The following is a 72,089-nucleotide window of genomic DNA, read 5'->3' as shown; positions in this document are numbered from 1 at the left end:
TTGTTGGGCTTCTTTTTACAGCAAACAAATCAGTTCACCGACAAATGTGCGCCCAACAAATGTGCGCTGACAAAACCACCACGACAAAACGGCAAAATTGAAAGTGCGCCCACTAAAGCGTGTCGACAAATGCACACCGACAAAAGTGTGCCATCGAAAATAACGCAAAAACAACGTTAACAACCCTAACCCTTACCCTAACTCTAAACCTAACCCTAACCCCAACCCTAACCCCAACCCTAACCCTAACCCTAATCCTAACCTAAAAACCCTAATCGCGCTTTTGTGGGCGCGGTTTTGTCGGCGCGCTTTAGTGGGCGTGCTTTTGACTTCGCTGTTTTGTCGCAGAAGTTTTGTCAGCATGCATTTGTTGGGCGCGCATTTGTCGGGTCACGAAGAAATCTCCATTTTTAGATCCAGTTGTCTCTTCCATGGGAATAAATACTGACAAATGTCCAACAGTTAAGTGTAAGGGGAAAATGTAAAAAAAAAAGGGGGGGGATATTTTTACAGTGTGGGATGATTGAACAAGTTTACTCATCCTCAAATTGTTTAGTAGGCAATTGTTAAGAGTAGACATACCAATTGGTTGCAAAACAAATCAAAGCTATCCTGACCTATGAAAGAAAGATAGCTACGGGAAATGTCATTCTAAAGCAGTGGTCCCCAACCTTTTTATCGCCGCGGACCAGTCAGCCTTTGATAATTTTACCGTGGCCCACTGAGCGCGCGCAGGGGTAGGGGGGCGTTGTTCGCGATGACACATTGATTGCGTACCTGCGCGGGGCTCTCTTCCCTGGAGCCTTTGCGCACGGCCCAGGAGCTTTTGCGCACGGCCCAGGAGCCTTTGCGCTGCAGCGATCATGTCCCCCGGCCGCTGCAGCGATCATGGCCCCCGGCCGCTGCAGCGATCATGGCCCCCGGCCGCTGTGCAGCCCGGTGCCAGGTACTCCACGGCCCGGCACCGGTCCGTGGACCGGGGGTTGGGGACCACTGTTCTAAAGGACTGATTTAGGATACCATTCCATGGTTTCTTTTCCCCAAAGTCCTCATTTTCCTTCTGCCAAAGGGGTATCATCCAACCCAGGGATGTCCAACCTTGGCAACTTTAAGACTTATGGACTTCAACTACCATAGCTGGCTGGGGAATTCTGGGAATTGAAATCCACAGGTCTTAAAGCTGCCAAGGTTGGACACCCCTGATCTAACCTTAATAATTGTTGGTTTTTTGAAGGGAAAGCTAAGCAAAATCACTATCCCTGCCCCCATTCCAAACTCCTGCCAACAACAAATAATAATAACAAATCTCTGTGGAAAAGGAAACAGGATTAGAAAACTGGAACCTGAATGGAAGGAGTGACCCTAACGTCCAGATGAATCTGGATTTTGTGAAAAAGACAATCACTTATATGACATTAGACACAATTAACTGAGTATGGAGATTTTTTTATTAATTGTATCCACTTTTGTGATCTCACTTCTTTAGAAGCGAGACAGTTAGAAATAGGTTTGTTCTTAGTCTGTTGTTCATGAACACCTAGTCAAAGTTACATCAACATTCTGTAGAAATCAGAAAATATATTCAACTAATTGAAGCCATGTTCTGTTTATGAGTAAGATTCTCTGAATTGTGTCACATGTGGATACCATTACTCATAAATGTGTTCTTGCAGGTTGCTTCTAAAAGCTATGTCAGATATTAATCTAGAACCGGAGATTTTATTTTTCCAATTGAATCAGAATTCAGTAAATCAATCATCTATCAGAATGTAAGTGCCCTGGTGGCAAAGTGGTTAGAAGGCACTTTTGCGGGCTAACTCTGCCCACAGTCTGAAGTTCAATCCCAATGGGTTCAAGATTGACTCAGCCTTTCATCCCTCTAAGGTCAGTAAAATGAGAACCCAGATTGCTGGGGGCAATGTGCAAATAATGCTGACATTGTAAACCATGAGAATGTTACAACCAGAGAATGTTGTAAAGCATTAAGGAACAGCATATTGGTGTTGTTTATATCGCCACAGTAAGCACTATTGCTAATAGCGTAGTATATTATAAAGATAGTATAATATCTTGTTAAATATTCAATGCAATTTTGGCTATTACAATACAATACAATAGCAGAGTTGGAAGGGACCTTGGAGGTCTTCTAGTCCAATCCCCTGCCTAGGCAGGAAACCCTATACCATTTCAGACAAATGGCTATCTAACATCTTCTTAAAGACTTCCAGTGCTGGGGCATTCACAACTTCTGGAGGCAAACTGTTCCACTGATTAATTGTTCTAACTGTCAGGAAATTTCTCCTCAGTTCTAAGTTGCTTCTCTCCTCGATTAGTTTCTACCCATTGCTTCTTGTTCTGCTCTCAGGTGCTTTGGAGAATAGTTTGACTCCATCTCCCTTTGTGGCAACCCCTGAGATATTGGAACACTACTATCATGTCTCCCCTAGTCCTTCTTTTCATTAAACTAGACATACCCAGTTCCTGCAACCGTTCCTCATATGTTTTAGCCTCCAGTCCCCTAATCATCTTTGTTGCTCTTCTCTGCACTCTTTCTAGAGTCTCCACATCTTTTTTACATTGTGGCGACCAAAACTGAATGCAGTATTCCAAGTGTGGCCTTACCAAGGCATTATAAAGTGGTATTAATACTTCACATGATCTTGATTCTATCCCTCTGTTTATGCAGCCTAAAACTGTGTTGGCTTTTTTGGCAGCTAACTTATTCAAAATCAAATTGCTCTTCCATTATGGCTTAGAAGCTTCTTCTCTCCATACATTTATGAAGCAATTTTAATCAGGTAATTTTACTTGCAGGAATGAGAAATCTCCCCACCTTCCTATGGGCTCTATGTCCGGTTAAAGTTATCTCCAAGCTATTTACACTATAGGAGAAAAGAATTACACATTGACATATACTTAGTTTAGACATCTCTATTCAATTTTCTAATTTGGAAGACAATTTTCATATAAAGGAGAATATTTGTAGCTCAGGTTTGAAATGAAGGGTCCTTGGTGCTCTCAGAGCTTAGTTGTTTTCTTGCAAACATTTCCTTACCCAAACTAGGTAACATCATCAGTGATGGTAAGGAATGGGGTTTACTCTCAATTTATATTCCAACCTCTAGAATATAAATTGAAAACAAACCCCCATTCCTTACCAGTATTGATGATGTTAGCTAGTTTGGGTAATGAAACTTTTGCAAGAAACCAACCAAGCTCAGAGAGCATCAAGGACTCCTCAGAAAATCTTCTTCGGTGCTTGTTTGTTTTAGAAAAGACAATTAAAAGGTTCCTGGCATTCATCCCACAACATTCTATTCTTCTTTTTATAAATAATAATTTAATATTTGCTTGGCTCACCACCATAACATGTGGACATAGTTGTTTTAGGATTTGGTGAGTGCTACTGGTCAGGTGGAAATGCCCTTCTGTTGTTCTGTTCCTCAAACATTTTTATTTTCCTCAGAAACATTTGACCTCCTTATTTGCTTGTGTGTATTGAGTGTTTGGAGCTCACACATGGTATTGGCCATAAAACTCAGCATGCATGCATAATGAAGAGATCATCGCCCATCGCGTGACAAAGATTGTAAGAGCTACTGTTAAGGAAGACTGTTCAACAGATGAATAGATTAAAATCCATCCCAAATGATGTTGCAATCACAAAGGAAAACAAAAATGAGGAAATGTCTTTGGTATATAGTTAATTTTCAATATATATGTTATATTTTACTGCTGCCAATGAGAAGAGGCAGTGATGGGATTATCTGCCTCAGGTTTTATTACAACTACTTTATATCATGACTGGGAAAGAGTGACAGGGTACCCTTGGCTGCCACTGGTTTGAAAACAATATTTCTTGCGTATGCCAAAGCAGAATGATCTGCTATAAATGGACATAACCATGCAAAACTTCAAGTAGTGCTTCATTCTAGTATCTTCTCTCCATCTAGATTTGTGTTCTCTTATACTTTCAGAAGAGTAATACTGAATCTGTGCAGATTACTGCATTTCATGAGTAATTTCACAAGGTTTTCCCATGTAGTCCATCACAACTCTTTAAAGCAGCTATGTCTTTTTTGAGATCATGTATCTCTCAGTACTCTGCTTTAAAGGGATGCTTTTTCCCTCCCCCATAGGCTCAAAAATATGTGAAGCATTGTATCTATCTGATGCACAATATTGTCACAATGCTGTCAACTTTGTCTAATTAATAAAACTGAAAACCCTGGCTGGCTGAGGGGGGAAGGTAGCAGATTCTCCATGAAGTGACAGACTTGTGCAGTGCACACTCACACTTCCAGAGAAGAAACTGTGAACTGAAGATGGCTCTGCTAAAAGTGGAGTTGATGACCATGATGGAATAAAGACTGACAAGTAGATTGTGACTGTGAGATTATCCAGAAGGTTTAGAGCTCTGGGAATAAGCATCTTGCTCAAATCAAAGTTGATATCTTTAAAAAGACACTGGGTTCATACACTTCCTTTTCTAATCACTTTGTTAACTGCTTTTCAGCTATTATGAACCTTTAGATTGACAAGTCTGAAAACATTGGGTGAGTTTCCTTCAATCCTTAGTGAAAAAAAAGCTTCTTATACAAATTGAAAGGCTTAAAACATTTCTTTGAATAAACGGCAAAAGGGTGATTAGAACTTTGATTTTGGAAAGTTACAAATGGACTAAAGGTTCGTATGAATCTGAAATAAGATTTTGGAATCAATTATAAAAATTGTTACTGTGAGCAAATGCTTTTGTTTTGAGTTTGTTAAAAAACATGATAGGATGGGACTATGACGTTTGTACACTAGAGGGAATTAGAAGGAACTAAAGACTACAATGAATCTTAGAGGCGAAAAAGCACTTTGACTTACTAATATAGAACAGATGAAAATATTTTAACATTGGACATATTGAAGAATAGTTTTGAATGATAGACCCAGAAGTTAATTTTAAGAGGGTCTGCCTCTACAGAGAAAATATTCTTAAAAGATGATAAGACTGATGTGAAAGTAGATTTACAAACGACAGCCTACAAGAATGATATGATAAAAAATATACTACACTGTAGTTACAAGAGAAACCATCTGATGTCTTAATAATTAAAAGGAATATATAATTAACAAACCAAGACCTGGATAATCTTCCTATACTGGATTTACAAAAGTTGCTTGTTAAAGCTTTGAAGAATTTTATTAGAAGGGACAAGGAAAAAAATGAAAGGAAATCAATTTTTAAAACAGTATTTGAAGGGACTGACGTTCAAGATTGTTAAAAGAAAAAGGAAAAAATATAAAGTTGGTTTAGTTGATCAACATTAAAATAGATATGTTGTTATCTCTTGTAACCCTAAATGCATTTTTGCTGATCAGCCCTGAAGTGATAAGTTTTTAAGGATTTATTTAGAGATAAGAAAAGGAATATGGGATATTGGAAGAATAAATCTTTTGCATTGTTTTAAGAGAAGGTGATAAGTTACTAAAATTGTTTATACTCATGATGATGAAGGGGCAAGTAATTTTTATATATTTCTTTTCCTTTGTTACATTTTTTTCTGCACCTTATACCAATGATGGCAAACCTTTTCAGCACCAAATGCCAAAAAGGGAGCATGCATGCCCTCGTCTGGGACGCAACCTGGAAGAGGAGCTGCCCAAGGAGCATGCGCGCACCGGGAAATGAATTTCTAATTTTCAGCATGCACACTTTTGGTTTTTAGCGTGCATGCGCACGCGATGATCAACTGGCCGGCGTGCATGCACAAGCCAGAAAATGGAAAACCGGCTCTTCAGTTTCTGGCACTGTTGCAAGCATGAGGCCAGATGATCATCCCACATGCATGAACGCCAGAAACCCAGAAGAGGAATGGATGAAGCCTCATGTGCCAGGCAACATGGCTCTGTGTGCCACTTCAGACACATGTGCCATAGGTTTGCCATCACAGCCTTATACAATATATTTTCTTTTTTCTTTTTTATTAGTTTTTTATCAGTTTTTTTACCAGTTGAAATTTTTAATAATATTCCTATTTTTTTTAAAAAAAAGAACAATGTACTCTCAGATTATACAAATATTAAGCCACTTCAGATATACACCTGTTGTGACTCAGCAGAAGTCTCCTGTGAGTCTTTTCGGGATGCAAGATTAACAATGCAGCTGGGGCTCGTTAGTGGCGTCTTTTGGTGATAAAAGGACGGATGGTGCCACGCCCTGGTTGCAGGAATCAATGTTCATTCAATGTTCATTGATCATCAGTCGTAGTTTATTTGAAAGACACTTGGAGAAGTGATTTGCTTTTTGTAACCCTGATTCAAGGAGACACTTGGAGAAGTGCATTGCTTTGTAAGAGTTTTGTTTGGTATTCTGTTATCTCGTCAGAGACTTTATTTATGTTTATTTTTGGGCTCGCAGCCAGTCTGAGCCGAGAACTGATAAAGTGAGTTCCTTTTACGTTTTTCTGCCTGTCGTCTGTTAACAAGCGGAGAAGGGGGGACAGAACAACACCTTGATTTTATTTTGTTGTACCAACCCAGTGGACAGATTTACTGACATAATGATGGGCACAACAAGCAGCAAAAATAATATATACACCAAGATTTCATGAATTATCATCCTAGTGCTACTATACTACAGCCAGTATGGATTTGCTGTTGTAAATTAGTTAAAGTTGGAGCTTGAAACTCCTACTTTAACGTTAGCAGTAATGTTTAGATGCTGCTATCTTGTGAATGTATGAATGTATATTTGGGATGGAGAGAGTGTATTATTATGTTCTGTGGCTCCAATCTAGCTCTAGTAATACTAGTTCCCCGACAGAAGTAAATCCAAACAGGTGCACTTTCTCCCAGCCATACAACATCATATGTGTTCCTTGGATTCAAGCCATCATCTGCACATGCAGATCCATCATAGGTCTGTGAAAAACATGTGAGATTTAGGTACAAATTGAATTGCACTGTAGAATTAAAAATGGAATGGGAGCAAAATAAAAATGCTGCCAAGAACATATGGAACTCTGTGGCCAGCTTAAAGTGCATACATAATTTTCTTCGCAATAATTAGCTGCTTTGATTTATGCTGGTTGAGCAACAGTACATAGTCATTCAGTGCAACAGAAGAGTTGACATTCAGCGAGCCTGAAATTTCTATTGAAATGGGGCTCAAAAGAAATGCAGCAAATCCAGAAAAGCTTTATTTTTGTCATAATAAAAGTTATCTTAGCTTGAAAACCATGCCTGATTTTTTGAAGCTAAATAATTTAAAACAGCTTAATTTAAGCAATGGATTTCCATAGGAAAAAATTTTCTTTTTTATTATTTCTCTATAACTTTCTGAAACTAAAGACTGTTATACACTACAGGAATCAGAGGAAGTGCTCTTCTTGTACTTTAAGAATGAGCATATGGCTGCTTGCGCCGACATCAAAAATAAAGAGCTTGCACTAATATAATAATCTTGACAAATCTAAATAAGAAGCTGAGCTACCCGTCAGCCTGCCTCCTTTTCTTTGCAATTATCTTTTCTCGCTGTCTACATAACGCCGGTTTGTTTGTTTATAACAATTTGTTGACATTCAACCCTTGCTAAGCTTGTTAATCTTTATTTATTTATTTATTTATTTATTTATTTATTTATTTATTGTCTTTTCATATAAACCTTCAACTTCAGTTTAGTTTAGGATTTGGGGGTGGGGAGGGTATATACTGCTGATTCTGAGCAAATAAATTGATACACATCATATGGTTCACGCTAGGAAATTTTCCTATGGATAGATCAGTTAAAAGTGAGCAAGTGCCTATGAAGAAAAGGGAAGGCTTGTGATTAGGAAGTTCAGATAGTTATATTTCAGACTTAATTAATAAAACTTTGAAAAGCAGGAACCAGTAGATTTGGAGGAAGTTAGCATTAGCATCAATGAGCAAAATAATCCTACAGTTCTCATATTGTGACTGGCTCATAGTGATGTGAGTGATATTGCTCTACTAAAAGTTAAGTATAATTTTGGGCCTATCCCTGGCCATGGAGAAATCTATGAACAAAATGTTGGAAGAGAAAGCAAAGATGTGTGCCTCTTTCATATCTAGGATTCTTTTTTCCTGGACAGGATTAGCATAAATGTAGATCCCTTCTAGATTTGAATAGAATAGAATAGAATAGAATAGAATAGAATAGAATAGAATTGAATTGAATTGAATTGAATTGAATTGAATTGAATTGAATTGAATTGAATTCTTTATTTGCCAATGTGATTGGACACACAAGGAATTTGTCTTTGGTGCATATGCTCTCAGTGTACATAACAAGACAAAATACATTCATCAAGAATCATAAGGTACAACACTTAATGATAGTCATAGGGTACAAGTAGAATAGAATCTGGGTGAAGCAAATAAATAAATAAAAGGAACTGGCAGGAAAGAATTCATGAAATACAAGAGATTTTATCATGAGATCCCACAGAAAAAACATACACTACCTGTTCTTTTCCAAAGGACCAAATAGCATATAATCTAATTAATCTCCTATCTATAGTGGTATCTTTTAACTGTGACATGTCATCCTCAAATAATGAAAAAAATTGTTGCTTAGATGATGGAGCAAAATTTTTATTGGTCTAGGAATCATAACTTAAACCATTCAAATTGTAAAAGTTGATTTAAATTAAATAATGGGGGGGGATCAAATATATGTGAAAGAAAATGCATTGGACATATTAGCTGTGTTTGAACTTTGAATTACATTTAAGTTTCTAGCTATTTTCTAGACAGTTACCTTTCAGGAAGTTAACAGTAGAGGTATTCTGTCATTGGCAGGGAATTGGATTTGAATTTTCCATTTCTACATTCTTTTCAAATCTAATATTTTAGAATTTTACACTGTAGAAGGGTAAAAGGCTTCACTCAAATTATCATGAAATATAGCAACCTTCTGCCACTTTCCAATCTTCCTCAAATATCATTTCCCCACACGACATTGACCTGCTCCTCAGTTGTGTTTTCCTAAAATCAGTCTACCACTTTAACAGTAACTTTCATGATTGAACTTGAACCTCTTTGTTTGTTTGTTGTGACTGTATGTTTGTAGATAATATTGGGCTTGAAAAACATTTCCATCAAGATTTTAACCACTTAATTTTATAAAATTCAGTATTACTGTGAATCAAAATTGCCACTTTTGGTCCAAAGAAGTTCTTGGATTCACAGCCCCTCTGGCTGGCCTTTGTTTACATTACTAAGAACATGTGCATTCTTTGTAGCATCACTTTGTCTGGTAACAGATTTTTAGCTGATGCATCCAATTATGCCTTTTGTGTGGCGGATTAAAGAGACATCTACCCTTGACAGTCTCATCTGAGACATTATTTTATATGGAGTCTGTACTTCTAGCATGCAAATGTAAAATTCTTGATGCAGAGAAGGGTTATGCACAAGCTAGAACAATCTTATAAAATCAAAACAGTAGGATAAATGCAAAAATTATATGCACATGCAGTGACACACAAACAATGTTTTAAACCTGACTTGGATGGCATTTAAGGTCACAAGAGGCAATCTTAGTGATACTGAAATCTTTTAATCTCATTTACAGATTATTTCATCCACAAGTTCCCAAGAGCTAAGAAAGGATTTCATTCCCATATCTTTATTATTTCATTGACTGTTGACAGTATAATGTAATGTACGTTTTATTAACTTTAAATCACTTTTCCCTCACTTGGGTAACTACAAATACAGAGATATGCAAATAAGCTTAATAATCTTCTGAAATATATACCGATCAGATCTACAATCTTTGTTTCACTTCATTTGGACAGTATTAATACCTTTGGGACGGGAAGCAGTTTTAATGTTCCTAGTAACATATACATAAATCATTAACAGCAATGAAGCATTGTTCTTTGTGATACTGTGGGAACATAATTATTAGTGGATTGATATCCAAACAACAATGTATTGAAATAGAAGCATTTAGGATTAAAACGAAAAGTTATGCAACTTCATAATAGGAGAAAGCCGGAATGCTTTCCGATTCGTTAAGACTGCTGCTATTTTGATCTAGTATAGGCTTCATTGGAGTTATTATTAGGGAGAGGAAAGCAGCCATCTTGGCAGACCCTCAGAATAGGGAGAAGTGGTCAGTTGTAGGAATGAGATTTAGGTATGACATGTGACTGATCTGTACTTCCTAAGCTAGGATGCCATTTCATCATCAGTCTCAAAGTAAGATTCAGTTAATAATCTTGTTGACTTTTGTATGACCTTTCCAAAGGGGAAAAAAAACTGGTACTGGTCCAATATTTGCTTTAACACATATCAGGTGCTGAAAAATTATAACCGATAATCTTCAACAAAAGCATACTGAAGGTTATGGAAAGTTGTAATTTCAAGTCAGATCTTGATCAGCCAAATGTTGGAAAACTGCTGGTGCAGTACTCCTACAGAGGTGGGTTCCTACCAGTTCGCACCTATTCGGTAGAACTGGTTCATCAAATCTACCGAACCGGTTAGAGGAGGTTCCACCAGTGGACCCAGAAAGCAGGCCACACCTACAGAAGAGGTTCCAAAAAATTTTGAAACCCACCACTGGTCCTTGGATATGATTATTCTACACTATCATGCTCATACTTATAAAACTCAGTGCCTCTGTGAAAGGTAAGGATGACTACTGCGTTTGTGGTGCAATCAGAACATTGCGTGTGTTGAAGTTGTTTTAACGCAAACCAAAGATGCCTTTTTAAAAACAGGTTTACATCATATTCTTATGCATGCCAGTGCTGTGTTAGGTAATTTAAGGTGGTTCTGACAAGTGTTGTCGGCATCTTCATATCCAGTCACATAGGCAGCAAGCCACTCCCATCCGGTCACATGGGCAGCAAGCCACTCCCACAAAGGAGGCCACACCCACAGAGTATGTTTGAACAATTTTTGAAACCCACCACTGTACTCCTGCTACACCTACTCCTACACCTACAGAGTAGAAACAAATCACTGTATTTCTTCAGCCCTCCTGGATAAACCAGACAGAAAACACCACTAGATAAGTTAATTCTACTTTATTGCAACACTACATTAACAAAGTCTTGCAAATCTGAAGGTAGAAACATCCCACTGCCAATTTTAACTGACTTAAGCTTAGCCACTTCCTAAGTTTTTTCCCCAGATCATTAATCCACTGGGGGCTCCTAGGTCTCTTTTCTGATTCCTGGGCAGCATCCCTTTTCCACATTCCCTCAAAGTTATCCATACATTCCATTATACCTTCTCAGTGCAGGGACTTTAACTTCAAACTCAAATCTAATTCCTCAGGAGAAAGCAGACATGGCTTAAAGAATCAGCATCCTGTTTGGTTAATACACATTTCTATTATACTTTGATAATTTGGTGTAGTAGTTATGATACCAGGTTAGGGTTATCAGGAGACCATAAGTTGTAGTTCTACTTTAAACACAAAACCAACTGGGAATCAGCCACTCTCACTGAGCCCTAGGAAGGAGGCAATGCAAACCCCTTTCAAAAGATCTTGCCAAGAAAACTGCAGGACTATTCCAGACAGTTGCCAAGAGTCAAAAACTCACTCAAAGGCACATCCACACATACACAAAAATGATTACATTTTGTAGCTTACTGGTAGTTCTCTTATACTTTAGGCAAGCACTCATAGAAGGCCATGGCATCCTGACCAATTGGGGAGTTGGATTCCCAGATGTAAAAATCCACTTGCCTAGATGTTCAGCACCAAGGATGGGCAATGAAAGGCCGCTGGATTTCTGGAAGTTCTTGGTCTAATATAGCACTTCATGCCTTTCCTCAAAAATCTCATTTTACCGTAAGCAGGGCTGTTCAACCGAACAGAATCATTTACCTTTATGTAACATTGTCAATATAAACCAACCATGGATTGTTCCTCATAGTACGAGATTGTCATGTATCATTTTATGAGTAGAAAAATACACCAAAGGAGAGCAGATGATATGAATCGTGTCCTAGCACTTTGGAGAAGCCATGCAATGGCTATTTAGACTTCATGTTGTTTTAATTTACCTCCACTGTCATTTGTGCAAGGGAACCATTCATGTCTCACAGTGACATTACGATCTCACAGAAGCGGTTTCATTGCTAAAGAGGCTCAATGTAATTCTGATACTGTTGTAGAGAAAATGGACTTCAGGACATTTTGGAGATCCAGAGACAGCGACACGCCGATAAACTGCAGAATGTTCTGCCATTTCATATTACAGGCGAATAAAAGATTGACAAAAGGGGGCAGGTTTATGAATAACCTTATACTGCTAAAAAAATATTTTCATTGAATTTTATAGTTGTAGCATGAAGAGATGTAACAGCGTTCTGTGCGCCTTTGGCATTTATTAATGCCAGCCACATGACACAGAGATGTCTTCGGATAGCGCTGGCTCTTCGGCTTTAAAATGAAGATGACTACTGCCCCCTAGAGGTGAGAACAACAAGCACATATGTGCGAGGGGAACCTTTACCTTACTGTTACCTTTTAACATGATGTTAAAAGGTATGTTAGATGTTACCTAGTTGGCTAATGAAACATCTGCAAATAACAACCAAGCTCAGGGAGCATCAAGGACTCCACAGTTAGCAATAGCAGTTAGACTTATATACCGCTTCATAGGGCTTTCAGCCCTCTCTAAGCGGTTTACAGAGTCAGCATATTGCCCCCAACAACAATCCGGGTCCTCATTTTACCCACCTCGGAAGGATGGAAGGCTGAGTCAACCTTGAGCCGGTGAGATTTGAACAGCCGAACTGCAGAACTGCAGTCAGCTGAAGTAGCCTGCAGTGCTGCACTCTAACCACTGCGCCACCTCGGCTCTGAGTTCAACCTCAGCTATGTATATTCTCTTCTGTAAGAACAATTAGATACTGTACTATCAGTATATTTCTTAATGTGAATGATCAACACATAGACAAGAACATCGTCTACCGTTCCTCCAATATTATAGATTAATCATATGAACAATGTCCTACGGTAGCTAATAATGACAACTATAAAATGCAACAAAATGTGAACCTAGGATAACAAATATATCTTAATAAAAATTTTGACTAAGTTTTATTCTCAAACACAGTTATATATTTTGTTAAAATGTTTAATGTTGATATGCTATTAAATTTTAACATTCCATTAAAAATAAAGTAATGTATGTCACAGAAAGGAAAAAAATAAGTAGTCAGTTAATCATTGAGTTCAAAGGAAAAGTCCACATATTTTTTAATCCAGGACTGTCAAACTCCCAGCCAACACTGGCCAAGCCCACACCCAGTTTAATGAAGGGGGGGGAGAATCCCAATATATCACGTGATGCCTCCATGACGACATGAATTTGACATCCCTGGTTTAATCTAAATTAAATTAAACAAGATATCATAACTGTTCTTTTTGCTGCTTATAATGTCAAGGCCCTAAGACAGATTTTCTTATTTTAAATGTGTTCAAATAGCTCATTGTATAACAACACATGAATTATTATTTATCCTAGGAATTTTACAACTTTTTTTTTAGCTTTAGAAAATATTTAATGCTTTGCTTAAATAAAGCATTGGTTTCACTGCATTTTCAACAGCATAAATGAAATGAGGCCATTTCTAAAATATCATTTCTTGTTGAAAAAGATGCAATCTAAAATGCTATTGATGTTAGGGTTTTTTAAATATCTCTTTAAGTGGATAAGTAAAACACGCAAAGCAAAAAGCAAAATCAAAGAAAAGGTACATATAACATATGGATACACACAGAGGATTTGGGTAAAATGCCTGAGCTTGCCTTGCTGTGTGATATGTTGTATATGAGGGAACCACTCCTGTTTGAATTTAGACATACCTTTATTGGTAAATATACACAGTTAATTTTCCCACTGACAGTTATTGTTCAATTTTAGTCTCCCGATCAGGCATTGATGGCAAGATTCCATTTTTTTTAATGATGTGTCAGATTGATTCTTCTGACCATCAGTCTATATCTTAGCAAAGATGATGCTTTTTATTTATATTCTCTGGGATCCTATGCAATAAAAATATGTGTGGTTTTAATTCTATTTTCAGATTTTTGAACTTTTTGTTGTTTTTCAATATATTTTAATTGCTTCACAGATACTTCCTATTAATTTAAAATTAGCATAGCATTAAAGTGGAATTGGAGACAGATACTGCACCCTTCAAACTATTCTTGATCTCAGCTCTCATCAACTTTTGTGAAAATTCTGGGTGCACTGAGACAGTTTGATAGCAACATACAATTCATTCAGTCTGGACTACAGGCCACCACTCCTTCTGTAGACAATTCCCCTTGCGGCTGTGACCTCCCACTCTTCCAATTGCTTTCTTTCCTGTTGCCTGATCACATTGGGCACACACACAAACATATATGAGCACAAGGTTGAATTATTATTATTTTTAATTTGTTGAAGTAATATGAAGTAGCCAGTCAAAGTGCAAGGGTTGCCTAGAAGGAAATGAAAGCAGACAGCAGCATTTGAAAGCTAAGCAGGAATGTGTACAGAGTGGTTTCATTTAAAGCAGGTAGGCAGTTTGGTGTAGTGGTTAAGTCACAAGGCTAGAAACCAGGAGACTGTGAGTTCTACTCCTGCCTTAGGCATGAAAAGCAAGCAGTCACTCTCTCTCTCAACCCATCCCACCTCACAGAGTTGTTGGGGAGGTGGGGAGTAGGAAGAGAAAGGAGTATTAGGTATGTTTGCTTACAGGGGTGGGTTCCTGCCAGTTCTAACCTCTTCTATAGAAGAGATTCCACAAATCTACAGTGCCATTTAGAAACGGTTCCAGCTCCCTCCCCCCGCCCATCTGCACATCATCAAGATGAAGAGCAAGAGGAGGAATTCTGGGACTTGAAGCCCACAAGTCTTAAAGCTGTCAAGTTTGAACACCCCTGGGGTTTTTTTTCTAAAGGGTTAGGGCTGCAAAGGTCTTGTAACTTGACAGCTTTAAGACTTGCGTGCTTCAAATGCCAGAGTTTCTGAGCCAACATTTTGGTTGCTAAGCAAGAGCGTTGTTAAATGAGTTTCACCACATTTTGCAAGTTGGCCATGCCCACCCAGTCATATGACTGCCAAGCCACTCCCACTCAATCACACATGGCTGGCAAGCCACTCCCACCCAGTCACATGGCCAGCAAGCCACTCCCACAAAGCAGGCCACACCTACAGGTTCTAAAAAAAAATTGAAACCCACCACTGGTTTGTTACCTTGAGTTATTTATAAAAAAAAATACTAAAGGCGGGATCAAAAAATACCTTGAAAAATAGACAACTGTCAACCATTCCTGCCTCCAAAAAAGGATTGCTGGGCCCTATTTGTAGTGGGGCAACATTGGAATGCAAAGAAACCCAATGTAAAGAGTTGAACATTGCCTCCTGTTTAAGCCTTTAAAATCACAAGGTGTTATGTGTCTCTAGCTATGCCCTACTAATGGCACTAAACTAAAGCTGTAATTCCCAGTCAGTGAGTTCTTCTTTATAACAAACTCCTGTCTCTTTACGCTTCCAAACAGCTCATCTTGAAAATGCCACAATCACTTTATAGAATAGAATTTTTTATTGGCCAAGTGTGATTGGACACACAAGGAATTTGTCTTTGGTGCATATGCTCTCAGTGTTCAATGCAAGCCCAGCCATACAATACCACATGGAAGTCATGAAAAATATTCTTCATTGTAGTTCTGCTGTAAGTATCACTCAGGATATGGCAGGAAAACGCCTAATGTTCCAAAAGTGCAATTTTATGAAAACTAGTGTGTGCACACATGCACGCACACGTACACACATATACACACACAAATGGGCCTGTATAATATGACTATCTTATATCACTTGATATTTTTAACTATCATGGCTTCTCCCAAACAATCACTGCAACTGTAGTTTGGTAAGAGTGCTAAGAATTCTTTATTAGAAAGCTCTCTGTTGTCAAGTTAAATTTACCAGAGTTTCCCTGATGCAGGGGAATGGAGAATTAATTACAAAGGCTGTGCAAACTATGGGTGAGAGATGCATCAGAAAACAAATGAAGTGCTTCTCTGAAGTCAATGCATTGAGTATGGGGGGATGGGGATTGCATCACTTAAAGGTTCAATAGGCTGCTTCAAAGCCCTTTCCCAGTCTTCTGAGCATCCAGCAAAGTGGACCTTGAAAATTCTGGCAGAAAGGAGTTTGATACATGCACACATAGCCAAGGGCCTCAGAGCTATCATGCCCTGTCTCTGAGAATGGTAATCATCTCAATGCTGCCAACTGCTTGCTTCATAAGCTGCATTTGGTCTGCCCAAGCTTTAACTATATCTTGGGGGAAGTCCATTTGAATGTCTTAAATTTGTAAAAGAGACCTATATTAGTCAAGGGAAGGAGAAGGAAAGAGAGAGGGGGGAAGGAGGGAAGGGAGGAAGGGAGGAAGGAAGGAAGGAAGGAAGAGGGAAGGGGGAAGGAGGGAGGCACTTTCTACTTTCCTGGGAGATGGGAGGGGAAACTTATGGTTCTGATTCAAATTGATCATTGGAGAAAGGATTCAGAACCAGATTTTCTTAACACCTTTTGTCTTCGACCACCAGCACACACAGACTTGGCGAATTGCAGCTATCATGTATATTTCATTGTCTGTATTACTGAGAAGTGAACTCAGCAGTTTTGCATTTACTTGTTGATGTATAAACCAATCAAACTTTTAGCAGCATGTTTGAATATACACAATTCACTTCCTATAATTAGAAAGGAACTGAAGTGTTACATCATATCGATCTGACCCACCCAAATGTATCTGCTGGACATGCATTCTGGCCATAAAGTGACCCTTGGCACATAGACATACATGGAGTGTCTTACAGTATATATAGCAATAGCAATAGCAGTTAGACTTATATACCGCTTCATAGGGCTTTCAGCCCTCTCTAAGGGTTTACAGAGTCAGCATATTGCCCCCAACAACAATCCGGGTCCTCATTTTACCCACCTCGGAAGGATGGAAGGCTGAGTCAACCCTGAGCCGGTGAGATTTGAACAGCCGAACAGCCGAACTGCAGAACTGCAGTCAGCTGAAGTAGCCTGCAGTGCTGCATTTAACCACTGCACCACCTCGGCTCTCTGTGCCTCTGTGCAGAATCCCCAAGCTTGGTCAAACACTCTTGTCTTCCCAATCTGGAAGCTAATTCTTGATCTGAACTTGGCCAAGCAAAATAAGTCCAAGACATCTAAATCTATGTATGAAATGTATATCTAAGAGGAGAACTAAATATATTTGTGGAGGCCTGCATATGCTATTTCTGTAATACTTTCATTGAGCTGAAGTTATTTAGCAATTCAACCAACATTCTGCAATGGAGAGCAACTTGTTTAAAAATTAAATAAAGATTAGAAATATATATATAGGTATTACATTATAATCGTTCATTATAAAATATCATTGGGGAAGCAAACAAAAAACAAAAAACAACCCCAATAGAGTCTGATTCCATTGTGCAAAGCTTAGTTTGCTCTACAAATTCATTTTCTGTGCAAGTAGAGAGAAATTGGAGACAATATTTGATTGAATAATTGATTTTCATCTCCATAACAGTGAAGATCTGGCTAATAATGGCCAACCCACACTATCAGAATATTATTGCACAGATTTAAATAAATGCTCACCATCCAAAGGTGACACTTCATAAATTTTGCCTGTGTTTTTTTTAAGCCCATAGCCTTTTATACATTTTGCTGACAGAAAAACAGAAAGTCAATACTTTTGCTGCCATATTGCTTTACCTTGAATGAAAGTGTTGTCAGGTGACATTAGCAAAAGCACAGGATATACATACACTCTGTAATGTGCACAATTGCATGGTGGTATCATGAACAGTTCAAATTTTGTTTAACAAAATACATTTTGACTCTGTCACCTACTGCAAGCTTGAAAAAAAATAGGTAAGTAAATACTCTCCAACTTCAATATTTATTTCAGCAGCATGGACAGGCTAAAGCATTTTCAAATTGTTTACAAAGACCTATATAAAGAAATAAATAAGTAGTTTGGAATAGCTCTCACCAAAATTTGGATTCTTCTAGAGTTTAGTATAAAATGGTGTTCAAAATTAACATTTTCCTGGCAAGATTAGGAGAAGAGCTCTAATCTTTTAAACGGTATCTTTATTATATTCTTTGCAGTGAAAAACCCAACTTCATTGTTATGTTCTAATTGTTCTGTGGGGTTTTTTTTTTCATTTTTTGTTTCTGCCAAGTTAGATTGATCTTTTCTCCTAATCATCTTAATAGTTGAAAAGTTTCAGAGTGCTGGTGTGATGTGGCTGTTATAACTTTGCCATCATAGTTACTTAAAATGGATTTTGATGTTTCAAAATTACCTTGCATTTTGCCCATTAGAACATTGTAAATAATAAATAATAAATCCTTCAGGGCCACAATGACATTAGCCAAATTATAGTCCTGTATCCACAATGACATTAGCCAAATTATAGTCCTTGCATACTTCTTCCTTCTCTACATACAGAACACCTGCAATATAATTTCAGTTTACCATTTTATTTTCTCCCCCTGATTGGGTAAATACATCATGCTAAGTCATAAAGGCTGGATGAAAGAAGCTGTGAAAATTTGTCTATTGTGGTTTTAAATCAAGATTCCATCCTTACATATTGGTGAATTCAGTCAACTGCAGTTAATTCAATAAACTATGGTTAAGCAATTTTTGTTTAGTATCACATATAAATCCATCCTACAACAGTGTGCTTTCAGTCTTGCATTATTTCAGCATCCATATAAGAAACTCTCCTATTTGTTAAAAATATCCCTGAAAAATTAGATATAAGTATAAGTATAATCTTTATTGTCATTGTACTTAAATACAACAAAATTGGTTCACATCATATATCACAAAGATATTTCACATCTTCACATTTTTTTCATTCTTTATACTATTACCATTTTAAACTAGCTTCTTTAGGTTGCTGAAGCCCAGCTGTTCATTTTAACAGGATGAGCATTTCCTGAAAACACAGTGAATATATTCTTCTAAATCCAATCCAAAAAGTTTTACTAACTTTAAAACGTTCACATGAGCACATTCATACAGCTCACTTTAAGTTTTATAAGTATACTTATCTCTGGATCAAACATTTGTGAAAATTTCATTGACTCTGATAAATGCCCAAATACATTAAATATTAGTTATATTTTCCTTATTATACACATTAACATATATAAGCAATGCTTATCCAGATGTTCAGGCTGCCACAAAAAAAGCAGGGAGACCCCCAGGGTATTTATTGCAAAGGTGATGTGGATGACTGTTAGACAAAATAGGATTGTAAATTTCTTCCCTGCAAAATTGTCAAATATATATACATATATATATCCATTTTGTGGGCATAACTCAGAGGTGGTATTCAGTAGGTTCTGATCAGTTCTGGAAAACCAGTAGCAGAAATTTAGAGTAGTTCGGAGAACGGGTAAATATCACCTCTGACTGGCCCCGCCCCCTTCTATTTTCTGCCTCCCGAGTCCCAGCTGATTGGGAGGGAATGGGGATTTTGCAGTAACCGTAAAACTTAAAAAAACTTTAACACATTGTGGCTATTTTCTCATTGGATATTGCTTTATACTTTATATTTTATCTTTGCACCAGGATTCTAATTGTTCTATTGCCCCTTCTCTTTTGGCTACAGAAAGATTGGCCTTTGTTATTAATACATTGAATACAATGGCTTCTATTGTATACATGCTCCAATGTAAAACTTGAAATCAATGTACCATTTTGTTTCCCTTTTAAAATATTTAGTTTTTTATTCAGAACAGCTCCCAATATAGCACAAAAATACCTAGTCACTAAAAGTTGTGCAGAATATATACACACTACTAAATAGCTATGAATCAGAGGTTTGCTCTTAGCATCAATTGGGATGGGAGATAGGATTTTTTTAAAAAATATTTTCATCAAAGTACTGCCAGTAAGTAAACAGAATAATCTAATTTGCAAGCAGGTGACCTGTATGTCTGGACATCACTGATTATTTAACTAATCAAATTATATTGTGTCATTTGATGAGATGATGTTCACACTGCTGTTTTTTCTACCAGATAAAATGAATTGATTCTAACCGGTATTACCTTTGTTAGTCATGAACTGCTACGCTGCACATCTGTCCAAGAGACACATGAAGATGTTTGCAAAATTCAATAGCACCCAGAGTTAGCTAAGAGTCCAGAGATGCACCTTTGAGTAAAAGGAGCTTTTGATTTACAAAGCTTTGTCAGTGTGGTATCAGTTCAAGTGTCAGAAGATTTTCCAGGTCCCAGTCACAAACAAGCCATAGAGACACTTGCAAAATTGTGTTGTGGTACATGTGCACATAGCTGGATGCATGAATCTATGTGCTTTAATTGAGTAACAAAATACGTGACATCCATGTAGACACATTCTGAAAGTTACACGTGTAAAATCCATGTGTACAGAGCTTTACTTAGTAATGCGTAAATTTAGTAATTTCTGTGTACAGCATATCATAAATTTAGATCCCAAGTTCTTATTCACAGAAGATGCAGATGTTTATTTTAAAGAAAAAGGTAAACATGAACAAAGTATTGGCGTGTTTGCTTTCAATAAAATAGGTCCATTTGTATGTGTGAGAGAAAGAGTACAGTGACTGTAAGATTGCAGTCTTGTGTAAAGACAATGGAAGGAGTGTATATCAAAAAGGGAATCTTGACACTATGTGTGATTCTGTAGATGACAGAATGACTAAAAAAAAGAAATTCTGTATGCCTATAAAATCAGATGTGTTGACTATGGAGGATCAAACCCCTAAGAAAATTCCCTGAAAAGTTTGGGGGGGGGGAATTGCCCCAAGTCTGTTAGCTGAAAGTGTTTAAATCAAAGGAGCATTGTAATTTGAAGTCCCTTTTTACTTCTCAGATTGTCTATTCCTCTTGTAGCCTGCCAATCCCTCAACATTTTTCATAATGGGACTGGGTACTTTTCTCAAGTCTCCCTTTTTTTTCCCAAACAAAATGCCTTAAAACTATTTTTTTTATAAAATGTAAATCAGGAGTAAAAAGCCTGAGCTGCTTGAAAAGTTTGGATCCCCCTCCCTCTTCTGATCCTTGTGGTTGCCTTGAAGCTACAAGGCTAATACACGTGTAAGCCCTGGCTGAAGAACCCCAAGGGGCTTTCTTTGGAGAAGATTGACAGCTCTTCCTTTGGCTACCATCTCAGGGAGACGGTTGCTGTCCAAGCTATTGCCACCATGCAAGTTTCCTTCCTGGCTCCCCCAGCCCCAAAGCCTTTAACGCGCTGCCATCTTTTATGACCCAGAATCACGACCAGCGGTCTCGCCAGGACCTCTTGGTATTCCACAGTAAGGACCTCCGGCGTTGGGCCTTCGATCCCGGAACTCGATCCTGCGTGTCTCTCCCGCCCCCCCCCCGCCTTCCCCGCCTGAAAGGAAGTCTTTGCCCCCGCCCCCCCCAGCCAGGCAAAAGGGAGCCTGCAAAAGTTGGCCGGGGCGTCGGTGGCGATCGCGGAGGTGACGGGCGGTGCGCCTCTTCCCCAGGGAGATCCAGGGAGGGGGGTCTCCTGGCGGGGAACCGGGAGGGGGAGCGAGGACAGGCTGGAGAAGGAGGCCGAAGAGGCGGCCGGCCAGCCCGGAGGAGAAGCGCGTCCCTGGGTGAAAACTGGATTCCCTGCAAGGGGCGGGGGGGGGAGGGCGGGAGGAGGGGGCGGAAGGCAGCAGGCAGGCAGAGCCGGCTGCGTTTGGAGGCGCTTCGGAGAACTGCAGGCGCATTCAAATCTCTCCCGCTCTGAACGGGTTTTGGTTCCAGCGATTCCCTAGGATCGCAGGCTCTGCCTCCGTTTTGTAACCCAACACACGGCTTTCCTGGAGAAACCTACGCGCGATCCGACTCGCTAACCTGACGTTATGCGGTTGCTGTTAATAACAATCAGTAATAATAATGCAATAAACGAGCGCCTGGAAGACATCGCTCAGATGGGAAGAGAGCTGGCTGGGGGCTGGAAAGAGAGGGGAGGGGCCGGAGCTGGAGGTGCGCCAATAACTTCTCATACTAAGTGGGAAGAAAATCCTCGGCAGGCGGCTGAGCTTTCGAGGTTTTTTTTTGGGGGGGGGGTTCTTTTTTTTTTTTTTACTAGAATGCAAAAGCTGGCTGCACCTCGGGACAGCTGGCGTGCAGGAACTAAACTTATTGGGTTTGTGTCCGCGATCTTCGCCCCTTTTCCACCGGCTCCCGGGTTCGTCTTCCGCGGCCACCGTCTGGAAACGGCCGTGGAGCGGGGTTAAAGGCAAAAGTAACCATACCCCACCGAATAGGAGCCGCTTACACCGAGCGCGATTTCCCTCCGCTCGCTCCAAGAGTCCACGTGTCTATCTCCACTTTCTGGCACCCGCGCTTATTATGGTTGAGCTAACGTCACGTCTGTCACCTCCGCCTGAGCAAAACAAAAACAACACACAGAGACACACACACACACAGAGACACACAAACACCCGCGGGAAACCCTGAGCGAGAGTTGCGGAGCGTGTGAATGCGCGTGGAGACGAAGGGTGGGGGTTTTGCGAGCCCGCGCTCGTGAAGACGCGCGGTGCGAGGCTGCAAAAGGCACACGCGTGGATTTTGGCTTTCTGTGGCTTTTCTGCGCGGCCGCTCGGCGTCTGTGCTAAGCACCCTGTAAACTAGATTCGCCTTTGACCTCCTCATCGCCTAGGCTTCCGACCTCTCGCATAATTGAGATTATTGATGGATTTATATAAATGGGCCCCGTGTTGAACGCGAATAGAGAATGTTTTGAAACCGTATTTCTTTCTCTCTCTCTCTTTTTCCTTTAAAAAAAACTCTGCTTCTCCGCGGCCCAGGAGGAAATATGCTATTTTATTATAAGGAGTTTCTCAATGTATTTCCCCCTAAAATATATGACGGGGGAGGTAGGGTTGTTCCCCCTCCTCCTATCTTTCTTAGTCGACCCCCCCTTCCCCTCGTGATGTTTTCTTTTTAAAAAAAATTAAAGACCTTCTCGTTTGTCTATCTAATATTTTGGGATTTGGGTCAGACGGCCAGCAGCTTCCTCCTCCTCCTCCTCCTCTTTTGCCCCCATCTACCCGAGTCCCCACCCTTTTCTTTTCATCATCAGCAAATAAAGATTAGGAGAGCAGATTATAGAGAGCATTTTCCGTCCTCGGCTGATCTTTATTCCACAGCTTTTGTGATGATATTGATGATGATGATCATGGCCAAGTGGACAGGTTGATTTTTGTGTTTGGAGCTAGTTATAAAGAATCAATATTATATCAAGGGGCAACTTTCGTGATAAAGGACTTTAACCACTCTGGCTATTCATCATAAGTCTGTAGCAAGCAGATAGGTCAAAAGAAATTATATTGCACTAAAGAGTGTGTCTTCTTATCTCTCCCATACCAGGGGAATAAGGGACAAGCCGATCGATACAGTAGCTGCCGTATACTTCTTGCAATTATCAATAGCTGATTTCGTCTTTTGAGGCCTGTGCATCTATTAATACCAGCTAATAAGAATCTCCTGAAAAACACATTTGCAACAAAATAGAAGCCGAGTTTTCCCACCAAAGGGCACGGGTCATACGGTGACTGAAATATAACTTATAACTTGCAAACAGATGCACATAAAACGTATGGCTTCGGAGGGAGGGGGGAGCGAAGGAAGAAAATCGCATATGTCTGTCTGTGGGGTGGAGGGGGGGGGGCAGAGAGGGAAAGAATATGCTAACATAATAGATTATGCGTGTGTGGAGACACAGAAAAACACTTCTCAGGGACCATTTCGTGTGGTGCACATGGGTATTTGTACGGATTGACACACGACTGCGTAGCATATCCTGAGAGTGGAGGGATAAATCCACACCCCTAGATACACTCACTGGGTGCAATTCTTTTTATTTATTTGCGGCCCGCGAATATGTGCCAAATCATAATGGCTTGGGAAGCGATTCCAGTTGGAAAACCCTTTGCACTGAATTCCAGGTAAGTATGTCTAACGTGGATTCAGTGTGAATCATTATGCCAGAATTAAGAGTCGGGGTCTCCCCATCGCACAAATCCCCCCCCCACACTCCTTACGGCTTAATCTATTTATGATGAAATCTGCAAACGATCAGAGGTTTCTTTTTATATGCGGAAAGGAAACCACAAACGCCCAGAAACGAAACATTTCGGAAGCTACGAGCAAGTAAGTGTACAGTAGCCCTTTCCTTACAGGGGGATTTTGATCGGTTTCCGTAAAGATTCTGTAATGTTATGGAAAGGGAAATTGTCTAGGCCGGCACTGAAGAGGCGAAAGTAAGATTTTGGGAAGTCTGAGTGCCGAAGAGGCTGCATCCATCTAACGGCAGATGTAGCTGCTTTCTGCCTAGGCGATAGGCTACTCTTTTCCCCCTTCTCCAAAAATCGTAACAGAAAGGAAACATCTTTATAATTGACATTTGACATGCCGTTTGGATTAAGCTGCGGTAGACCAAGCAGAGATTCCCCCTTTGATGGAAACATTTATCATCCTGATTGCTCCGGAGTGGAAGGTAGTGTTGTCAATTACCCCCTTCTCCCCCCCCCCCCGCAATATAATAATATTAATCTGCTAATATCTCCCGCTCAAAGGTGGACGGAGTTCCCGCGGGTTTTAAAAACCAGCCCCGCGGAGTTTTGGAAGGTTTAAGCGAGCGCGCACTCCCGAGAAGGAATCTTGACCCGCAAAGTTTTCCCAGGAAAAATAAAGGACGGGGTGTGGGAGGCCTGAGAAAGAGACTGGAGAGATGGAAAGAGAGAGAGACGATCTGGAGGGTGTTTGGAGGAAGACCAAAAAGAAAAAAGCGCCTAAAGCAAATTCTTACAATGGGGAAACTGGCTATCTACCCCACCCCTGTAAAGATCAAACCCGGTATCCCCCCCCCCCGCAAAAAATAGTCCCCGTGTCTGAGGATATCTCCGGGAACTGTCAAACCCACTTTTGGTACACGTGAGTCTCTCTCGGAAGGCGTTGGGGTTTTCCAACCAGAGTCTCGCGTTAGATAGCTAGTTATGCATATACACACGGGAGATTAAACTCTTTAGCCCTTTTCCTCTTGAGAAATCAATCTTGCAGATCGGCTGCCTTCCCCGCCCCCCTCCCTTTCCTGCCGCCGCCGCCGCCCTTCTCCTACCCCGCTTCCCAGTGCCACAAATAAACGGAAGCGGCTTAATTGTGTGCCCCATTAATGTTATAATAAAATACTGCCCTAATTGGAAAAATATTATTATTAAGCAGACAAAATGATTACGCGTCTCCTTTTCAGATGGAAACGCCGTCGCAGAAAGAAGGACAATTAACAGATTAGATTTAATTGCAGGGGGGGAGGGGAAGAAGCAAGTTTGGGTCTGATGAGGATTCCTTCCCCCCCCCATACACACACACCTATTAAGTATTGAGGTATCGCGTTTCCGTAGCGCCCCAGCCCCCCTCGAGGGGGTGAGGAATATGGATGCAAATGATATCCACACGTTCATGCTCCCTAGTTAGGTTTTACAGATTAGTCAGCCTCTTTTTCTGTGTCGAGGCTGGTGCTGTAATCCGCGTGCAGATGTTCAGTTAATCTACCGTCCAAAATAGGTTTGTACTGAGGAACACATTTGGCTTCTTTTATTTCGGCTTAAAGATTAAAAACGAAGGTTGGACAAAAGTTTCTGTATGGAAGAGGAGGGGGGGGGAACCACGCATACGTTTGGGCGTGCTTGCGCGCGCGTTGTACAGGCAGGGAAACCGGCTGAAAGGCTGTTAAGATTATAAAGTTGGAATTCTTGGCAGCCTAAGGTGGGTTTTCTGCTGCAAATACTCTTCCTGCCCACTAGACTAGCCGAATAAGCATCTCCGGATCCATGGATATTTACTCTCGAGTAAACACGCAGAGGATTGAGCTTGTAAATCAGCCTTTCAAAGTTTGAAGCCACCGGATTTGGCACATTTGCTTTCTAGCGAGATCTGAGAAAGTTTCGGGGAGGGGGGCAAGCAGGCAAGCAAGTGTGAGTTACAGAGGATGACTGATCCTGCACATAAAAGACTTTCCTCTGGAGGTGGCCCACCCCACCCCCAAATCCGAGGAAGGGGAAGGGGTGTTGTTTTGTCTTCCCGCCCCCAAGCGATTCAAAACTTCAGAAATCCTTAAACGCAGGGATTGCCCTCGCCCTTCTTCTTCTCTCTAGAAACAAACAAACAAACAGATTTTGTGCGCTTTAAAGCGAACCTCTCCAAATACAGTATGATCAATTCACAATCTGAAACTCTGCAAATGTTGCTCTGGCAAAAAAAAATATCTGCCAAGGATTCCTTTTTAAGTCATTTGTACATTGTGCATTCTGATTTGGACTTCCCCCCCCCCTTCCCCGTTTCCTTTTCTAAGCTTTGTCATTTTTTTAAAAAAAAATTTCCCATTTCTCTCCAAAATCGGGGTAGAATTTGTTTTCAAGGAAACAAAACAAGAGCGCCCGCTCCTTTTAAAATGAGGGGGATTTCCTTAAATCCAAAGAAGACTAGCCTTTGTGACTGGAGAGAAACTCTGGAGACCGTAAGAAACGACCTGGCCGGGTTGAAAATGGGCATCTATTTCCGTTCTAATAGGGCGGCTGGGAACAGCAGGTCTGTTGCCTCTGGAGGCAGAAGGTATCTCGAGGCACGCGCTAAGGCGAGGTTCAGTTCTTTTCTTGCAAATGGATGTCATTGACTCCAAGGGGCCTTCCCTTCCCCGTAAATGGGCTTAAGGTCCTCGCCAAACGAAAGAGCCAGGCCCCCCTTTCCGCCCTCTTCAGGGTGGTCGACAGAAACATCAGCCTGCCTTGAATTCTCCAGTCCCAGCTGAGAGGGCTTTGCAAAGCAGAGCCTGTTGCCCGCCTTCACCTGGACGCCCTTCCTAGCTCCCCCCTCCCCCCATTTTCACATGCCGGGACTGAAAGGGCCTGTTGGTGTGACAACACCCGCTCCAAAACTCTGGCCCTGATTTGTAGACCGCTCTCTCCTCTCCCAGCATCGTGGGAAATCGCCTCTCTTTCTGCCTCCCACCTGAGAAGAAAAGGATGCTAAGGATAACCCAGTCCGGAGGGCTAAATGCTGGATTTCCCTTCACGCTAATCCGCAGAACCATTTTTTTTAAAAAAAAAACGAAAACAAAAAAAAAACTAACGGCAGAATAAGGAACAGTGAAAGAGAAAGTCAAGAGAAGTGGGTTGGGAACCGAACTACACACGCCCCAAATTGCTACGCGGTGTGAAAATCAGAAGAAAGGCTATTTGGGGGAGGGGGTTACTTTCTCGGTATAGAGAGCCAAGAACTGGACCCGAGGGGCGGGAGGGATAAGTGTTAAATGAGCCTTTTTAGATTTGGAGGTCAAATCTAAATATTGACGCGGTCTGAAAACGTGCATGTCTCCTTTTTTTTTAAGGAGGAATGGGGAGAAAAAGCAACGCCATCGCAGAAAGCAGGTCACTCGAATCGAGAAGCGTAAATTTATGTTGTTTTACTACAAAAGGGCAGAGGGCGAGGCAAGAAAAGCCGAATAAGATGAACTCGCTGAATCATACGGTCTATAGGCAAAAAGTTTATCCAATAAAGCCAACGTCCCAGGAAGGGAAGCCAGTTTTGGACACCCTGAAGGGCCAGCGACAGATTGAACGAAAGCTAAAATAAAATAAAGTAAGCGGGGAGGGGTTGAGAGAAACCCCTTTTTACACAAACCCCCCTAAGGCCCCTTTCCCGCGAGGAGGGCGCTTGCTGCCTGACCTCCAGCGGGGCTACCCGGAGGGGAGAGGCTCAGGAAGTCCGCCATCCGCTTCTCGCGGAAAAGGATCCACCGGAGGTGGAGAGATATCAAATAGAAACCAGGGAAATTAAGCACTGATTGCAAAACACTGACACGGGGGTGGCAGGAGGAGTGTCGGTGCACAAGAGGGGAAGAAAGACCCTAAACAGGCCGGGGTGGGGAGAATTGCAGATTTTGTTGGGAGCGCTCGAAGGACCGGGACGCAGGCGAACGGGTCAGTGGATGTAGTAGCGATGCAGCCCGGTACCAGAGAGATGTCTTCAGCGTTACTTTTCCCTAAGAGACGGAAGAAGGGGAGAGGAGGAAAACTTGTGGTTCCAGGTCGCATTTCCCCTTTGGCTACCAGAAGCGATTCTAACTAAGCCAGCTTCCATTCTTTCTTTGCCCCGGCCAGCCACCACAAAACAGAGCGGGGACGGGGGGAGGGAAAGAGATCCAGGCCTGGGAAGGATCGGAAGTTAGGGCAGGGAATCCCTCCCTCTTCAAAGAGAGCGAGCGTAGCGGCTGGCCTCAAAAGCCACGGGTGGGCGAGGGTTTCTGGAGGGGCGCTCTCAGTGGCGGCTGGGCGACAGCGGCACCAGCGAAGGGTGGAGACGGAGGAGGAGGAGCCGCCGCTCCAGCCACGCCGCTCTCAAAACTTGAAAGTTTCTCTTGCCGAAATCAGCGACGCCCCGGCTGTGCGCATTCCTCCTTTCCCAGCGCGCGGGGAGGCATCGATTGGCGAGTGCCCGTGTGCCAAGCCGGCCTCGCACCCAATCCAGGCTGCGGGAGCGGCGAGGAGGAGAAGGAAAGCGGAGGGGGCCAGAGGAGGAAGGCGCGGCGACGGAGGCGAGGGGGATACCCTCCTCCGCCCAGCAGCACAACAATCAACACCTTCGCCCACCAACACACACACCCACTCCTCAAAGGCTCGCTGGGGGTCGCCGTCGGTGCTGGCTTCAGATTTTTTTTGCCGGGGAAAGCGGGATTGTCTCTTTCCAAACAAAAGCGAGATCCTTGGCACGGGAGGCGCAGCAACTCAACACGAGCAGGACAAGAAGAAGCCTGGAGGAGTGGCACCTAAAGGGGAGGGGGGCCGCGGAGAAACCTCGCCACCTGTCTCGGGCCGAGAGAGGCGGACCGGAGGGAGAGAGAAAAAAACTTCCGACCACCGGACAACAGGAAGTGCCCAGCTGCAGCTACAGCGGCGAGAACCAGGCGGCTCTGGACGAGAGAGGCTGCTAAAGCACAAAGAAGGGAGGTCGAACGCAAGAAGCGAAAGGCAGAGAAGTGCTCAAAGTCTCCGAGTTTGGCTGTTTTACTTTTTTCCCCCTCCTCTTCCTCCCCCACAAGAGAAACAGAAGCCGCTTCCGGGCCAGGCTTGAAGGAATAAACTACGGGAGACTAGGACGCGAAGATTTAGGCAGCGAAAGCAAAAGAGAGAAGGAGCGAAAATATATTGCTTGCTTTTCTTTTTTTTTAAAAGTCTCCCATCAAGGACATTTAGAGGCGCCGCAGAGAAACTTAAGCGCGATGAAGAATAACTTCTGGGTAAAAAGGAACCTGGAAAAAAGACAAAGAGTGATGTAATTTCAAAAGAGAGAGAGAGAGAGAGAGAAACAACAGCGAGGAAAACAAGGGGAGCAGAGCTACCCAAAAAAAGCAAACCGCTGAGATCCTGCCCTTCTCCCAGCAGTGAAGCTTGTGCACCTATGTTGTGTAAAGTCAATTGCACCCGCAGAGAGTGGTCCCCCCGGACTGCGTGCGTGTGTTTTGCTGCCGCCTGTGTCCCCTCGGTTACTGTCGCCGTCGCAGTCGGTGCCTCTCGCAGGAGGCGCTGCCGGTGCCGGGCAGACGCAGCATTTGGCCGAGCGAAGCGTCTAATTGCCGAGCGCCCTCCCGCATTTACATATGCAGCCCGAGTCCACTGGAGCCGGGCCAATCCGCGCTTGCCCCCAGCATCATTAATCGCCATGCATTATTCACAATCATAATTACTGAGCCCCATGCGCGAGCCGCGCAGCCGCCCTATCTTTGCAAGCGCGCTCAGCACCACAACCCCGCGCAACACCCCGCCCGGCTGATCCGCCGTCGCCGCTTGGCTCGCCGGCGGATTTCATTTATTCCGCTTTCTCTTTACACGCACCACAAGCCACCCCCCATCCGCCCAACCATCCAACACCCCCCCCCGCCCCGCGCTAATTTGTTGCCGGTGAAATAAGGAGGGGGGTGCGGTGGCGGCGGCGGTCCGACGCCACCAATACACTTTTTTTCCTCGCCACCAAGTCTTTTTTTTTCCTCCCACCCACCTACCTTACCCACCCCACCCACCCCCTCTCCCCGCAGCGCTCCACCTCTCGCCGATGTCTCTGCAAAAAGCAGGCACAAGAAGCCACCCCAGCTAGCAGTTATGTCTCGACGAAAGCAAGCTAAGCCCCAACATCTCAAATCCGACGAGGAGCTACAAGCGGAGGTGCTTCCCGAACAAGGTAAGTCAGGCAGAGCAGGCAAGGCAAGGCAAAGCAAGCGGGATTGGGCGACCGGAGTCGGGTGCCTACGTGCGCCTGTGTGTCTGAGTGAGTGAGCGAGTGTCTTGTTTATGTGCGTGCGCGCGCGGTGGGTGTTTTCTAAGCCCGGGGATCTTTATCTGGTGGATTTTACTCTCTTTGGAGGGGAGCTTGAGCCAGCCCCAGAGAAGGCCACCTCGGGGAAAAAGAGGTAGGAGAAACTCGGGTGGGAGTTTAAAGTTTAAAGCGAGCAGAAGTTTCTCGCCTCCCCCTTCCGGAGCAAGTGTTCTCTTCCACACCGAAGTCCCTGGCTGGCAAACTCGGCGTGCAGCGGAAGGCTTGAATTATGGCTGGACATCTGAAGTGTGTGTGTGCGGGGGGAGAGAAGAGTTAGAGCGTCCCCGCTCTCGGGAGTTGGAGGGTGGGGAGTGAAGGGCGCGCTTACAAATTCGCGCTCTCCCCCCCCCCGCCCCGAACGCACGCGCCGCTGTTTCTCCCCGCCGCTCTTAGCGTGGATTTGCCGCTTTTCCATTTCTTTTTTTTTAATCATCTGCGTTTCTTTCCTAGTGTTTCGACTTTTCGACCGTAACGGCCGTTTTCTTTCTTTTTTTATCCCTCCTCTCAGCCGTTCGTCGTCCCCGTTCCCCGAGCAGCTTGCCTTTTTTTTTTCCCCTCCCCTTCAACGGCAGAAAAGTTGCCAAGAGAGTTGAGGATTGGGGGGGGGGGGTCGGTGAAGGGGAAAGAAACCAAGCGGCGAAAAATCGTTTCTGGGTCTTTACGGGGGGTGGTCCGACCTCCCTTCCTTCCCCCCACCTCAAAAACAACAACCCCAAACCACCCCGGAAGCGGCCCTGCTGGAGGCTGAGGCGGTGGCGGTTTCCCTGGCCCTGGATAAACCCCAGCGAGGCGCTCCCGCCTTCGGCCTCCCGCGCGTCTGAGGGAGAGAGAGAGAGAGAGAGAGAGAAATAAATAAAAAATATCTCTTTCGCGGTTCGCTTCGGCTTTTACTCTGAAGTAAACCGCCGCCGGCGGGTTCGGCTCCTAGGCCGGCTCGATTCCGGATTAGCGTTTTAAGTGTAATTCCTAAAGTAACCGAGGGGGAAGGGCTCTTGGGGGGGGGGGGTTCCTCAGTGCCTCCCCCCCCCCCGTCTCCCACTCACACACACACTCTCAGCAGATTGTTTAGGATTAGTTCTCTGAAGCAAGGTTTCTCTTTGGCCCGCCGAATTTTGGGACGTAGGCCTAGGGTGGGTGGGTGGGTGGGGGGCCTGCTTCCAAAGGCCAGGGAGTGTCCCATAAATAAGTGGAGGTGGGTCAGATGTTCAAAGGCAAAAAAAAAAAGAGGTCTCTTCTAAATGTTAGGGAGGGAATAGGGGGTGACGCCTGGGAATAATTGTCAGGGCCTGGGGTGGATAAATTGTCTGCCCTGGGGCAGAGCTTAACTTGCCTCACGCCTGCTTTCATTTGCCACCACAATTACCATGAAGATGTTCTTAGGTTTTCTTAGGATTTGAGGTGGATTATAAAATGAGAATATTCGTTCCGCGCTTATTGAAAAGATTTTTTTTTTTTAAAAAAAAGAATTTATTTGGGCCCCTTGAGGCCAAGAGAGCCTCCAGGCATGCTCAGGGTGCTTATAAAACAAGTTGTGTCTGGTTTGGAAATGATTTAGCGGGCAGTTGGTTAAAGGGTCTTTGAGCTGTCTTTAGAAGTCAATTTGGAATAATTCTAAACTCCAAAATCTGCATATGATATTGAAGTTTACCATTCCGGGTTGTTGTTTTCCCCTGTACCTCAGATTGCATTTTTTTTTTTCAATTATGAAGGCAGAATGAAGTATTTCATTCTTCCTGTGGTTATCACTTAAAATTTCCATGCTGATCAGGATAGTGATAAAGAGGCAATCATTGGGAGAATGATTCTGTTGCTCCTAAACGGCACATTTTAGCTTGATTGCTTTCATTTTTAAAAAGAATCTCCAAGGAAAATTACACAATTAAATGCTTCAGGAAAAAAAAATACCCACACACTTCATTGGACAAGAGGGGCTTGGGAAGGTCGAGAACTAAGCCACAAAAAGATTTTTGGTTACTTTAAATCGTCACTGCAACCTTGCAGTTTAGTGCAGCATGAACTGACTTCCCAAGGTAAATGCATTTGCTACACTGGCAATTATTCAGAACTTGTAATTTCCTCCATCTTTTTTTTTTTAAAAAAAGAAAGTTCTTGGAAAGAAGGGAAAGTCTGACCACTTCTGATTTGAACAGCTTCTTGGATAAGGGTAATAATAAAAGGAAGTGAAACAAGTCTCTTGAAGGATAGTTGCAATTAAAACAAGATATTCCTTATTTTAAAATGTTTTTTTTTAAGCCTTCCGGATACTTCAGTAAAAACAGGATATTTATCTTTAGTAAAATAAAAATGATAGGAAAAAAAATCTATCAGGGTAGATTGATAGATTACTTGGTTTAAGAATGTAAACAATACTCTGAATACTTTAAAAGTTAAAAAGGAAAAACCTCAGTGCCTCATTATGGCACTTCTGGTGAGTTAATAAATTGAAGAAAATTGTTCAACTAGCAGGGGTTTTTTTGTTTTGCTTAGTGAGTCTTATCTATGTAGCCATGTCACCCAAGATTAGAACAGGAGATATGCTAAAAAGAAACGCTTGCATATGGTGTGTAGATTAAGAACAAAGAATCTTTTTGTCATGGAAATGGATTTTCTCTTTCTTTTCCCCCCTTTTTGGGGGGTTTTGTTTTGTTTACTTCATCACATAGAATTTCTCACACTTGGTTTGTTTTGTATCGCCCTCAATGACTACATGATCAAATGAATGGATTTATTTCTGGCGAATAAGAAAGACAGTCTTCCCATCAAAAGGACTACATTGCATCCCAGTGAGGAATTTTAAAGCGTTATTATTGTGGCCACTGAATAGCTCAAAATCGGCTTTACCAGCAGCCTTAAAAATGCAACAATGTAAATACTTCACTATTTTAGAGAATTGTAATCAAAATGTGTTATTCTCTTGGTTAATAAATGCATGTCAGAATATAGAACATAATATATCTTGATAATTAGTTACGTGCAGAGTTCTGCAATTTCAGAGCTCTGATTTACCAAAATCACATCAGTAGCTAAATTGGTTAAGTGTTCAACATTTTTATCAGTGCAAATATTTTTCCTGCAAAAAAGATTTAACTAGTTGTGTATATTCTAGAATAAGATGATGTTGTAATTCACATACATCAGGCCTTTTAATTTCACTTTACAATTGTAAGCAATGCCACTGTTCCTGATTCTTAGTTCAGCAACAGGCCAAAAACAACACTTTTAAGCACAAAAAACAGACAAAAAAGTGCAGATAATATTTTTCAAAGATACCCACTATACTAACGTTAGTTCTCTTCAGTATTTTAATTCCTGACTCTAAAAGAATTCCTCAAGCTATTGTAATATCTAATAAACTTACACATTTTATTATACATGGGAATACACACAGTGCTGCATTTTAGACATAATTCATTAAGAAAAGCTGTTAAAAGTAGGTATATCTTTTTTCTTTTACACAGTAGCAGAAAGAAACATGACAGTTTGACAGACTGAAAGATAAATATAAGGCTATATCTAAAATTATAGGAAAGCCAGTAAATTTAGGTAGCAGTCTTAAAAATAGATGTTTTAGAAGCACATTAATAATTTGGACCAATAGAGTAATGGGACTTTTTTTTCATAAAGCAGAACATTCCCAGAGATCCCAAAACTAGCCAGAATAACAGCTATTACGTTGAAATGTTTCTTGTTGGAGAGAGAGCTCATGCTTTTGGTAATTTGGAAAATGAATGCTTACATGCGGTGATTAATTAGAATCTGCATAGTAGTTGATGCTGACAAGTCAGGAACAAAAGGTATTTATGCACAAACCATTTAAAAGGATGCCATATTGAAAGAAATGGTCACTATAAAGAGTGGCAAAATATCTGAAGGAATTGTTATAAATCCCAAGATAGTTAATTTGCTATTCTATATGCTAAATGAGTTAATCTCGAGTATCAGAAGAATTAAACATTTTAACATTTCTCTAAATCAACAGATTACTAGTGCTATAGAACAGCCTTGTTTTGTTACAACAATTGGAAACACTGCATTCACTTAGGAACCAGATGCATTCACCAATTTCTGGGGGGAGGGGTACCACATAGCACTTTCAAGTGGATAATAATTGAATAGAAATTAGCTATTAAAATTGCTAAAAGGGATTTCTAGAATGCAATTTGTACAGATTAAAGTAACATGGTTTTTTGTTTGGTTTCAGTTTAAAGTGGGTCAGCTCTTAGAATAATGATAGGTGGTTTTCAAATAATTGTAAAATGCATTTATATTGTATTAAGGATTTTTGTGGCATACTAAATTTATTTTAAAAACCTGTTCATCAAAATTCTTATATTTAAAGTATACATCTTTCCAAAATCCAGTTGCAACATTTTTTTATTCCAGCTCATCATTCATTTATTTTGTTGATTTATTCCTTTGAATGTATTCTTTAAAAAAAAAACGTTCCTGTTTACTTTGAAGTAAGTTCATTTAAATTAGTAGGCTTATTCCAGTAGATACAAGATAGTAGGATTAATGTTCATAAAACTCATAAATAGAATGTGATGCTTTCTATTATACTTAACCTATAATAGCCTTAAAAACATTGGAGATGATATGAAACATTTAATTAAGCATTAATTTTTGTGATTTTTAGCAAATTGCCTTTTAAAATAATAAAAGACCATTGTATTTTCCAATTTTAAAACAGTTCTTTAAGATATTAGATTTATTATTAGTGTGAGGGAGGAAAATTACCCTATATTATTGCTGTATAGTAAATTTTCACATTATATTTTATATACTATTCAAACTAAAGGATAGTTTAATAACATGTTAATTAAAATTTGCTTATTTTAGTATACAAATGCAAACATAAGATGTGTCAGTTCTGCTGGGAGGAGAAGTATATATGTGCTCCTATAAATAAAAACATTCCAAACATTAATTATCTGTATAATGATTAATATGAACATTCATGTTCTTAAACATAAATATTGGTTACTTATTTCTAAAACTATTTTAATACTTTATTGAAATATAACTTTAAAATAAAAGCAATGCAAATAAATTTGTTACTGTGGGTGAAACACTGAGAAAGCAAAAGCTTTCAATTTTTTTGCATGACTTATTGACTGAGTGCCAACCCAACAGAACTATCTAGAGAATATTGAAATAGATTACTGTGAATGATATAAATAAATAGCTTGTTACATAGTTTAAAGAAATCAAAAAATTAAACAAACTGAAATGATACATTTTGCATTCAAAATGGCTTTAAGGTTTAGAAATATAACCAAAATATCTAGGACAAATAAAAAGTAACTTTTTTCACAATAAATAGCATTAGTGTAGATCTAAAGTTATATTCACAATATTGCAATTTATATTATGGGGTTAAGTTTCTCTGCAGATAAAAAGTATTCATTTCATTTTACCACATTATTATAGAAAATGGTTTTAAATGGATGTATTTATACGTGAAAAGTGAAAAAGTAATACATTCTTATAACAATTTGAGAACAATGCCTTTGAAATCTATTGATCTTTATTCAGAGTAAAGTCAGGATTGTTATCAAATTCATGAAAAATCATGCATTATTTAACTTATGAAATGTAAATACTTTTGAGAACATTTCTATTGTTAATTGCATGCAGAAAACAGCAACTACCATGGAGAAGGCAGTCCTGTATAAAGTTTTCATTATTATTCGAGAAAATAAGAACATCAATAGAAGCTTAAAGCCCATTTTTATGACAACAGAATGCCTTTATATTTTAAAAAGTAATATATGCATGTTATTTTTAGTGTTTGAAACCAAATTGTTTCTATTTCCTGTGTCTAAATGTTGAGTGGAGGAGAGAGTTTTTTGTTTGTTTTCAGTGAAAAGGTAGGATTGCTGGAGTGCCAACAAGCTCCCAATGAACTTTCCCTGAGGGTGGATAGTTAGAAGTGCTTTGACAAGGTTTGCTGATTTAACCTTTGCTTGTTTTGCCCTGCCAGGGGTGGCCACTAGTTGTCAAGCTCATAATACAATTAGTACATCTGTGTAGTTGACCTTGGCAGCATGGCTTACCACTTGTTGTCTTAAGTGTTAACATCAAATCTGAGTGTCAACTAGAGATGCTTATGAATTTTTATATATGATTTTGTACAGCTTATCAAATACCTGTGTAGTTCAATTCCCAAGCTGGCAGTACTAAGAAAAGAGTTGTGGTTTCACACAGTATTTCATTGCTTAATTAATCTTCTATAGTGTCATTTACTTTGGTTAGGAAAATAACAGTGATTGGTCTTTCTCTAAAGTTATCTTCATTATTTAGGTGCATCACTATTTCATTACATATGCTTTATTAGTTGTATAAATTTATCTATGTGAATATTATGAGAAATTTTATAATGCTCCTTAGCTAAATTTTCAATCTTGATCATTTAGCACAAAGATGTGCAAACAGCTCTCCTGCTTTCAGTGAATCAGTGCTCTATAGAAAATTTCATAGTATCAAACCTGGATATATCTTCTAGTGTTCCGCCTATTGGTTTATGTCTTTGAAAATAGAAGATTATACAAAAATGAATCAGTCTCTTATATTATTTAGATTCCTGTTAGGCCTGGATTCCTATTTCACCTTAAATTAATGAAATAGTCAACGTTTAATACTGCATTAATTCCCAATAAAATATTATATCACTGTAGTCTAAATATTGAACATCAGCTAGTTTACATGGAACTTTGGGGTACAAACTGAATATTTGAGATTTCAATCAAACAGATACATTAATTACATTTTAATATATTATAAGCTGATAATATTTTATCAGTAGACAAAAATGTAGAGTTCTTGATCTGTTCTTAATCTGAATTCACAAAGCCTTAGCAGTTGGTTAAATATTGCATATGCTTTCTGCAGAAGGCACATGATGACTATGCCACAGGTGGCTGTTAACTTAAATTGTGAAATTTAGGCCACTAAATAGATTGAAAGAAATGTATCAGGGCAATGCAATTTTTGCATAGCAAGAGTGCCCTCCACTGTTCAGATTTATATTGTCAGTTTATGAGGCCTGTAGGAAAAGGATAGAAATTTTGCTATTGCACTTGAAATTTCTTCTACATTGTTAAACACAGTAGGGGTCTCTATTTGTCTCCTCCTGTTTCACAGCTTGGGCTCTGTGTGTGATAATTCATCTTTCTTTATGGGATTCAAAGCTATCATAAAAAAAATTAAAAGAATTAATTGAGAAAAAAGAGGGGGAGAATGAAATCAAAATGTAATGTTTTATATATATACATATATATATGAATTGTTTGATGAAAGAACTGCAACACTAGTTCTTAATGAGGAAAATTGTTTTTGATAACATTAAGGAAACATTATCATTGTACAAACTAAATATGTTAAAATATGTTGAGATTTATTTTAGTTATTACTAAAATCTAATTGAATTATTTGCCAATGCCCATATTAAAAGGGAGTTATCCAAGATCTTTTCACATTGTTTGTATCAGTGTAGAGATAAAGGCATTTACAGTTGCATTTTTTCATTGCACATGTTCCTCAAATTGGCTAATTGGGCCATTAGAGGAAAATGAATATATTTATAGATCAGTGTTGGGATTTTCTGTCCTGACATGCTGAATGAATGTATTTATTCATAGCCATTTACTGTGGAATAAGTGTAAAGTGTAATTTTATAACTGTTATTATTGTTGTGGTTGGTAGCAAAATGAAGCCAACTTACTCTTGCAGGTGAGCAAGACTGCAATCCTAGGCAAGCCTATTTGAAAAGGTCCATTGAATGTATTGTAGCTACATTCTGCATAGATACATCTTATTACTATATCTTATTATTTTGTTAAACTCTGCCTATCTTGCACGTGACTTTTCAATGATGCAATCATTTAAAGGAATGTAAAGAAACAGTTTCCTTGGAGAAAATGTAATGACCTAAGTAATAATTTAAAAGGTTCTCATTTTAAAAAGTAACACTGATACAATGAAATAGAGAAAGTGCTTACTGAAACTAGAATAGTTTTCAATATCCTTTCTGTTTGAAAGCTGTTTTGCACAGTTAAGAGTTGTTTAGGGGAGCACTCATTTAAGATTTTTGTTTTTGTTCATCCATTTATCTTAGAAGATGTTTCAGTAATAGTTAAATGTAATAGAGGTTAGTTACATGACCACTGGGCCTTCTCTCTAATGGATAACCTGTACTACTTACCGTGGAAAGGAATAAATGTCCTAATATTGTTCTCATAAAATAAATATATATTGGGACAGAATGTATTATAATACATTCACTGACACTGTTGCAAACTGAAAATTTTTAATGCTGCTCACCAAAGATATCCCCACTTTTGTTTCTTTCTGCCTTTTTTCTTTTTTGTAGAGAGGGATATGTTTCATGCAGGAATGTAATAAGGATAAACTGTAAAGACAATTCAGTAATTACCCATAACAATATTTTTCCATTAATGCAGTTGGAATTACTGAAGTGTCGGTTTTCACTCTTGTTCTTTACATACAGTAAAATTCACAGTTCAGATGCCCTTAATGATTATTGGCTTCTGCCCAAATATTTTGATTAAATTATTTCAGAACATCAGACTGTATATGACATGAGTAAATATCCAAGTCAAGTTATATCATGAAAAAGTCATGAATAACGTGATGATCTAATGAAGAAAACTTGAGATATTTTATATTGTTATTACCTTATTTTTCCACTTAGATTAAATATTGACTTGGCCTCAAAGCTGAAGCAGATTCCGTAGTTTTGTGGAATATAATTACAATAATTGGTTTATAATTGCAGTAACTTTCTCATAATTTATAATTCATTTCCACATTCAGTGTTGTAACGACCAGTTTTTCAAATATATTTCTTTATAAGTCATGAGTCATTCTTAATACAATCAGACTTTAAAGCCCATTAAAAGATTTTTTTAAAAAAAAATGTTCTATTTCAGTTAAAAGAGGGAACTCTGTATACAATTCCCAATTTGTAGTAATGTTTCTTTAAATAATAATAATAAATCAAATTAACTGAAAAGCTCATTTAATGCATATTTTTTCATTCCTAAATTAATTTATCCTTGTTATACAAAATAACAGCACATGAAGTATTTTTACACACTTCTGAGGATGTGTGCAGGTATGACTACATTTGCATATTAAATCTTGAATAAGGAATTTGTTGTATATGAATCTTGAGGACAACTTCAAGTTTCTGCATTTCAAAAGGATTTAACCATAGTTGTTAATCATGAAACATTAGATGTATTTTCAATATTAAGTTATGCTATTGGTAGATGAATATTTTTTTTTTAAAAAAAAACCCTGTTCCTAGCTAAAATAAGTCTGTTCTTAATAGACTAAAATATGTGTCAGTTTTTAAGAGACAGTTTAATTTTCATGTCAGTGCACTGAAATTTAAAATGCAAGTGCAATTTCAGGAGGGGGGAAATAGTCAATATCATAAAATGTAATTTGATTGTCTCCATTATTTTTATATGCCCATGATAAACTTGAGACCAAACTGTCTGGGAGAAGCAGTTATAAAATTCTATATTTAACATAGGAATTTTAATTCATTTTAAAATAATTCATTTTAAAACTCCAGTACATACTATCTTCTAATAGTGATGCCCTAATATTTCTGTATAAAATGTTGGTAAGTACATACATATATCCTATTTTATCCTTAGAGCATTATTGAAAAAAGTCATTTCCTACCGAATATCATAATTAAATAAGATTTAAACTGAAATTTCTTTTATCACATCTAGTTTTATACATCATTTTGATTCTCCTATATTGTTCTTTGGGACTTAAATATGCTTACTAGTGCTAACATATAGGTTTTAGATTGTGTGGTCAACAAGAACTGAAATGATATTCAATATAAAAACAATGTAAAACTTTTATATACATGAAGATTCTATCCTAACCACCTAATACACCCTTTACTTTTGCATTTAAAATTAGTACAAAACCTCATGCTTCAACTATAATTTGAACTCCCAAACATACCAGCAGACCATGTTTGGACAGCTTGTTTGTTGTAACATTGTCATAGATGCCTAGCACTTAAGTATCCATGCCAGTCTTTCTAAAGATGACTAGTATCTTTACATGTGGAAAAAGTAGGCCATAACTGTGACTTGTCAGTCAGATATTATCATATTAGCAGAAAGAACACATGAAATAATAAATTTCTTATTTTTTCAATATAAAAGATGCCAGGCCAAAACAGCTTTTTAAGAATAAGCTACTTCAAGAACACTGATTTGAATTGTTGCCATAATAACTCTTAAACAGGTAAATTGATTAGGAGGATAGACTGAAATCCACAATAGTTACAGTGATAGTTTTCCTATTTTCTGATTATTGAACATAAAAGGAGACATGTTTGTGAGACAAAGACGCACTCAAATAATTACAAACATTACACCACATAAAATATGTGAGGATGTTTTGAATTGCAAAGTGATACACTCCCGACCAAGTGGATTTGTCTTAAACTTTTGGTTTTTGTTTTCCTTTAAAAAAGCCTTGCTTTTGTAAAGTTTGAATTAAAAACTTGCAGTAGCATGCAATAAAGGGTTTGCAAAAACATTTTGCTCTAAATTCTCATAGGTAGTACTATTTTGATTAACTCTGTGTTAGAATGACTGGAAACTATTTTTTTCATATGTGTTAATTAGATTGCAGCTATGAGCAAGCATCACATTTGTAGATAGAGCTAGTTCTTAAATTTTACGGGATGAATATATAAGAAATATTGTTCATTATTATTTTGTATATTCTATACTTTGATGACACTTAATTTTAATGTGAAGTTCCATTGATGTAGATGAATATTTAAAATAATTTCCTATTCATTTTAGAGACTCATGAATATGAATTAACAAAACAAAAATAAAATCACAAATACAAGCTAAGCTTTTATCTTCTGCTGTTGTGTTTTTAAAGAATGCTGATTCTTCATTTGAAAGCCGGTATGACTAAAACATGTGTAAACACCTGAAATTAAATATTTCAAAAAATATTTCCTAAGGCTGTAAGATTTAATCTTTAGGCGATCTCTTTGGAGCTATGGCTTTTCCCACTAATAAAATGCAGTTTAAGGTTGTACTTTCTATTTTATGAAATTAAGTTACCATGAGTATATTATTACAATAAGAACATATTAAAAATTAAATTTATCTGTAATTGTCAGTACTGAATACTTGGCAATATATAAACAAGATTCATGTAATCAACACAATGATTAACATTAATAGCGAGTTTTCTCTAAACTGCAAAATGTTTTGGAGATGGTCTCAGAGATTATTTTTCATTTGCACAACAGAGAGTTCAAACTCCAGGTACAATAAAATTACAATTAAACCCTTAATTTTCTTCTCTTCCTATATTTTCATGTAAGTTATTTGTAGTTTTACTTCCAGTAAAAACAATCAAATTCCAAATATTTATTAAATTTTTTGCTAAGGTGTAACTTTTAGCTGATCTGAGTTCTAATATCAAAATATAATTCAGATAAAAAACTGAGACACTTGCTGCTTAGAACTCTCTATTTGTTGTTGCTTGGGTTTTCTTAGTGATGTAAAAAAATTAAAATGCAAGAGAGAAAAGAAAACCACTTGAAATACCAAGATTAAAGTGTTTATCTGTCATGCAAATATTTTATATTCTAAGAGGAACATTTAAAATGAGCAGGATTTTTCTTGAATATTCTTTCTAAATGTAAAAATGAAATTAATTAATTGCTCCTTTAATGTGAAAGAAACTGACATTTGCACAAACTGAAGTGGATTTTCTCACACTTCTGTGTGTAAAGTACAAAATGATTTATATCTATCATTTTGCTGTGTGTAACTGATTTGCTCCTGTCATTTTATCTGTAAGCTAACAAAAAACAGTTATGCTTCAGTAATGTCCAGAGCATCAAATTGAATCTGTATAATTATGGTACACTGAAGCTGCACACAGCTTTCAAAGCATACAAGTGCTTTTATATATTACAGTACTCTTAAAGTGAAGCCTTACAGTCACATCAAATGTTGATTTTTAAAGTTTGTCTTCAGCTATTAATATGATCAGGTGTGAATTAGAATTCTGTTCATTAGATATGCTTGTTATTCAGCACAAGAGAGTAATGCGAGTCAGAGGAAGTAGCTGCCTACAACAGTAATTAAACATGTGTAACCAATTAGTGGGTTTTCCACTATGGCACAAGCATATAATTTGCCGAGTCTTTCTATGAGAACAGAAGAAAAAAGGTACTAAAAGTGTGTCTTGACTACAACATTCTCATGTTAAACATGTCAATGTAAATGAACTTTAAATATATAATTTCTAGTTTGTTAACAAACCACTGAACTCTATTGGCTAACAACAGTAACATGTAATTTTAGCACTTCTTGCCAAAAAGAAAAGATATTAATTTGATTTATATAACATTTTACATACTTTTAACAATTATGTAATATTTGCTTTTTGGAATGTATAGGTAAAGTACAAAAACAAGAGAGGTGAAAGTAGTTTAATTTTTTTTAAAAAGGACTTTCTGTATATCGGACATGTACATATACATCTTTTAAAATTAAATAAATTGTTGATTTAACAAGTTATGTGGAGTTATACTGTGCCTATGGTGTCTCTGTGCAGTATAAAGATAATAAATCTAAGTAGCACAAAGACCCCACTTGAGTAACAGAAGCTCAGTTTGTCGTGTCAGGTGCTGATTTGAGTTTGAAAGGTTACAGATTAGTTTAGCAATGTTAAGTGAACTGGCAAAGGTATCTCTAATTTTGCTGGAAATGAGGAAGCGTGGTGGCGAAGGAGAATCCTAATGAGTCCATCGAAAGCTTGCTTTGTACCCAACAGACAAGGTAGCTGTGAATTGTATGAAAATATTGGAAATCAATTGCTTCTATGGAATTTCATTAAGAAGCAGTATCCACAATTGATAGGGCCTCATAATTTGATGGATTGCACTAAGAAAATGATTAGCTAGGTAGAAAGAGTCATAGAACACACACACTGAGGGACCTCAGAAATCTTGAAGTGGTGTAATTTGTACAAAATAAAAAAATATTGATTCTTACTCATGTGCAAAATTCTAAAATGCAGGGAGGGTTCTTTTGCAAGTCATTGGCTGATACAATCTTCTGATTTCCCTCCCCCCCCCACTGCCTCCCCACAGTGCCAGGAGAAGGAGCAGATGATGGTGATAGTGGGAATGAAAGCCGGAGTGGAAGCGAGGAAACAAATGTTTGTGAAAAATGTTGTGCAGAATTCTTTAAGTGGAGTGATTTCCTGGAACACAAGAAGAACTGCACTAAAAATCCACTGGTGCTCATTGTGAATGAAGATGAAGCCACCCCAGCTCCTGAAGAATTTGCAGAGCCTTCTCCTGCAAGCTCACCTAGCGATCAAGCGGACAGCGAGGCTTGTGAAGAAAGCGTTCAAGCTGAGAACAATGAGATCTGTGAGATAAAGAATACAGAAAAGGAAGAAGAACCCATGGAGGTAGAACCTTCTATAGAAAAAAGCTACTCCAATCCAGGCACCTCTAGTACAGCTACGCCACTACCTCAAATTAGCGAGCCACCTTCTTTGACAGGTTATAACATGCCAAACACTAATGTAACCTTAGAGACATTGTTGAGCACTAAAGTGGCAGTTGCACAATTCTCGCAGAGTACAAGATGTGCAGCTAACGCAACCGCAGCGAGTGGGGTTACAGCAATGGCCATCCCAATGATTCTTGAGCAGCTGATGGCGTTGCAACAGCAGCAGATTCACCAGTTGCAGCTGATCGAACAGATCCGGAGTCAGGTGGCCATGATGAACCGACAGCCATTACGTCCTACTTTAAACACGACTCCTTCCCAAAGCACTCCTGTGCAAGCCACTAACCAGCTCCAGGGATTTGCCGCAAACTCTGCTCTTCAGTTAGCAGCAGTTGTTCCTTCTGCCATAGTGGCCCAAGCCACTGGCAATCCACCAACTGCCTTTGAGAGTACTCAGCACATATCAAGGCCCACGTCAGGTGCAAGCACTCCTAACATGTCAAGCAATGGTTCTTCTGTCCCAAATGAAACAAGCACACCATCTTCGTCTAATGCAATTACTTCTTCTTCATTAACACCGGTTTCTGTGTCAAATATTACTAGCAGCTCTTCACAGCCCCCAAACCCTTCAACTCCACCTTCAGTAGGACCTGGAAATCTCCTCGCCTCAACTTCCAGCCTGCCAAACCCACTTCTACCTCAGACTGCATCCAGTAGTGTAATTTTCCCCAACCCGCTGGTTAGCATAGCTGCAACAGCTAATGCATTGGATCCTCTCTCTGCTCTTATGAAGCATCGCAAAGGAAAGCCACCAAATGTATCCGTTTTTGAGCCTAAGACAAGTTCTGAGGACCCTTTTTTTAAACATAAATGTAGATTTTGTGCCAAGGTTTTTGGGAGTGATAGCGCTCTACAGATTCACCTGCGTTCGCACACAGGGGAAAGACCTTTTAAGTGTAACATTTGTGGCAATCGGTTTTCTACTAAAGGCAATCTAAAAGTTCATTTTCAGAGACATAAAGAAAAGTATCCACACATTCAGATGAATCCATATCCGGTTCCAGAATACCTCGACAATGTTCCCACTTGTTCCGGAATTCCATATGGGATGTCATTGCCACCAGAAAAACCAGTTACTACATGGCTGGATAGCAAGCCCGTTTTATCAACTGTCCCAACTTCAATTAGTCTGCAACTTCCCCCTACAATACCAGGCGTAAACAGTTACGGGGATTCCCCAAGTATTACTCCCATGAACAGATCACCCCAGAGAACATCCCCCGTGTCAAGTGAATGCACTTCTTTATCCCCAAGCCTAAACAATTCTGAGTCAGGCATTCCTTTGTCTGCAGAATCCCCACAACCAATTCATGGTAGTTCAACCATGACTAAAACTGAACCTGTTAATATTCCAGTAACAAATGCAAGGCTGGGAGATATTTCTATAAGTGGTCAGGTTTCTGTAGTACCCACCTCTACAGCTTCTAGTGCTGTTACTGAAAGCAGTATTTCTACAAGCCTCCCAAACACTGTGCTTCCAGCATTGTCTGACCAGTTCAAGGCTAAATTTCCATTTGGTGGTCTATTGGACTCTATGCAAACATCAGAAACCTCAAAACTGCAACAGCTAGTAGAAAACATTGATAAGAAGATGACAGATCCAAATCAGTGTGTCATTTGTCACCGTGTGCTCAGTTGTCAGAGTGCTCTCAAGATGCATTATAGAACTCATACAGGAGAAAGACCATTTAAATGCAAAATTTGTGGACGTGCATTTACTACAAAAGGCAATCTAAAAACACATTTTGGAGTTCATCGAGCGAAGCCACCACTTAGAGTACAGCATTCATGTCCCATTTGTCAGAAGAAATTTACAAATGCTGTTGTTCTTCAGCAGCATATTCGTATGCATATGGGTGGGCAAATTCCAAACACACCATTACCAGATGGCTTCCAAGATGCTATGGACTCAGAGCTTTCTTTTGATGAAAAGAATGCAGAGACACTGAGCAACTATGATGATGATATCGATGAAAATTCCATGGAGGAGGACATCGAATTAAAAGATAATATAAGAGACCCCTCCATGCCACTTCTACCTTATTCTGGATCGTGTCCATCTTCTCCCCCATCTGTAATTTCTAGCATTGCTGCTCTTGAGAATCAAATGAAAATGATCGATTCTGTCATGAACTGCCAACAGTTGACCAATTTAAAATCTTTAGAAAATGGGTCAGGGGAAAGTGACCACTTAAGCAATGATTCTTCATCAGCTGTTGGAGATCTGGAAAGTCAGAGTGCAGGGAGTCCTGCCATGTCAGAATCATCTTCATCCATGCAAGCGCTGTCTCCTGAAAATAGCAACTGTGAAAGTTTTAGATCTAAGTCACCAGGTTTCAGTAACCACGAGGAACCACAAGAAATACAATTAAAGAAAGAAAAATCTGACAGTCCCCCACCACCTACTATTGAAAATGGAGGCGCATTGGATCTGACAGCCACCAACCCCGGGAGGCCAGTCATCAAAGAAGAAGGTCCTTTTAGCCTGCTGTTCCTGAACAGAGAACGTGGTAAGTTTAAAAGTACCATTTGTAATATCTGTGGCAAGCCTTTTGCTTGTAAGAGTGCATTGGAAATTCACTACCGCAGCCATACTAAAGAGCGTCCATTTGTATGTACAGTCTGCAATCGTGGGTGTTCCACTATGGGTAATTTAAAACAGCACTTACTGACACACAAATTAAAAGAGCTGCCTTCTCAGTTATTTGAACCCAACTTTACTCTAGGTCCCAGCCAAAGTACTCCTAGCCTGGTCACCAGCACTGCGCCTACTATGATCAAAATGGAAGTGAATGGTCACAGCAAGCCGATCTCATTGGGCGAGGTTCCATCGCTTCCAGCTGGAATCCAGGTTCCTGCTGCACCACAGACAGTGATGAGTCCTAGCATCACCCCTATGCTGGCACCCCCACCACGTCGAACTCCAAAACAACACAACTGTCAGTCATGTGGGAAGACCTTCTCCTCAGCAAGTGCGCTACAGATACATGAACGCACCCATACTGGTGAAAAGCCATTTGGATGCACTATCTGTGGTAGAGCTTTTACCACAAAAGGGAATCTTAAGGTAAGAAGGTAAACTTCATATTAAAATAAATCCTGTAAAAATACATAAAGGGTTCACAGTGAACCTGATTGCTCAGCAGATGCTGGCTCCTCCTCCTCTTCCTCTTCCTTGAGTCCAAATCGGAGCAGGAGAAATGGATTGAATTCGGATGTTAGGCTAAAGTATTGTTTTGAATATGAATGATTTTTTGCAAGGTAGAGTTTCACTTGCTTTTCCTATCTTTCTTGTTAGTAACTGCAGTTTAGTATTTAGATTAATACTAAACTATGGTTTAGTATTAAATAGTATTTAATCTTGTTTGTGAATAATGGGAACAAGCCAATTTCATAAAGTTAATCTGAAGATCAATCCAGTTTGTCAGGTTCAAATGACAATTCAGGTGGAGGCTAATCAACGAGAGATGTGAACTCTTCTAAACCTCTTGAACCCACCTTGGAGGGTGGAGGGAGAGAAGAGATTTGCGAGATTGTGGTTCATTCTCATTCGTCCTCAAGCTAAAGTATGATTTGGCCTCCTATCCAAACCCCACCATTCTAAATCAATGTAAAATCAAATACTCCATATATATCATCACACATCAAAAATAAATTTTTACTTATTCATTTATCATGTTTATATAGCTGCCTATCTCAAAATCAAGTGAAAATTCTGTTTTCGTAGACAAGGTATTCTATGTTTAAAGTGTGTTTCTTCTTCCTTTTTAAAAAAATAATGGTTTTTGAATTATTGGAATTATTGTTTTAATATTCAAAAATGTTTATAATTAAAAGAATCCCAAAAAAGATTCAATTCATGAAATAATTTTATGTCCACATTTATGAACCAATTTTCATTCCATTTTCCTGCAAGTTTCAGATTGCAGCTTCTTTCACCATTGTGTCTTAGAGAAGCAGGGCTTTCAGTAGTATTTTCCAGATACTAAGATTACATAGAGGGATGTAATCCTTCAAAATTGGCAAATGCTCAGTGAGAAGCTTTCTTGATATTTGCAATGGTGTTTTATTTTTCTATTATTTAAGGGTAATACAATTTTTATACTTAAGAAATATGAAAAGTACACCTATAACATTTTATATCTTCACATAATCCAGGTAATTATAAAATTATGGGCAATCAAGGAAGAGCCCTTTAACTCATGTTGGCCCAAATCTAATATATAATTATATAAAACCTATTTATAAGTAGTACAAAATAAATGAGTTGTAACAAATATATTTGAATGTTTTTTAGGATATTTGTTCCTGGGAATTTTAGATGAATCAAACCTAACAGTTTAGGTAGAAAAGGTCTATTAATGTAAATAGAAGATACCGAGAGTTGTTAGAGCAGTCTTCAGTTCCTCTAAAAGATACTCTGAAGGGTTCTTGAACATCTGGAACTATTTTTAGGAGAAAATGAAAACTTGCATGCGAGCTGAATCAGAAAATTCCTTCTGCTTGACTGACAGGAAGTTTGCATTCAGACCATTACTGATAGAGAAAATATTTATTTGGAGAACAAGCAAAAATAGATAATCTTCGCTTAATCCTTTTTATTTTATAACTATTTGCCATGGGTCTTGTGTCATTCGGCAGGGACATCTGTGCGTAGTTGCTTTGCTGGAAACTTCATATAACAGAATTGCTCCCAAGTAAATATGAGTATAATTGAGTTACAAAAATTCACATATTAATTCTTAAAAGTTAATGAGATTTACTGGTGTAGGACGTAAAAAGCTCCTTGAAATACAACGCAAGCCTGATAATCTTGAATAATAATAATCTTGTGCATGAGAGTTAATGTTTAACATTACTTGACATTTTAAATTGTGAAATTAGAATGTCTTCTATTGCCAGTTTAAAAAGTATGCCTTGCATCTTTGTAAATCCTGTAAATCTTCCTGCTCGTTTGCCCATTTTTTTCCCTGTCTGTTCTTCCTCTAAAGGTTCACATGGGAACTCATATGTGGAATAATGCTCCTGCACGGCGTGGGCGTCGACTGTCCGTGGAAAATCCCATGGCTTTGTTAGGTGGGGATGCTTTGAAGTTTTCAGAAATGTTCCAGAAGGATTTAGCAGCTCGGGCAATGAATGTTGACCCAAATTTTTGGAACCAGTATGCTGCAGCTATTACTAATGGACTTGCGATGAAGAACAATGAAATTTCTGTCATACAGAATGGAGGCATACCCCAGCTCCCAGTAAGTTTAGGCGGAAGTGCCATTCCGTCTTTAAGTAACATTTCCAGTGGAATGGACAAAGCTCGTACTGGTAGTAGCCCTCCCATCATTGGTTTGGACAAAGCGAATTCTGAAACGGGAGCCAATCGTCCATTCACAAGGTTTATTGAGGATAATAAAGAGATTGGCATAAATTAAAAGTATTCAGTACAAATAACTGTTGGACCACTGCTCAGATACAACATTTGTTCTTTCATGTACAGTTTGGGAAATTAAACTTTAGTTTTGTGGCCTAATTGCCTAGATAACACTTATGATTTATCAATAGCAGAAATACAATAACTTTGTGTCTGCTGAAAAGTTGTCTCGCAAGATTGCATGGTACTACTTCAAAGGGAGCTGACCATTAGTGAGAACTTATGAACCTTTTTTTTTTAAATTTAAGGAAATGATAAATCATTGGATAATTCCATTAGGGACTGAAGGAGGCCAAATTGTTTCAAATTTTGTTTCAAAAAAAGCAAAGATGCCACCAGTTGAGTAAAAGTGGGGTTTCACAATGGCATTTCAGTCCAGTTCTATCTTTGCTGATTTTCTTCGACTCAACTAGAAACTTGAACTGTTTTTAGAATTCCTCTAACATTCAATAAGTGATTTAGTACCCTAATGCTGTCTAAGATTACAGTATTCTTGTCTGTAGTATTTATAATGTAAAGATAATGCGGGTAACAGACAATATACTAGCCCCATTCTTAAATGAAGCTTTTGTATGGCAAAATACACCTGGCTATGTGACTTTTTTTTAAAGCAAGTTTTGTTTTACTATAAATAAGTGGTTTATTTTGATGCAGGCAAAATTGTGAAGTTTTATTGGGAAAGATAGCATGCTTTCAATGTGCAAGTACCTGTCAGTAACAAACCATTTTAATTTAAATCTTTGTAGCTGCTATGTGGACAGTTGTTCTATTAAATGGAAAAAGTGTAGTGTGAACTTCAGTTCATAGTTGGAAAAACAAGTTACAGACAAACCTTATTACAGTAGATTATTCACAACACTATAAGCAGTTGTGAATAAAACACTTCATGTTATCAAAGGCTGTACAATAAAAGGCAGTGTTTGTATAATGTGGTTGCAAACTCTTAATTTATACTATTGCACTTTTAGTATTTTATATTTAGGGAGGTTTGTCTATAATTTGAATCTGAACAAAGATGTAAACTATTTTATAAATAGTACTTTGGCTTGAGGAAAAATGGGAGAAGGGTTTGTTGTGTTTGTCTTTAAGGTCAAACAGTATGAAAGATCTGTGCTCCTTTTAATAAAAAAAAATCTGCTAAGAACTGTCAGATTCTTGGATATAATGGGCCCTGCCATTTCTTAGACCAAAATGATTCATTTAACTTTTTTGTAAGCCCACCCTCCAACAGACCTTTGATATGTTAATCTTAGGGCTGTGATATCAGTGCAAGTCTAAGAGAGGCTAAAGAAAACATTGTGTAGGCTTAATTTTGCTGTAATCGGTTCTGTCTCTTTCACTCCCACCCACAAACTCGATGCTGACTGCTTAATAGCACTGGTATGTAAAGCAAAACAGAAAACAAAAATTCTAAAAACTTGTACGCAAATTCCCAATCTCTCTGTTTTATTTAATATTCTAAGATTTACTACAAAGCACAATGTACTCTGAATACGCAAATATAATTTTCATGTGTTTAAAGCATTGTTTAAAATTGTGACTAAAGGGAATGTTTCCACTCTGAACTAGAGTGCTGGTGTGGTTGGGGCATAATCAAAACTTGAACAGTAAATGTTTTTGTGTACTACCTCATTTTTGTGCATTACAAGCATGGTGGAATCTGACAGTAGGATCCTCCGTTCAACAAAATTGTTCAAGGGACATTATGGGTAGCTGGGAAACGGCACACAACGTTTATGCCCCTGAAGAAAGAATCAGACAGTGTGGTCTTCTCAGTTGTGACTGGGGAAAAAAAATAGGACAATCTCTTTCTTGTGCAACCACAACAAAACATTACTATAAGAGGATGGACTGTCTCTGCCATCATATCACTGAATGGAAAGTTTAAAAGACTTACTAGTGGTTTGTTACTATTTTGAAATGAACAATGAATTATTACAGCTCTGTTTTCTACAGCAATGATAGATAAAATATAAATATGGACATGTACATATTATTAAATATGTATGTGGGGTGTGTGTGTGAGTGTAGGCAGACATACCACACACCGATACACACACAGACATCTGTATATTAAAACACATTCTATTATCAATGATTGAGTAACATTTGTGTTTGGGGTGTTTCAAAATTGGAAAACAAAGAAAACTGAGGTGGCTTAGTGTTGCTGTTTTTTTCAGCAAATGAATGTTTTTATTTATCTGTGTCCATTTCTGGTGTGCTTTATTTTTTAGTGTTTGGTACCATGTAGTGTTATTTCTTCTCCCTAAAGGATGTGCATATCTTAAAAAGAGATGTAAAGTGTTGTAAATAAGATGGCTGATGAAGATACAGTAAGACTGACCCCACTTTGTATTCAGGGTTAGGTCCTTCCTCTCTGCATGGTGAAGAGAGACACTTATTTTTATACTGTGATACCATGTAGGGCTAGGAGCCTCCCTGAACCAGCTGGGAATTGTTACCTAGATCCAATATTTTTTATTATTAAATCTGTTGGCTCGACACATCTACTGATTGAAATGGATGTCTTAGTCTAGGTTACTATTTTTGTCACATGAAATTGAATAAAATGCAGGATGTAATATTATTTATGAATTGTGTTCCATGCTTATTCACTAATAGGTTGTGGTACAGGAGTGAGGCTGTTCACACAGCTCTGCAGTTAAAAGGCTCAATACCTTGTATTCACCTTCAGCACTTATTTTCACATATGCCTAATATTGAGAAGCTACTTCTTCAGTTTAAAAAAAAAAACTCCTACAAATTTACCATATCAGCAATGGGGGGGGGGGGGGAGAGCTGTATCAAAAATGACAATGTTTGAAAACAGTTACTTTTAGTTGCTTACCTTGGAAGCAATCATTGTATTAAATTCAATTTCTGCAAACTGCAATGCATACTCTGCTCTGAACTAGTAATTTCATGATGCATCATTGAACTATTTTTATGCAGTTTCTATGTCCCTTCAGAGATGCTGAAGGAAAAATGGCAAGAAAACTTGAAGGGTGTTGTGTAGAATCTTGAATATATTCCAGTGGGTAATTGAAACACAGCTTCATTATAAATAGAGATATAGTTTGTAGCAAGTGAATTGGCCATGAATCTGGTTGGATGCAAAGAAGTATTACTAAATAGATTAGTCATAGTAAATTTTCTTCAACTAACAGTAATTAATCAGCTGTAGTTTCATAGGCATCTGTTTGAAGCTATGATGTCAAAATGGCATAAGCAATGGGAAATGACAATATTACTGTACGTAACTGCATTGTGACGTCTGATGCAGGAACAAAAGTTATGTTGCTTACCTGGTAACGTTGGAAACATTTCTTTTTCTCCCACAGAAACCCATGTGTAGCAACTTTTAGAGCGTAGCACATACTCTGACAAAATATATATTTGTATCTAGAAAGCTTACCTTATAAGAAATATATATCTCATATAGAATGCCTGAAATGGCTTTATATTTGACACAAAAGTGTATGATCTGAGTACACTGTTAAATAACACTCTTTAACTTTCAAGATGGAAATGAATCCTTAGTGGGGATGTTATTGGCTAATAAAATTATACTATAACACAGCCTGCAGATGTTAATATTTTTAGACTAAAATGTTTTAAAATATGGGATTTCTCCTGCCTCATATTAGAAGGAATAGTCATTTTGTAGAACATGGAAAAAATAGAAATAACATTGAAAATGAATCTGCTTGTGTGAATGTTCACCACTCATCTCTATTCTACTCTCTTTATAACTCATATAATCTATATTAAATAACATTTTGGAAAAGTCAACATCAACCATATTTAAGGCTTTATTTCCTGCTGTGAAACACTTCAGAATTTCCAGTCACTCTGATATTTGGCTGACCTGGAGAAGCTGAAATGTTCATTGTTGAACATCTTCTGTGAAAATAGTGCTATTGTAACCATCAAATTCCATATTAAGGAATCCATATTAAGTAGAAAAATGATGAATTAATAGATCATTGGGATATTTCATCCTACTTAGTGTACCTGCCAAAGATATGTATAATGTCTGTGGCATACTATCTATAGAAGTAAGGCTTTCCCACTTTTCATACTCTACAAGATATTTAAATAAAATTTCTATTAATATGTGACTCAAAATGAAATAAAGTTGTTTGAAATTAAAAAAAAACATTTTCACATATTCTGTTTTTGTCTTCAAATTATATGGAAAATAAAAGTAAACTTCCTATCCTTGGGATAGGAAGACAATGATTTACCAATGTGGAAAAAAGCAACTGTTGTCACAGAAAATAAGATAATGTTAATGACTGATAGACATGAATTGTCAATTTAGATAAACATAGATAAACATCTATGAAATGATTAAAAGGAAATTACATAAAGCTATCTTACTGGATTTTCTGCAGTAAGGCAAAAGTATAAATTCTCCATAACTTGTCAGGTTAAATCCAGATAGACAAAACTTTTTGAGGTGAAATATTTTTCTTTGTTGGTAAAATAGGTTTATCTCATGAGCTTCATGTCTTCTTCCTACAAATGAATGTGAAGCCAAAGATGCAATCCTAATCCAATTTATGTGGAAATTGCTATGCAATCCTATAACAATTCTCTCAGAAGCAAGTTTCACTGACTTGAGTGGAATTTACATGGTAAGCATGTATAGGACTGAATTACATATCCCATTTGTATTTATGGTAGTGACACATCTTTGTTAGAATTCTTAGCTGTTATTAAGGAAGTGAGCCTTAATTTTACAATGTATTTGTACTTATTTGTCAGGCCATTATTTTTGTGTTCATTTCTCAAACCCACACAAGTTTGAGATCTTTTCAAAAATATAAACAATTTATTAAAAAATATTTAGATGATTGGTTCTTATTACTAATTATAGTTTTATTGTAATCTGAATTTCAATGGTTCATACAAATTCATTTATCATTTCAAGGAATCATGACTCTGCAAAGTGTGAGACACACACACACCCAATTAAGAAATGGCTGATATAACTCTGAGCTCATGTTCTATTTCATATGAGGGAATTTCCAAAATTACTATGATCGAGTATTATTACTGTAATATTCCCAATAACTTAGAGGTGCCATTCATTCCCAAGAACAAGTAAAAAATCATGAAAATGTTCCTGCTCAATGCAGGGAGAAAAACGATGCTGAAAAATTGGTATAAATCAGGTAATTTAAGTAGGAACAAATACATATGGTCCATGCTAATGTACACTAATAATCTAACAGACATATACACCTATGATTTGAAATATCTACTTGCCATGTTCATAGGTGTCTGTTAGAGTTGCTGCTTTTGTCAAAATGCTGAAAGCAATGGCATGCTGTATGCTCTTCTCCTTTGATATAACATGTGTATAAAATAATTATTGCAACAGCCGCCTGTGGATACTATTGAAGTTTACACTGCAAAATGTTATTTTCACATTGAAATTATCTTAAATTAAGCACACAAAATGATCAAAGATGGATGTGTTGTCTAGCTAGGAAAATCATATCGTTGCAGCATTAAAAGCTGTTCTGAACCAGTTGAGAGAAGCAAAGTTCTGGTCTAAATGCCCAGAATTACTTTTCCAGAACTTAACTTACACTGACCATTTCCTGTTTTACTCAATTCTATGCTCTTGTAATCCTAGAAGATGCATTCAGCCAGCAGCCCTTAATAGTAGGAAACTCAAGACAAACAAAAGTGCTTCAGAGATAGAACATAATTCAGCAATACAACTGACTACCACTATCATCCAATAAATTCAAAATGAATTGTGCAATATATTACAGGTAGTTCTTTACTTATGACCACAATGGAGCCCAAACTTTCTGTTGCTAAGTGAGACATTTGTTAAGTGGGGTTTGCCCCATTTTATGATCTTTCTTGCCACAGTTGTTAAATGAATCACTGCAGGTGTTTAGTGAATCTGGATTCCCTATCAACTTTGCTTGTCAGAAGGTCGCAAAAGGGGACCAGATGACCCTGGGACACTGCAACCGTCATAAATATGAGCCAGTTGCCAAGCATCTGAATTGTGATCATGTGACTATGGGGATACTGCAATGGTTGTAAATGTGAAAAATGGTAATAAGTCACTTTTTAAAAGTAATGTAACATTGAACCGTCTCTAAATGAACTGTTGTGAGTCAAAGACTACCTGCACTGCACAAGTGCAAAAATTATGTAATTTATGTCATGGGAAATGTATTTTCATTTGCTCCCCTTCTCCCATATAATTGTTTATGTTCAGTAAATACTAATTGTAATGAGGACTGCCGATGTTATAGAAGATAAGACTGTCACTGGCTATTAGTCATTATTGCCAAACAATACTTATATATGCTATTTAATATTATTAGAGATGGCATGATTCCTGATACCATTTATAACAAGCTTCAAAAAATTAATTGATCCAGAAAGGTACTGTTTTTAAAATGAATTTGAAGGACCTTAAGAGTTTAAGACTGCATAATATAATTTTCAAAATTATTTCGGGTATGTTAAAATAGAAGCCCGTCTTATGTATCATAACCCAACAATTAAGATTTTTCATAAAACTTACCATGTATGAAAAATTAATATGATACATTTACAGTTACTTTCTGAAGTAGATTTGTGAAAGAGGTGCACAATACTGCCTCTCTCCAGAATTTTGGCAATAGTTTTCTATAGTACCTTCAGGATCACTTTTTTAATGTTTAATTTTCAAAATGCTTGCTAATAAGATTAATTGCGTAGCACATAATCTATATGACACATTAAAAAAAAAACTCCACAACTAATATGGCTGTTGTCATTCCAGATACCTTGAGCTACACGAGACTGCCATTACTCTTTCATTTTACTCAGGTGAGTTTCTTCTTTTTGGAGCAAGATGACGATGAAGATTTTTGGGCACCGTAATTTGTTACATAGAGTAACATCTGTAGTAATGTAGAATACTTGAATATTTTAAAATAATGTATTGAAGTATACTAACCCAATAAAATATGACTATTTTCACTTGGTTAAAATTTCAGAGAAATTTCTATAAATACATGTAATTAGTATGTCTTGGAACTTACTGTAATCTCTTGTCTTCATTCAAATACCTTGAACAAGGTATTGTAAAAGGTTGTGGGTATGGCAATTTCAGAAGTACTTCTAAAATGAATAGCAAAAATGGTTTTGAAAAAGAAACTAAAATCAGCAGGTTTCTGAGGTATAGAGTAGCTATTTTGTGGCTTAATTCTTAATATGTAGAGTCAAATAAAAATTCATATTTAGGAAAGTCAAGGAGCTATCAATCGGATTTTCTTGTTTGTCTCATATTTTGCCATACAATTGTATAAGATAGATTCCACATGATTTCAGTCCTTCTTAGGTTTGTGCATATGTGCAGAATAGAAATTAAACCATTGAAAGGTTAACAGAAAATTACATTTCCATTCCATTTTATTACTAATTCAAACAAGATTCTTTCAGATAATGGCTTGGAATACCAATTATAAAATGAGTTTGGGGAACAAATAATATAGGCATTTTCTATTAATGTTTTATTTGGACATCTTTTAAAGAGTGTTAAAATGGTTTTAGAAAGGTTATTTGTAATTTTGTACTAAACATTTGAGATTTACCACTACATGAAAAAATATGGGCTTACGGAGCATCAGGACCAGAGAAGTTCACGGTTCAATGTTGAATTTTGAATGCCAAATTAAAATCTTGGATTTTGTTTTTTTGTCTTAACTGGCCATGATTGAAGTAATGGAAATAAATGAATTATTTAATTATTTTCTCATCAAGATTAATGATTCATTTAAGAATTAGGATGAATTATCATTTCTTTTCCTCATGTTTTTCTTTTTTTTCTTTTTTCCTTATCTTTTTTGTACAGTAAACAATAATTAAACAATAAAAAAATAATAAAGAAATGGAAGTAGAAAATATTTAAAAATAAAATGTAGTTTGGCAATAAACACGCTCATATTCATATGTTTCTAATATGAAGATATGATCATTCTAATTATCTGTTCTTCATTGCTTTGCAATCAATTTGGTAATATCACTTTCACTTAATCCTCTTGACTCCAATATCATTCTTTGATATCACCCACAAGTCCAGCTCCAACTTACATAGAAGCAATAATTATACATTGAAGGCTCTGCAGAAAAGTTTTGCTTTGATTGCCTTCCAGATAGACATAAAATTAATCTACAGAGAAGTTGATCCCTAAAGTGGGACCAACAGATAAAAATATTGTTCTTGAGCTGTTCTCTCTCTAAACTTGCATACATTATTAAAATTTTAATCTAACCATTAAGATTAAATAAACAGCATAAGACAACATTCTGACCTTCAAACATATTAATAGTCTATCTAGAGATGCCAGAGATTGGAGAGACATTTCTTCCCACACCTTCTACCTCTGCGCTTTGGCTTCTTCTGGCACCCTGGAACAAAAGATCATTTGACAGGTTTTGTATTGGAGGGATGAATACATATTTGTGCTATGGTCCCTGATTAGAATTTGGAAACAAAGACACGTAAAAAATAAAGTCTAAAATAAAACAAAATAAAATATAATAGATGGTGGATTCTTTATAGACAATCAGTCTAATGTTATAGCCAGTATAACAAAATTTAGCTATGTCCAAGGAAACTGAATCATGCTGATCTGATAACAGGTAAAAATGATCAGAACTTCCAGGGCTTCTTGCCAGGTAAGACTTAAGTTCTTATAAAGGGTACAGGTCAGGTAGTCCTTGACTTACAACAGTTCATTTAGTGACTGTTTGGTTACAACGGCACTGAAAAAAGCAACTTAAGATCATTTTTTACACTTATGACCATTGCGGCGTCCTCATGGTCACATGATCAAAAAATTCAGACACTTGGCAACTAGCTCATTTTATGACAGTTGCAGTGTCCCAGGGTCATGTCATCACCTTTTGCCACCTTCTGACAAGCAAAGTTAATGGGGAGGCCAAATTAACTTAACAACCATGTTACTAAGAACTGCAGTGATTCACTTAACAACTGGTAGAAAAATGAGGCAAAACTCAAAAATGTCTTATTTAGCAACAGAAATGTTGGGCTCAATTTTTGCCATAAGAGGACTATCTGTATACCAATTGTCTCTTGTCCACACTTCAAAGGGGATTTTTTTGTATTAGCCTGCTAAGTTTGCTGTGGTTTTGGAATTTGGAAGCAGTTATGTAGTGTAAGAATTTGTAAAAAGAGGCTTGACTAATATTTTACTAATATTCAAAGACATTTCAGAGGCTTGGCTATCAGGAGAACATTCTTACATAGAACCAACAGCTTCTGCTGGGCTTCCATATCTTTGATACATTGTTTTAAATGTGCCAAATGCATGCTCATAACCCATAATTAGCAATGCCTCTTGGGAGAAAGCTGAGATGTTGACATTTTTGTGAGATTGTCCTGAATGATGTTGTTCTCAGATAATAAGAAAATAATGATAAAATAATTTCAACCTATGGAAAGAGGAAATATAGTCAACCAATATTTATGAAACAGGTTCATGCAGCGGTTTCAACTGTCCTGCCTCTATCCTTAATACTACATTTGAATGCAAGAACTACCTGGAATACAGCCCTTAGGAATTTAGATTGCATTTTAAAGCAGATTAAAGGAAGTGTAAAATCCTACTAGGCCAGGGGTGCCATGGGCTGGATACATCATGCACAGGCCACGGCCACCTTGGCTCTTCAAAGGCAAAAAAGTTGTGATATATCATGTGACACAATTGAGTTTAACACCTGTGTACTAGACAAATATAAGAATTTTGCCTGAGTTTCACCTGAATATAGCTTCAGTACTAATGAGATATGCTGTACTCCTCTGGTAAAGAGAAAAGATTGAATTGTGGCCACTATTTTTACATAGATATACATACTTTTTTTTGAAGTTTTTAATAGACATGGTAAAAATAAATAGACTAAACTAAAAGATAAAGAAGTTTAAAAAATACAAGAGAAAGGAAAAAACAAAAAAGGGATCAGAAACAAAGAATAACAAAGTAGTTTCCATCTTCATCATTCCTTAGTGTAAGATAACATAACTCTTTACCCTGTTTTAAAATTAAAAATAAATTTATTTATTCTTCCTATATCTAACTTTTATCTACACACAATCCAGGGATCAATATATTTTCAGTTCTGGTTTAGCAAAATGTCCACTAGAAGCTATCAGAAATAAACAATTCATTCCTGAGCAAATGATACAACTTCATACTCCTGCATTTTGCACTTCAAATCTTGACATCTAAGTCATTTCAGTAGTCAGATTTGTCTTTCATCAACCTTTGGCATTTCAAACAATTCTTCAGATTCTATACAGAAGGATTTTGTAAAACCAGTAAAAACGCATCACCTAAGATTTCTTGTCAAAACTGCTCCTTGTCCAAGTGCTCTTCTTAATTTATCTTTTGTATTTCCATTTTAAAAATCTTTTCAATTTTATTATATTCCATACTTTCAAGTTCTGTTATGCCTGTGTTAGCTAAAACTTAATTTTTAAAATCTTCCTTAACATATTCAAAAGTTTTAACTGTTGGAACATGTGTGTTAATATCTGTCCATCTTTAAATTTTTCCTTAACTCAAAATTTATACAGAATTACCCATTTTTAAACAGATACACTTCCCCCCACATTCAAAACTGTAAAACCATTAATTCTCTATTAAAAATTCCCTATATCAAAGAAAGAATATAAACCCAGGTATTAAAGTTGACATTTTGAAGTCTCCAATATCCATGGAATACTTAAATTCTTTTTTTTAAATAAAATTTTTATTTTCAAACATAAACACACAAAACATATACCATAAAAACCTCTTCAATTGCATACAGTGTGTTGATTGGTTATAAGATCTTTCTGCGTCCTTTCTATAGTCATCACTTGTGCTTTATCAAAAATCACATATTGTCAATCAAATATATCCAATAATAAAGAATCTTTGTATCCTATTCATTTCATTTCATTTATTGAATTTATAGGCCGCCCAATCCCGGAGGACTCTGGGCGGCTTACAGAAATGAAAAATGTTAAAAAAAGATTAAAACAATAAGATACAACAAGATTAAGAAGAAAACACAACATGCACCCAATCAAAGGGGGGCTGGACCTCAATCAAGACGTCAACAGCCCCAGGCCTGCAGGAAAATCATTCTATTATTTTAGCATTAATAACATTCTCTAATAATTTTAAATTCCATGTTTTTCCGTTATTAGGATCATCAATCTAAGATACATTTATGCAAATTATTTTAATTATTAAACATCCATTAAGCATAGCCTCATTTTTATATGAGGCATATTAAATTTGAAGTACATTTATATTATGGCATTTCATTACATCATCCTGAAATCATCCAATGATATTACATCTTTATATTCTATTCTATATAGAATTATTTATCTTTTATAAAAAGGCTTTTCAACATCATCTCCATCATCCTCGCTTACAGTTTATATACAATTTCATATTATCAATCTAGTATATATAAATGCTTTATTATCATTATTAACCATTTATCTGACTATAGCTATTATTACTTTATGTTATACATAGTCAATGTTCCCTCTAATTTTTTTTCAGTGTGAGCAGAAAAGTATAGTGTTTGAGTGGTACATTTTCATGCCTGAGCACCTGAATTTTTTTCACAGATGTCACCTAAGACAACAACGAAATCAGTGTTATTTGAAACTCAAAGTTATGTTTATTCAAGGGACCCGCTTAATTAAAAAGTGTTCTATAATATCAGTATGACTTATAATACTGCAAGTCTGCAATATTAAAATACTTGTATAGGGGATCCCCGGGATCCCCCAAAGAGATCAAATCACAACCAGTATACCACCTTCTTGGTATATTGTTTTTATTTTCATTGAGTTTTTAAAAATGAGCATTATTTCATCCTTTTTTTCTTTATTTTTGATTGGTATCTGCAATTTGTGTTAATTCTGTTCATACATATAATATAAATGAAAAACCCAGCTCTCTTAAAAAATCTTTTAAGTTCTTTCTGGTGCTCTCTTTTAGAATTGGCCAACTAATATTTCTGTTCCCCCAACTAATGCCAGGCAGAGTTAACCGAAAAAAGAATTTTTCATGAAGGGACATTTTCCTAGTATTTATGAATAACAGTTCATATTTATATCTGCTAGGTTCAGCAGAGGATGACCAATTATTCTAAAGCTATTATTGTTGCTTGTATCTCCTAATTTCAATATTTTTCTTGACACTCAGTATATCTTGCAACTATTTGCATTTGGCAAATAAATAGGGTAAATGATCATGCTTTTTAAAGTAATTGATAGTAATTAGTATTTTGCATATTGTGCGCAAAAACTGAGTATTCCATACTGGGGGAGACATTCCCCAAAACACAGCAGGAACAAAAAAGATAACATTCCCTCCCCCTCTCCTAAAAATCTTTCAACTGGAAAGTTCACAATAATTACATGCACTAACCTCTTAAAGGAGCTGTTGCAAATACCCATTTTTTTACTGTTTTACTGAAATGTGAAAACTCAAGATAAATGTTTTTAATTCATTGCTAAGGAGGGAGGGGGCAGGGGGTGTTTATTGTTTACTACTTTATTGAGGGCTCCAGACCGTCACCCTCCGTCTTGCAAAAAGCATGATCTCACACCCACTAAAAAACCCCTCCACCTCAGTTCATACCAGCATTATCCCTTTCTGCAGCCACTTTTCCTCCTCCTTCCCCAAGATTCACCCGCCAACACCAAGAGGAACAGGAAAAGAGACGCCTTCTCTGCCTGGTGCCCCATACCACTGTGCCTCGAAAGCCAGTCGAAACCCCCCAAAGCGGCAGGTTAATGAGCTTCCCCACTTCAGTCAACTGAAGCCTCTGCCAGGAGGGGGTGGGCGCAACCCAATCTGAATGGGAGCCAACAGCCGTCGCTCGTTCCCTGCTGGCTCTAGATTGTCCTGGGAACCGGCAAGTGTGAGCAAGAGAGGGCGGGAGATCCCCGCTTTCTCTCCCCCGCCGCCTAAGTCCGGCTGCACAACCAACCACACAGCAAAACTTTCCCTGCCTCCGCCCCAAGAGTGGAGAGGTATAACTTCTGTGACATAAATCAGCCTGGATGTTCTGCAGCTTGGAGCAGAATTGGCAGGGACTCCAACCATTATGCAAAAAAAGCCCAGGAGCGCAAAAGTTAGCGCCGGGAGCGGAGAGTGGCCTCTCATCTAACAGGATCATGCGCGGCACTTGGAAACTGCTGCGCGGTGTTTCCATATTATGTGCGCGGCTGCGCACGCACGCACCTTAGAGGGAACACTGTACATAGTACTCAAAGTTTAACTACATTTAACTAAATTTTATTGTAACATTTCATTTCATCATCCTGTATCCTTCCAGAAATAGTGCAGTCCAATATCTCTTGCCATTTGTAGAATCTGTATCCTAAGTGTTTTCTTGATAGAACTTACGTGGACTTCTCTTGACAACTTCTTGTTCATTGGATATCTTATAAGAATTCGAAACCCTCCATCAGATCCTTTCATCTCCTTGACTTTTGTTATCACTGGTGCTTCTGCCAAAATTACTCTCATTGTTTCTGCCAAATTTTCTCCCCTTTCTTCACCTGTTTTTTTTTAAATTATTTATTTATTTATTTATTTCCAAAACAAACATATATTGTAAAAAGTATATCAGCTGGTTACAAAAAGCTTTTGTGCGTCTCTTCCACCGTCATCAAATATAATTCATATTAATTCAAATATCTTAACTCAAATATTTACTATATTAACATCATCATACCTCCACTTTTATTTGACTACAGTTATTTAAACATCCTTCATACTTAAATATACCAAGATTCAATCCATAACCACATGCTGGCATTTCATTTACTTATTTATAAAATCCTCCATTAACATTAAGTCCTCATATCCTGTTTTAGCTAAACATCCATAATATTTAACATCAAAGTTTTCTAATCCTCCATGTATATAATTTATTATCATTATCCTTTCTTTATTTAACTATATCCTATATCATAGCATTTTCCCCCTATTAGTTAAAATTTAACTTTATATAGTTTTGTTTTTTTATGATAATTATTATTGTTATTAATAATATTTATATATAGTCCAAAATATTTCTAACCTTCCCTTCTCATATCCAATTATTACTTATCATAACAACTCAACATTGTATACATTACTATCATTATCAATTTTTATTTAACTATACCTGTTACCAATGGATTTAACTAAGTTTAGCTAATTTTGAATTATACTCTTCCATCTATCAACCTGTATCTCTCCAATAACAGAATAATCTTATATCTGCTGCCATTTGTGGATCCAATTCTCCAAACATCTTTTTGAACGAATCCATACGAAGAAATCTTTGCACCTTCTTGTTTGTGGTATCTCTCATATAATGTTGACGCCCTCTTTTTGTTTCCTTTATCAGCTTGTCTTTAATTCTCAGCAGTGGTATCAAATGTTTTGGAAATAGTATTTCATAGTCCATAAATTCTTTGATATTTTCTTCTCCTTCTATGCCCTGTCTTTTGAAGTAAATTTTCTCTCCATTTAACTCCTCTTCAAATATTCCATTCTTTCCTCCCTCAGAAATAAACCAATTGTCCCGAATATCAACAAGCTCAAATTCTTTATCTCCGTTTTCCATCATATTTTGTATTTGGTAAACATCCTCAGTTTTTTCCTCATAATTTGTTGCCCAAAACACCAAATAATCCAATTTTCTCTGAATTCTGTCCTCTGTATCAGACAGCCTCTTCAAAGCTGAAAGTATCGCTTGGAGAGATGCTTGAAAAGACGCCATGTTTATACGCAGTTGTATTTTTTCTTAAAAGCTCTGAAGCATTCGCAAGTGAAAGCAGACTACAAAGGGAACAGATCTTAAGCCAGAACAGCCAAGCAATGAAAGTGTCAAGATGTAAACAGTCAAATTGTAGTCAATTAGTTTACAGCCAGCTTACAGAGAATCAGAAGAAATGTTGGAGTAATCTATCCATTTGAAAAGGTTTACTTAGAATCAATCCATGTGAATAACATTTAAAGAGTAAGATAACCACTGTCCAAAACCATTAAAAAGATCAAAATCACCGCTAATTTAAATTAGTTTTAAAAAAATTTAGGAAGTCCGTTTTTCTTTAAACAATAAAAGATTCTTACCAGCTGAAAAAACTTCTTCAAATTGCCCTGACTTTGTCAGCCTTAAAAGACTGGAATTTTTACTGCCAGACGAAGACTTTAAACCTGCTTTTCTCGGAGATGTGCGATATCCCCGAGATCAGCAAGATGTAATCTTCCTGTTCACCATCTCTTCAGGATGATTTAGGTCCGTTAGAACCCCCCAGCAATAAAAGTATCGAATGCGATCTCAGAGCTTTGAGATCGCACGTCATCTCGTCACGGCATCCAGGCTCCGCCCCCTCTTCACCTATGTTTTGACATCTGAGATAGAGCTCCATTCATCGATCTCTCCTTTCCGTATTTCACACTTACCATTTCCCTCCACACTCGATTTGCTGTTAATGTCAAAGATTTTCTTATCACTTTCATATGTCTCTGTAATTTTTTGAACTGTCCTCAAATTTCATCATTGTTTTATAAGTATTCTCAACTCTTCTCTCCATACTTTCTGTATTTTGATATTTTGTGTTTTGATTTATAAATTCAAGTCTCTTTTCAATTCTCTCTGTAGTTATTAAGAGTTTTTGAATTTCTAACATAACTATTTGCAATGTTAGTTCCTTTTCTTCTTCATATTGTGCCATTTTTACAGGTTATAAACACTGCCACTAAAAACATCCAAGGCTTTTGCTAGATTTCAAACAAATTCAATGAAGTTTTTTTCCACTGACCCTTTCAGTAGACAAAGCCGATATTTTTGTAATATCAGATGTTGCCAAGCCTCTAGCCACTAGATGGCAGTGTTACATCTTTTCCCTTTGTTTTTGTCTCTCTTTTTTAAGCTCCAAATGGAGTTTTTCTCTGGAAGGGGGAAAAATGTTTTAAAATTATGATCCGCTAAGACTTGCGAGGAAAGAGGCTTTTAATCCACAACAACAAAAAATGGGGAAAGTATAGAGGAAGAAGTGGGGGAAAGACCTGTCCAGTTTAAAAGTAAGAGGCATTTGTAAAAAGTCCGTCCATAGAAAACAAACAAATTTAAAGTGGAAAAGATAACACAATAGTTTTAAGCCAAGGTAAATTCGCCGCTATTTTCCTTCTGTCTTCAATTTTATTTTAACTGAGTCTTTTAGGTTTTCTCTTCTCTAATAATAAAGATTTTTCTCACCATTTCGACACACTGTCTCTCCTATACTGCTTCCGTTTCAGGGGCTTGTCCCAACCTTCTGCAGCCGTCTTGTAGCCAGCAAAAAGAGCTTTTTCCTGGATCAATCAGGGGCTTTGTGATGCCCCCGAGATCAGCAGGACATGCCCTTCACTATCACAGTTCCTTCAGAATGGTTTAGATCCAAAAAGGCTTGTCCAGCAACAGAGATATTGACAGCAATCCTGGAGCCCCAAGATTGCATGTTGTGTCATTGCGACATCAAGTCCCGCCTCCTCAGAATACTTACATTCATTTTTTTGAAAGTGATTAGAAAGTGAGTGCAGCTGGCTTAGTGTCCTTTTAAAATTCTCAACTGCAGCTAAGAGCAAGATACCATATCTCTTTATTTCCAGCTACTCAATCTCACAGGAGACTGCTGTTTTGTAATCCTCTGGTAAGGAGCTGCTGTTTGGAGTTTTATGGGCAATGGCCTGTCTTATGTTTGTAAAGAAGTTGCTGATCCTTTGTTCTTCACCATGGCTGTCCAACTCAGCAGTTCACAGAAGTCTTCAGCCATGACTCTCGCTGTATGGCCACTAGTTGTTTTAGCATTTTTCTAATTATAATTATAAATTTATAATTTAATTTAATAAACTATAAGTTTGGTGTGCACTGCATTTTGTCAAACTGTGAAAAACCATGACTAAATATTTAAAAGATTTTACCTGTTCAATACTCTGGCCATTGACCTCCATGTGTGCAGTTTAGGTTTCTCTATGAAAATCAGGATCTTATAGTTGATTTCAAGTGCATCCTCAGAGCAGTAATTGGCCAGAGCATTCAGAAATTGTCCAATTAACATTTGAGATAGAGGTACCTGCATACAACAAAGTTGCAATATATTTTCTAGTTTTGGCATGATGTTCTAATTGATTTAATTTGGCACTGAGGGGATTTATGTACAAATTAAACAGGGATGCTAAAATACATTATTGCCTTACTCCTCTGTAGCCTGGAACCATATTACTACAATAGCTTTACATAGTGCATCAAACTTTGATTCTAGAATTCTTATACAGATTATGCATAAGCAAAAGTAACCATCTGTCAGTTGTAATATTTTTAAGTTTAGTCCTCCTTAACCTTGCTCTGGGAACTAGATTGAATGCAGACCTAAAATTTTCTAAATATGATAAGCAATAAATAAAAGCAATAAATGCAGTGAATAATATTGACTTTTTGAGGTGCTTTTTTTTGGCCAGGTGATAAACAGCATGTCCATAAACAGAATATCCAGCCTTGAAACCTGTTTTCCCATCTGCTAAAATATGCTCTAGGTCAGAGGTGTCAGAGTCACATTGTCACGGTGGCATCACATGACACTTCCCCCCCCCCCCTTTGCTATACCAGGTGTAACTCATCCAGCCCGCAGGCCACAATTTTGGCAGACAATTTTGCTCTAGGTCAATCCAGTCAACTAATCTTTTGGATAAGTGTCTTGCATGGAATGTACTTACAAAGTTAACAGACCTATATAAATAGTAGGCAGATGTTTGGTACCCATTTTATGAATGGGCACTGTGAAAGCTAGGCCACACTCCTCTGGAATTTGTGCAGTGGATTGATGTAAGTAAACAGGGCAGTAAGAACTGGGGTCCACCATTCCAAATTATTGCATATTTCAGAGCAGTAATAAGTTCCTTGCCTGGAGCTTTACCAGGCTTTAGCTGATTTACGCATCTTTGTTTCCGCAAATGAAGCTAAAGCCCAATTAGGGATCAGGTTAACATTAAGACTGTCAAAGTTAGAAGACCTAGGAGGCTCCAAAGTGATCCTCTCACAAAGATGCAGTTGTGAGGTGCAGAAGTGAAAAGGGACCTGTCAATTAAGGGAGAAGCTGACAAGATGCTAGAATAGAATGGGATTTCTGGCTTAAGATGCTATTATCAGTTGCTGCCAGAAAGCTGATGAATGAGAGGAGTGGTGACTATTTCACTAATTATCTTGCTTGTGGCTTCTCTTCGGTCCATCTTATCTATTCTGGAAAGCAGTTCACCAGGAAAAGAAGGCTCCTGCTAAGAGGAATGCCTGTATGATCCATATCTGATGAAGTCCTATTGTATGTTTTCATTTTATTTGGAAGCATGACTGCAAAATGGACTTAATCATTATGATAGTAAGTTTCTATATTGTCCTCCTACACCATATTTTCTTTTGGATAACAAACCTATTTCAAGTCTGACTCCATTTAATATGGTTATAGCCTGCTGCAAACAAAACAAATGTTACTCTTCATTCCAATATAAAATAATATACATAGCTCAGGGTTGAACTACGGGGTCCTTGGGGCTTGTTTGCTTGCAGATGTTTCATTACTGACAAGGTAACATCACAAGCAGTAATGATTTTGCCTAGTCTAGTAACAAAACACCTGCAAGCAAACCGAGAACAGAAGGCACCAGGGATTCCACAGTCAATGCCATTCTTGAAGGAAGCAAGGAACAAGAGAGTTCTGATCCCCAAGGACCGCTGGGGTTCATTTTTTAAGAACTCAACATGAATGAAATATTTGAGTTAAATGGGATCTAAGCTCTCCATTACTCTGAATTTACCTAAACTGAGAAAAAGAGGGCTTTACATTTATTTATATTCCTATAATTACACTGATAACACTCGACTGTTATTGTATGCATTTTCATATAAAAAAGCTAACATTTTTCACCATGAAATTGCATAGTAGAGATTTAAATGGATTTTTTCTGAAACATGAAAGCAAGTTTCTAACTACTTTTATGGAGTTTTCTCTTGCAGCTGAGATTTCAAATATAATTTATTGTATTTTTGATATAATTATCCTTACCTTTCAGTTGTGCAAATGAATTTTAAATGAGTAACAAATATCAGTAGTATTTGCTTTAATCTACAGATCTATCAAAGTTTAGATTTATTTCAAAATTTAGGAGCTTTGAGGCAGGGTAGTGTATTTTTCCTTAGGTGGCTATTGGCCTAATCCATATTATTTCCTTATCTTGATTCCTAATGCTCAAACAAGTACATGTTTTTAATTGGCAGTTGCAGATGTTAATATTTTTCATACACTGACACACACACACAAACTCCAAAAAATTACAGATCAGATAAAGTTGTATCTGATTTGTGACATTCTCTTAACTTTTGACTTTGTGACTTTAGATACTTTTATAAAATTCGTAACTCAATACTTATTTAAAATTGTATGGATATCTGTACCATATTTGTATTGTTTGAAACAAGGGAATCCAAGTCATCTAAAATATATGATCAACCAAATGGATACAGATAAACTGACATTTGCAAGTTGAGTTCCACCTATTGATGGCATCTGCATTCAAAAATTACAATCCTAGATTTATTGCCATAATGGAATATACAGTTAAAGCAAAGCAGTTCACATGATCTTAATACTATTTGTATTGTAAGTAAAACTCAGATATAGGGTAACTGCCAAAATTTTCTGTAACTTGTTTTTAGATTTAGATCCACACAGAAGACATCCGGTCCATTTAGAGATTAGTAAATTGAAGAATAACAGCTCTTCAATGGTTCAAGAGGAGGAATGTGCAAAACATATCATTCAAGGAATGGTATCTTCTGGAAATACCAAAATGTTCCTTCAAGCCCCTCCCCCAACTGTGTTGATCTGCTCTTTCCGGTGGTGATTTGGCAATTTTTCAGAAGTGATTCCAGAAATGGTGCATTTTGTCCATACCTATTTCAGATTTAAATCATGGTCCTCCAGCTTTTAGAAGGTGGTCCATCAGCATTAGTATTCCCTTGCCTCCATAAAGGTATATTTATTTAATATTTACATTTTATTTATTTACTTTTATTTAGGGATACTGCACCTATCCCAAGATCCTTGGCAGATTACCACCATATCAAAAGAAATACCATAGCACCTAATAAAATATCCCTAAAACCATTCCAAACTCCAACCAGCCCAATGACATATACCTTCAAAGGTCCATCTAATTAAAATAGTTTTGACAGTCTTCTTCATGGCCAATAATGTAAGAGTCAAAGCCATCTCTTTGAGCAAGAATAGCAGAGCCACAAGAGAAAGACTGCCTTCTTCATATCTATTTTTGAATTCAGAAGAATAGATAGTAACATTAAATAAAGTAATATTAGGTCAAATGGATATAGTGTGCACAAATGAGCTGGATAGCATAATTTGATATTAAACTCCATGTCTCGTAAAATACATTTTAGCTGCTTTGGAAATTTCTTTATCTCCAACATAAAATAGATGACAGACAGTTGGTTGATCCACTAAATACTTATGCCTGAGGCAGTTGCAAGAGACTGACTTCTCTCACTCTTCTGTGTATTATGTGTTTTCCACTGATAATGTAATGCCCTGATGAATTCAATTCCCCTTTTATAAACGATGCTTTGTTGATTCAGACAGAGATAAGGGATAAATGTATATAATTGAATTTAAGTATGATTTGTTTCTTCTGAAATAAATCAGACAGTTCTTACAGATAACTTTTGTAACCTGATACCCTCTGTCTTTGAACTGTGGTTCCAAGAACTCCTAGCAAACAAGGTTTTCAATGTCCCAAAATATTTGGAGGGCATCAGGATGTGAATAACTGAGAGAAAGAACTGTGGCTACATCAAGATCCAAATGTAAGTGATTAGGAATACATTAATCTACATAATCAATAGCTTTTAGATGCCCAACTTCAGATACATTGAGAAAAAAAAGAGAGAGACAAAAGCCTCTTCTTTAAATTGATCACTTTTATATTAATAAATAAAGTTAGTTATTTACATGGCTGTAGCTTAAAATAAGGAAGTTATACCAGTAATTTTACCAATTAGCTGTATGGTAGACACATTTATAGATATATACAAATAAAGGTTAAACCAGGTATTAACCAATATGAAGTTTCTAATAAGGTCAACATTGACATATGAATATAAAAATATTGTAAATATCACACAGACAAAACTGATATTTTTACATGAATGTGGAATTGTGTATCAAAATGTACAGAAGATGTTAAGTGGGTGACAGGTTTTCTTCCCAGGCTGGTAGAAATTATTGATTCAAGCCAATTCAGCTATCCCAGTTGTTTGAACATCTGCCAGGAGCTTGCTATCTAAATAACCTTCTGTTTTCCTGTGTGCTGTGTTGAGGGGTTGTGTAATTATTTTTTTGTAATAAAGACAGAGACTCCTTAAAACATCAAGACTTCTAATCTGAATTATCCAAATTCCACTCTGGGAATATATATCCAGATTACTCAATGTTCCTTTAGAAGAGGAGGCAGATGTTCATGATTGTGAAACAGATATTTTAAGTTGTGGGGTTGTGTTGCTCTCCTCCCTCGCTTTTTATTTTTCTTATTCTGTTGTTCTATGCTCAGCCATACTTTGAATACACAGTGGTAGGCATATGGACAATTTTTAATCTCCCAATGAAGTAAATATTTGCATATCCTCAGTAACAGTAGTACCCATACTGCTTAGTTTTCAATTGGCTGCCAGTTAGAGAAACAAAATTCTTTCAGAACTATAACACAAAGAAATGAAGCTTGGCTCATTATAGGAAGATAAAAGTTTTCATATATGAGCAAATTAGAATTCGTTTAAAACATACTGAGCTCTCTTAATGACATTGTGTCTTTTTCTTCAGTATAGTTGTCATAAAAATGGCACAGCTAAGTAGATTCAATTTTTATAGGTTTAGAAAACAAACATGAATAAAATGATAATAAAAAACCCTCTCTGAATAACATTGTACATATATTAAAAGGAACAAAAATAAAAACACCCTCATAATTTCATAGGTTTTATAACTCACTGCAGAAAAGTCCCTGGTGTTGCTAAAATATATCTAAGGAGCAGAAGCTGAAATGAATGAAAAATGCATAGACCCCTCAAAAAGTAATCCTTTTGAAAACAATTACATTCCTGAGTATTTGGGGAAAGGGTGGAGAACCTCAACCTATCAGATGGCCAATCCAACCTCTCAGGGCTTCAAATTACTTCTCCCTGTCCCGATAATTAGATTTATTCATGCATACGCAAGAATAAGATACAGTAATAAGTAGGATCAACTCTGCATGTTTCTCAATTGACTATCAGGTTAAATTACTGCTGAAGACCCAGATGATTCAAACCTTCCATGTTCTGGAAGTAGATCCCATCAAACAAAACAGAATAAATTTATATCTCATTATGCATACAGAGAAAAATACTTTTGATAGAACCAGTTTGGTATTGTGGTTAAGACATCTAGTAGAAACC

General features: G+C 37.7%; 1 protein-coding gene across 1 annotated transcript; it reads left to right on the top strand.

The window, feature by feature from the left end:
• The first annotated feature begins 30,238 nt into the window (after nt 1-30,238).
• SALL3 (spalt like transcription factor 3) lies at nt 30,239-49,497 on the top strand. Its single transcript, XM_032223260.1, has 5 exons — nt 30,239-30,317; nt 41,432-41,434; nt 43,645-46,584; nt 46,801-47,141; nt 49,066-49,497. Exons 1-5 carry the CDS (start codon nt 30,239-30,241, stop codon nt 49,495-49,497), a joined length of 3,795 nt encoding a protein of 1,264 aa, XP_032079151.1.
• The last annotated feature ends 22,592 nt before the right edge of the window (nt 49,498-72,089 follow it).

The sequence above is a fragment of the Thamnophis elegans genome, chromosome 8 (genome assembly GCF_009769535.1).
Source record: "Thamnophis elegans isolate rThaEle1 chromosome 8, rThaEle1.pri, whole genome shotgun sequence".
Lineage (NCBI taxonomy): Eukaryota > Metazoa > Chordata > Lepidosauria > Squamata > Colubridae > Thamnophis > Thamnophis elegans.
Note: the sequence above shows the minus strand (reverse complement) of the source record. Positions and strands in the feature narration are given on the sequence as shown.

Bases quoted from the DNA above. Each gene is read 5' to 3' on its own strand.
- SALL3 (XM_032223260.1), top strand. From the start codon at position 30,239: ATGTCTCGACGAAAGCAAGCTAAGCCCCAACATCTCAAATCCGACGAG. The intron at 46,585-46,800 runs GTAAGTTTAAAA...ACTTTACTCTAG, and splicing joins GTTCCTGAACAGAGAACGTG to GTCCCAGCCAAAGTACTCCT. The intron at 47,142-49,065 runs GTAAGAAGGTAA...CTTCCTCTAAAG, and splicing joins CCACAAAAGGGAATCTTAAG to GTTCACATGGGAACTCATAT.